This window comes from Triticum urartu, chromosome 3A, assembly GCF_056163025.1.
Source record: "Triticum urartu cultivar PI428250 chromosome 3A, HENAU_Tu73, whole genome shotgun sequence".
NCBI lineage: Eukaryota > Viridiplantae > Streptophyta > Magnoliopsida > Poales > Poaceae > Triticum > Triticum urartu.
In genome coordinates, this window is record NC_141875.1 from 653,387,345 (window position 1) to 653,459,433 (window position 72,089).

Sequence of the window (72,089 nt, forward strand, 5' to 3'; positions counted from 1 at the left end):
TGCGGCGGCCATCGTGACTGAAGCCCCACAGATTCTAGAATAGAGCATGCATGATCACTCGCCTACTGGGTCCTCCTGGGACCCAACTGTGGTGGTAGCACTGAGGGCATGGCGCAACTGGGCAGTACGAGAACGCGTCCGACCACGGATCTCACCCGGGTCGGCCTGACGAAGGTCCCGACCCCCAGCCCGGCGGGGCGTAGGGGTGGGGGCCTCCCCAGCTGCTGCCGCCTCGCGAGCCCGAGTGGCTGCGAGGTGGCCCTCCAGGATCTCCTTGGCCTTGAGGGACGCAAGCTGCTCTAATATCGAGCCTTTCTCGCCATGGAAGACTATATCCGAGTCGGCCGCGACCTTGGCTAGATGACCGAGTGGAACAACAGCAAGAGCGAAAAAGGAAGAGTCACAAATATCATCAGAATCAGGACGAGGGGCCTAGGAGTCAGACATACTAGTGTCGAGGTTGCAGATGGTGGCGCGCTGGGAGGCCTTCTCCATCGCGGTCGGCGAGGCCCCGGTCAGCCGCGGAGCCGCCCTGAGCCTGGCACTCTTTCGGGCAGACGACACCGGAGTAGAGGCCGAGCGGTGACGGCCCTGGGACTTGGGGCGCCTGGAGGACGTGGGAGAAGGGGGAGCCACGGGGTCGGACTCAAGAAGTGGTGGCGCTGAGGGGTCCTCCCGGACCGGCACCGGAGACACAAGCCACGGGGAGGCGGGGGGCGGACCCCACTCCCCTCCTCCTCAGATAAGGACAGCGATGCGAGGAGGAAGGGAGGGGGAGGGTGGTAGCCTCGTCAAGCATGGCCACGATAGCTGCGATATCCTCAGACTTGTCCCCGGGGTCGGCGTCGTAGGCGCCCGGCCCCGAGCTGTGAGTAGATGAGGGATGGGAGGAGCCGGCTGGAGGAAGATCATCCCCAGGGTCAGTCGAGTCATTGTCGGAGGCCTCGGAGCGGGGAGAGTGGCTGCGAGGGCGCCGGGGGAACCCTGGGCATCACCCCTCCCCCCTCCCCCCCCCCCCCCCCCCCCCGCGTCCGGCCCTGGCTCGGGGTTGGTGCCACCCCCCTGCATCCGGGTTGAGGGGTGGGAGTCCCACCCTCAACCGAGATGTGCAGGTCGTAGCCAACGTCATTGAAGAACATCCAGATCGTCGTCTTGAGCTTGGAAGGGTCGGGGGACTTGATCTGAATCCGAACAGCAGGGCCCTTGGGCAGAGAGGCGCTGTCGACAGCCAACTTGCCCAATAGGCGGGACAAGCCACGGAGGACACCCTCATCCCGAGCAGGTGGGGGAAGCCCACGGATCTGCACCCAAACCATGGACAAGGTGGCCACCGCAAGCGGGTCCACAGACGGGACCGAGATGCGGACTGAGAGCTAGTTGAGGGCGAGCATGAGTCTGGCATTGTGGGTGCCGTAGCGGAGACTGGCCGGGTCGGGGAAGATCATGGTGAACTCACGGTCCGAGATCGGAGTCACCTCCCAATCGCAATCTGGGTTAAACAGGTGGCGAAACTCCTCGGAGATGATGGTCGGGGAAGCTGTCCGGCCATCCAAGACCGAAATGAGAGCGGTCATGAGCGGGGTGGCCCGGGCCTCAGGAAGGTCCATCTGGAAGAAACCCAGGTCATCCAACGCATAGCCGAACAACCCAAGTTCCCAGGGGGCTGGTGCACCAGGCAGAGGGCGGCGGGGTGATCCGTCATCTTCCAGAGGTAGCAAGCTGGAGGCTTGGGGCGGTCCACCTGACAATGCCCGGCCACCCCACAGTTGAAGGAGGTGGCCACGGCCGCGGTCGAGGGGGCCGCCGCCACGACCGACGGGTTAGTGACCGAAGAGGCCGGACCACCCGGTTGGGGTTGAGCACCCCTCTTCTTCTTCTTCTTCCTCTTCTTGGCAAATGCCCCCCGTCCATTGCGATTGTTGTTGTTGCTAGGACCGGACGGGGGAATTGAGCTTGGCGACGGGGAGGATCATAGCGCTGCGGGGGGGAGGCCGGCGCACGCTCGAACCGAGGCGGGGAGCGAGAGCGACGGGGGGACGGACGCCAGTCCCGGTTCCGATCACGGCCACGACCACGCCACGCCTCGGGAAAGGGGTCGCGACCACGTGAGGAGCGCCAAGTGGCGGCATCAGCCTTGGTCGGCCCCTCGCATGAGTTCGTCGTGGAGTTCCGCCTCCCGCCTGGAGCCCTCCGGAGAAGGACAACGCGTCTCTGAGGGAGCAGCCGCATCCCGGCCACCAGTCCGTCTCTTGGGGCGGGGGGGCCATCCCCGGCCACCCGGGTCATGGCAGGCACCACCGCGAGGAGAGGACGGGGGGCACTGGAGGAGGGGACGGGGGGCTGGCGGAGGGGGTCGGGGCGAAGAGCGGCGCAGGGAGGGGACGAGAGGCCAGCAGCGCTGGGAGGAGTCGACGAGAGGGGGGCCATCCCGAAACGAACCCTAAAGAGGGTCGGGATGGGCCTCTAGGCGAGGAGTGGGCCGCAACCCACCGGGAGGGGGGCGCACTCAGAGTCGGGCTGGCAGAGGGGTCACCCTGAGGCCCAACAGCAACCCCCGTCCCAATGGGCTAGGGACGGTCCATCCCACCCCGAGGGGAGGGAGGAAAGGCGCTAGGGTTTCACGCGAGCAGAGGACCGCCGCCGCCACCACCAACACGCCGGTCGGCGCCGCCGTCAACGGGCGGAAGGAATGGAATTTTGGCCCCCTAGGGTCCAAAAATGGGGCCACCGCCAGAGGCCGCAACGGCAGCGAAGCACCGACGAGCGACGCCGGAGACCGCCGCCACAAGAACGCAGCTAGACCAACCTCAGACCTTCCGGCCACCCCCCAAGCATGGGCTCGGGCCCCACGACCACGGCAGCCGGCCTCCTAGCGTGGTTCCGATGGTGGTGGGGAAGGTGGTGCACGACGGGCACGAGGCCGCGCCGGCAGAGGAAGGAGAGGGAGGGGTTAAGGTGGCCGCAGCCGGCAGCCCCAGCACCGGCTCGAGGCACTCCGCTAAGCGGTCACTGAAACGGCGCGGGCGGCGGAGGAGGCCCGCCGCGGCCTCGGCCCGGTCTTCCTCGGCCGCCCAATCGGCCCAGCACAGGCGGCTCGGGGGCGGGAGGAAGGGGGGCGGCGAGCCGGGGAGGGAAGGACCAGGCAGGAACGAGATGCCGGCGGGAGAGAGCAGCGGGGAAGAGCCGGCGAGGGAGGGACGCCCGGCGAGGAGAGCCAGCGCCGCTGCGGGCGGCAGCAGGGGCGACCTAGCAATCACCATTCCCCCGCTCATTGCCCTCGCTGCCGCAGACCATGTTCACCCGCCAACATTGACGAGGAGACTTAGTTGAGCCTTCATCCTCTATGGGCCTACCTGCATGTCGTCCCATGAGGAACGACAATCGCAACCAGTCGCACCCGCATGATGGTTCATGATGCTAGTTCACTTCCCCATGCACGCAAGTTCTCCCTAATTCAACACGTGCACCGGCCGTCTCCAACGGTATAAAAAGCACATGCACTGCTAGCGTCGTTCGGCCATCTCACGCACCGCAATCCACTTTCCCCTCTCCTACCATCCGACAATGCCATGTCGCCTCACCGTCTCAGGTCACCCCGTGTAAGCAACAGTAGCTACGTTTTATAATTAATTTATATACTTTAATTATTTATGTATAGTTTACTGTCAGTTCAATGTATCGGGAGAAATAATAGAAGATGTTTAAGTATTTGGCAAAAAATGGCAGTAGACGCCATTTCCCCTTCTGGACGTGATGTGTTATTTTGGACCTTATGTGTCATGTTTCCTTTTGGTCAACAATGTAGTTCAAAAATGGTAGAATGTATATGCTCTACATTTATCCTTAATTACTTGTTTTTTAAAACAATATTTGTTCTGTCAAATTTAGGCCTAGATCACCGGAAGTGGCCGGAGTTCAAAAGTACCCGGTGTCAATTTTTGGTTAATTTGAACAACAATTACCTTGTTTTAACCTTAAATAGCTGGAGATGATGCTAAAATAAGATTATTACATAAGAGGCGGTGATTTTAGTTCACATATGTTATTATCAATGTTAAAGCAATGTGTACACAAATTTTGAAATTAAAATGAGCTCAAACACTCACTGAAATTGGTTTGGATTATACAAATTTGGAGATTTGGGGTGAATGTTACGAAACTTTCATCAAAGATAGTCCATTTTGTAAACAACCTATTGTTTTTTATTTTGTGTATTCTTCTCAAAAAAAATTCATAAGGTTATGTGTCATTATTAATGTACCTTGCTAAGTTTTAATATTTTTTGACTTCATTTAGATATATTTTCATTTTTCCTAAGAACATGGAAAAATTCCAGTTGGATATACCATATCACTGAGTTGAATATTTAATGCATTTATTGCAGGACACAAGTTTAAATTGTATATATTTCCATGAACATATTTCACTACACATTTTTAGAGCCTACTCGATACACCTATAGTTAAAAAATGGGACCACTTCCAATAAGTGCACAAAAATTGATTTGATGTATAATATATATAGTAAAAGTATCATAAAATTAATGAAACTTATACACAGTAGCATATATGAAGTTACTTCCTCCTTCCATCTATATAGGGCCAAATGCGTTTTTCAAGACCGCCTTTGACTATTGATAAGATTAATAATACATGATGTATAATGTGAAAATTATATCATTGGAAACTCCTTTCACGTACGAATTTGATGGTATGCTTTGTGTAACTTGCATGTTATATATTATTGTTTTAACACTTGGTCAAATTTAGCCTCGAAAAATGCATTAGGCCCTATATAGATGGAGGGAGGGACTACAATACTACCAACAAATTATTTTAAAAACTCCATCGAATAATGAGATTTCAGATGGGTATTTTACATTTTAGAAGAAAAGACAAAATATCAGACATGTGGGTCCTCCGCCTCACATGGCATTACTCTTATAAAGGATGTTGGAGTAGCCGCCTCTTAGGAGCCTCCACGTGTGAGTGCCCTCCGCGTTGTCCATTGCACCTGGGCCTCGCGCAGATCGCTCCCTAGCGCGCTCTGTGCTATCTGATCTACGCTGTCGCCCGACATGGGCGCTTCTCCTCTGGGGTCAATGAAGGGTGGGCCATGGGCGCGTCCGGGGCCACCGTCATGTGGTGTTTTCGGTCGCAGCCGCAGGCGCTGCTCACTCGATGCCTAGTGTGCAGTGTGCGAGGCTGGGTCGAGTTATCAGGACGTCCCTCCCCCCTCCTGGTCGGGTCAGTTCGCTCGCTCAGGACAGGTCGGGCTATGTCTTCCCTGCCCTATCCCTGTTATGTTGGTGTGTTTATCATCGGTAGCAGGCGTGTGCTCTTGTATCTCATACGGGTCTTTCAATATCTGTTCGGGTTAGATTTTTGGTGGGATCGCCTGGATTTGGTCGACTTTCTTGATCTTCGGAGTTTTTACATACTCTTATAGGTTCTCTTCTCCGAGGTGACAATTTGTTTCACACGCCGCTCGAGGCAGCACATTTCTAGAAACTATATAAATATATATTTGATTTTTATTTCTACAGAAATTTTCTTGTAAATTAGACTGAGATAAAATCATTTGTTTGCATTTCGTCTAGAATAGAGTTTTCTCCTTTTCCCATTTTTTTATTTTTAAGGCAGACTCGCGGCCGACGACGTCTCCTAGTCTGCATCGATGATTTTTTGGCTAGTACTTCTACAAATCCTATGTTTCAAAAAGTTTGCTTTGCCAAGACGAAGTCCCGGAGACGACATTGAGCTATGCTCATGACGTGTTGCTGCTGGATGTAGGACGAACAATACTTCGACACCGCCCAAGAATTTCAATATAATTTTATTTTATGAATGGGTGCATTTGTAAGGTCCTGTAAATCTTAATTGGTGCCCTTAGGCCTTTTTGGAAGAAAGAAAATACAACTTTTCTACATGGCCTAAGAAGATTTCACCGGGCAAAAACAACACGCGAACAAGGCATCTCCAAAGGAGACCCTCAATGCTCCGGTATATATGTCCGGATTATAGCGTTCGCATTACTTTTGTTAATTTCGTTATTCAATGGACTCTTATCAATCTACTAAGCGGTCCGGACGCCCATTTTCTGCAAACCAAAAGCAACTTGAGAGGAGCAATATGGAAGTCCGGACATCCAATTAACTAACAACAAATAACCATGTGGTCCTTCTCTTTTTTCGTTGTTTTCTCTCTCTCCTCCCAAGTGCAGCCGCCCCCAAGTGCACACCACACATGGCCCTGTTTGGATACTCTAAGTCAGTTAGAGGTTAGAGTTAGATTCTAACCCTAAACCAATTCTGAACTAACTCTAACCAAAGAGGTGTTTGGATGGCAGGGTTACACTACTAGAAAAAAACTTATACACAGAGGTATAGCAGTAGCGCTGGTCAAAACACGACGCTGTTGCTACTTATTAGTAGCGCTTGTTACAAAAGCACGCCACAATCATTATTGTAGCAGTAGCGCGTCTGGGCGGAAAAGTGCTACTACTATAATTCCCTCGTTGGTGCCGCTAGGCTAGGAATAGTAGTAGTGGTTCTTCCAGAAGCACGCTAGTGCTAAAAACTTTGTTGCAGCGCATTTATCTGTAGAGTGCTACTGCTATGTAAAAGAAAATAAATAGAAAAATAAGTAGAAAGTAAATGAAAATGAAAGAAATAGAAAAAGGAGAGATGAAAAAAAGAAAATGTAAAGAAAACAAAAGAAAAATAAAAATAAAACAGAAAGGAATAGTTGTAGCGCGTTCCGCTGGAAACCGCTATAGCTAACTTAGCTATAGCGCGTTTCGGCAAAACGCACTACTGCTAGTTTGACTTAACCCCCGGCCGCGCAGGTTCAAAATTTCGCTAAGTCCTCCCCCCTTCACTCCCACTCTCCCCCAACTGCTCCATCGCCGCCGTCGCCTTGCCGCCTTCGATCACTCCGCCGCCGCCTGAGGCCGCCTTTGACCACACCGCAGCCGCCCGAGGCCGCCCTCGACCTCACAGCCGCCGCTCGAGGCCTTCGTCGACCTCACCGTCACCTCCCTCGAGCTCACCACCGCCGCCCTCGACCTTAGCGCCGCCGCCCGAGCCCGCCCAGGACCTCCGCCGCCCGAGCCAGAGCCTGCCCTCGCAGCCGACCGTAAGGCTCTGCCTCTCCTCTCCCCTACCCTCCTTTGTCTCTCTCTATCTCTGCTAGGGCAATTCATATATATGTTGATGCTGTGTTGATGTTCATATGAACCCTAGATTTGTTTAGGGCAGTAGGCATTTTTTAGCATTTAGGAAAAATGATTAGCAATTTTTTTAGGAAATTAGCTAGGGATTTTTTTATGAAAATGCCTAAACAGTAATTCCATTTAGCTTTAAATTAATAGAGGGTATGTAAATAATAGTAGCATTTAGATTTAAATTAATAGAGGCTATAAACAAAAAACACTTAGCTATTAAAATTATTTGGACTATGGACATTCAAATGAAATTTGAATTATTTGGACTATGGACCTGAATATTTTTGAAGAAATTGGGTGTAGGTACTAAGGTCTTGCAGTGGAAATTTTGGTGAGGTCAGAAGGGGTAGAGAAAATGGAGTTCCTAGACTTTTAGCTTTAGACAAAAAAAAGTATTTAGCTATAAATAAAAAACAGTAGCTATGGCATTTAGCTATAAACAAAAAACAGAATTGTTTTTCTTTTCAAAAACTTGGTTAAACTGATTGTTGCTTTGTAAACAAAAAACAAGATTGTTGTTATATGATATATGTCATTGATGTTCATTTGCATATTCCATTATTGTTGATTATATCTTTCCATTGAAGTGGCCACGTTATATGCAAATTCCTCAATAGTGTTTGCTCAGGTTATATCTTTTCATTGAAGTGGTTCGATTGTGCCCAAGTGGCTTTGTTGTTTCCAGGGAATGAAGATAGATAATATGGGGCCCTCCCTCCTAAAGAAGTTGCACCAGATATTCTTGTTCCCGGGCCGGAATGAAAAGGATTATAAAGATCCAGATAAGGACCCGGCAATGAAGAAGATAAACAAACACGCCATGACCAAGTTTAGCGACGCGTTGGCTGCCTGGAAATCAAGGGTGAAATATCGGATCATCAACAAAAAGGAACCCTACTCCGAGATTGTAAAGGATAATCCGACAATCACGGCAGAGCACTTTCAAATATTCAAGGCGGCTTGCAAGACCGAAGCTGCCAAAAAAAGTCGAAGTACATGAAGGGGCTTCAACAGAGGAACATTGGGTGCCACCACCTCGGAAGCCATGGTTACGGCGGGAAGAGGTCCATATGGGCCAAGGAGGACGCGGAAGCCGCGAGTCTGGGCATCCCGGACCCCTTGGCGGAGTTCACCGTCCCACAGGAGTGTGACGTCCTCAGGGCCCGGCACCGTTGGGACCCAGTGAAGAAGGTTTTCGAGACGAACGCGGTCACGGCGGAGTTCATGAGACTGCTGGTAATTTTAGTTTCTGATCAATTCGACTACACGTTAGTCATATTTGTAAACGATCCTTGTGCCTTTTGCAGAGAAAGCAGCACATGATTGCGGCCGAAAGTGACTCGCCGTCTGACGCGTTGGCGAGGCCCAAGTGGGACACTCCATTCAACCGGGTGTTGAACATATTGAAAGGACTCCCGATGGAGACTCGATCGTCGTATGGACGTGTGCACGGTGTCGGAGACGGCGCCACGTGGAAGAAGTACTACCGTGAGACCACGGAGGAGAGGAAGGAAAGACGAAGGTTAACTGAAGAAAACATCGACAAGAAGGTTGAGATTGCGGTTGAGAAGAAATCATCTGAGACAGTCGCAACAGCGGTAGCTGCCGCAAAACAGGTGCTTGTAGATATGTCTACTACCTTGGTTCCAGCCGTTTTCAATTGGAGCAGGCAAAATCCAGAAAAAATGCAGCGGACTTTCCCCTTGATGACTTCTTCGGGAGCATCTCGACTAGCGTTGCACCAGCACCTGCACCTGCTCCCGCACCGGCTCCGGCACCTGCTCCCGCATCGGCTCCCGCACCAGACGTGCTCGGCGGTGCTTCGTCTTTGGCTGAGCTCGACGCCCTCACGGTATCTGTCACACCGCCCCTTCAATAAATGTATAATCTCTCATTTTCGTTGCCTTTCGGATGTCTCACGTCGCAGACTTTTCTTTGCAGGCCGACGAAACCCCGTGCACCATATTGTATACCATCGGCGACCAGAAGGTGGATGTGGGGAAGGCGACGATAATGGATCCGAAGGAACCATTGTTCCACAGCCGGCCGATCCCCCCGGACGTCTTCAAGGTTTCCGTGGCCAATGTCAAACCGGGCCACGAGAATTTGGCTCCTCTGGTACTAGTGGGGGATGATGACGAGACCCCGCGGCGGCTTGGTGATTGTTGCAATGGGTGGGTCCTGTTGTGGCCAAAGAGTCTGCTTCGTCTGGAGGCGGCCGGGAGAACACCCACGAGCACGCAGTTAGGTATGAACATCAACACCTCACCTACCCATTTAGCGTTGGCTGTCATGCTGGGTGATAGTGGAGGGGGTGAGGAAGAGGCTCCATTAGTCGCTGGTGACGTCGCCATAGATGAGGATGAGGATGATGATGACGCTCAACAGTATGTCAATACTGGCGCCTACTTAGGGTTTGAGTGTCATGAGTCGGTGCCTGAATTGCCGCCTCCGGAGTCTGAACGTATTATGGACAACCTTCCGGTAGTAAAGAAGTCTAGGAAGAGACCGAGGAAAGGCAAAAAAGCTGCTTCTATGATCCAGCCGCCTCAGTAGCCTCGGGTTCAAGACCGTATAGATATCCCCGGTGCGGCAAAATGGCATATCGCCGGTGAACCAATCCTACCTAAAGCAGCGATAGGGGCCAGATTCAGCAATGTAAGGAGACTTCATGACGATGTGCTGCGGAGAGAGAAAGGCCTGCTTGCCTCGAAAAATCCAGGATACCCACTCTACGTGGTTAACGTGTCGCGGCAATTGTCGTACGTCGACACATTCCCCACGGAGAAGTTCTTCCTTCAATTTGATTACATCTTCGACATGTTTCATTGGAAGAAGCTGGATTTTACGTTTGTCCGCCTTTATGCCTTGCACATGAAACTACCTCATCGGGGTTGAGCAGATACCTTTTATCTGTGTAGCTGACCCGTATTTCATGCACGAGGGCTTCTTGGCAGTCTGCGCAGAGCACTGTGAATACGCGAGGGACTACCTCATCAATTTCATGCTCGCCAATAAGGACAAGGAGGCGATTCTTGTGCCTTATCATCCCCTGTAAGTCATCCGCGCGAATATCCTTCCTTCGATTTCAATCATTCATTTGCACGGTGGAGGCTAATTAATTTGAGGTCCACGGATGAGGACGGCGCGCCGATCGACAGTGCTATCTTTTACTACGGCAAACGGGGCGGAGAGGTCAACGACAAGAAGACAAGGGACGGCAGGCCCGCCTTCAGCCATAAGACCGACTTCTGCTGCATCCAGCAACCGAGTGATTCTCTTAATGATGGATTCTATGTCCTACACCACATGCTGGAGTACAGACGGGATCACCAGAACCTTCGCATGTCACCTAAATCCGGCGATGCCCATATCTTGCAATGGGCAAAGGACTTAGGAGATATCGAGGACCATCGACTTCGAGCTGAGTTATATCACATCCAGCGCGAACTTGCCCAAATAATCATGAAGGAGGTCGTCAAAAAAACAGAGATGTTCTACGAAGAAGGACAAATGTCGTGGGAAGATGTCCGAACACGGGTAGCCTCTCATCGTCTCGACATGAAGCCTTTCACTAAGCTCGGGGACTATCTCCCTGGCATGGATGGATGGCACGACATGTTGGAGTGATTGTCGATATATGACAATGTGTCTGTTTAGTCCATACTTTCGGTATGACAAACTTTGAGTTATGCACGGTGAAACTTTATTTCTGATGTAATTAAACCGTCCTCCTCGACTAGCGAAGATCACTCTAGTTAGGGCATTTTGGATACGATGAATTTTGTTATTTATGCTTATGATATGTTGCTTCTATTTTTGCTAAGTCTGTCTCTTTTTGTTGCTCAACTATATATGTTGCATATCATCGACTCATGTGATGATGCAAGTGCATAGATCATCGATGGCGAAGAAGTGCTATGCCAGGAGTATACGACGAGTGGCCGGAGTGTCAGGCCTAGGTGTACCGGTTTCTGGTTTCCGAGCGACAGCTAGTAGTTAGTTTAGGTTCACGCTAATGCGAGAAAGGGATACGAACTCATGTACTGCATAGTTCCGCTCTCACTCATAGTGATAGCTCTTCTCGCATATATCATTGTTTAGATGGATGAAGATGTAGTTGCAAGTAACCGAGACTTGTATCGCTATTTTTGAGATGATGATGAGAGACCACTTTGTGTTGGATGATGATTATGATGATGACATGTTTTCATGAGACTATTTGTATGTATATGCACTAGTGCAGAACCGGGCAATAGCACCGGTTCGTAAGGCCCTTTAGTGTCGGTTCCGTAACCGGCACTAAAGGCCCCCCCCTTTAGTACCGTTTCAGCATGAACCGGTGCTAAAGGGCAACCACGTGGCACGAGCCAGCTCTGGGGGCCGGGAGCCCTTTAGTACCGGTTGGTAACACCAACCAGTACTAAATGTTTATGGGTTTTTTGTTTTATTTTTTATTTTTCATTTAAATTTGTGTTATCAATTTAATTTAGGATTGTTTTACGTTATAATGAGTTGTTATACTTGATATGGATATGGATATGGCATATATATATATATACTTGATCACTTAGGTAGGATCCATCCAGTTCAAACTAATTTGCGGTTTCTTTCATAAATAATATATATAATAACTCATCATCATCATCATCACATATTAATAAATAAATAAACTCTCGCATCATATCATCACCAACAACAGTATATATATACTAGCTAGCTAAAAATCATCGTAGTCGTCATTAATTACCACTGTTTAATCATCATAGTCATTGCCGCTATCTAATCATCACCAACACTAGCTAGCTTAAAGAAGAAACATTCACTTGTAACAGAATCAAAGATATCATCGAGTTCAACATGGTCATTGCCGATAAGCAAATCACTATTTGAGATTAATTAAGTTCAGGACAATACGGACATGAGAGAGGACAAGTACTAAGAGCATGAACTAGCTAAATCACTCCTGCTGCTCCCTCTCAGGTAGAATAGCATAGAACATGTATAGCTCTCCTGATTCATCATACTGGAGCATGCAGATGAATCTGTCTCCTAATCTTGGGTTGCGCTTCTCCTTGCTGCCCCTAGTACTTCTCTGCGATCGTTAACGATTTTGCTCCAATCTTTCACTATTAAGCATTCTTCACTTTCAGAAATCCTGAATGCACTCATGTGCAATGTAGAAAATCTTGGTTGTAAGCTAACCATTGACATGCGACCTTTTGTCTCGATTCACTGAGGCACAACTGTCATCGGGATTCCATGTTGAAGAACATCGTATAGTAATTAATATACTTAGCAATGAAAGTTTAGCTTCAAAAATAATGTATGCAAAAGATGCACTAAGGACAAATAGTAAAAATCTTACCATCTTTCGATTATAGATGTGACCGTAGTTCAATACGATTACTATTGGTCGCACGTTTTGAGTACTAACATTTCTAAGTTCGGGAAGAAAATTTGTCTTGACAGTATGAAGATCCTCAAGCCATGAAACATAATGACTTATCTCCTCGCAGTTTAGTTCAGCCCCGGAGCAGTAGTAGGTCCTGTCTACCAAGCGCCGGACATGTTTGCTTGAACCGAAATAAGCTGACAATACAAATTAGTTGTCAACTATTTTTGAATAAATTGTATCAAAGACATAAACATATGCATGCATGGTTGAGAAAAACTCACATAGTGGTAGAACTGGAGGCGTTTGCACATCGACCCAGATGTCTATATTACCTTCAATATCATCTTCCGGACGAATATCAAAGGTGATAACCATATCAGGCTCAAATGCATAAGCCTTGCATAGTGCTTGCCAAGTTTTGCATTCAAAATGGGTGTATGTGTCTCCATTATATAATTTGACGTTGAAAGTATACCCATGTTCGGTCTTCAAGTAAACTCTCTTTACCTCCATATCATCTATAGCACTAAAACCTATCTTATCCAAGACAAAAATTCTTGCATGACAGGGGATGCGCTAGTAGAATAGTGAAAATTTAAAATTATAAATTGAAGCAAATGAAGCATAAGTCATGCTTTAAAATTATAAGTTGAAGCAAATGAAGCATAAGTTTTGCATTCAAATAATAATTGCCGTTGTGACTTACTCTATCCACTTCGAATGTCTCATCCAGCTTGATGCTGAAGCGCCTACCATCAACAAGGAAATTTCTGTCGCACAGGCCGCGCTGGTCTTCACAGTGTTCGCACATAATGAAATCTTTTTCGTCGTCAGATGACATTTCCTATGTTCATATAGGTGAAACATTAAACACTTATTACTATCTAACATTAATTAATATCTGGCTAATTCAAATATATATTCATCTAACATTTGACATTAATATATCTAACTATATTCATCTCTAACAATTGACATTACTATATATTTAACTTTTCTATCTAATTCATCTAATATTCGACATTAATCTAACATTTATATAAACTAAAAATATATAAAAAATTAAATAAACAGAAAAACTCATTAACAAATAATATTTTAATTAGATTATCAAATCTCAGATACCTAAATTTTCTTACTAAAAATAAACTAGTTATATTAACTATTCAACTAGTTCAAATCTCATATACCTAAATAAATTAGTTCAATTATTTTCTTACTAAAAATAAACTAGTTATATTAATTATTCAACTAGTTCAAATCTCATATATATACCTAAATAAAGTAGTTCGATTATTTTCTTACTAAAAATAAACTAGTTATATTAATTATTCAACTAGTTCAAATCTCATATATATACCTAAATAAAGTAGTTCGATTATTTTCTTAGTAAAAATAAATTAGTTATATTAATTATTCAACTAGTTCAAATCTCATATATATACCTAAATAAAGTAGTTCGATTATTTTCTTACTAAAAATAAACTAGTTATATTAATTATTCAACTAGTAAAAAAATTTGTATGTGTGTGTGTATGTGTATGTATGTGTGTGTGTACTGTGTGTATACGTATACGTGTGTGTGTGTACGTATGTGCATGCACAGTATGTCGCAGGGGCGCCGGCGCGTACGGGGCGGGGGCGGCGACGTACGGGGCGGGGGCGGGGGCGGCGGCGTACGGGGCAGGGGCGCCGGCGTACGGGAGAGACGTACCGGGCGCGGCGCCGCGGCGACGACGACAGACGGCGGCGGGCGACGGGCGACGACGACAGACGGCGGGTGACGGGTGACGGGCGGCGACACGACGACGACGGGATCGAGCGGCGCGCGCGGTTGGAGACAAAGTGGGGGATGAAAACTGAAATTTTTGTAAGTGCTATATATATAGGATGGGCCTTTAGTACCGGTTGGTGGCTCCAACCGGTACTAAAGGCTTCGTTTCCCGCCGCTTGGCCTGGCGAAAATAGGCCTTTAGTACCGGTTGGAGCCACCAACCGATACTAAAGGCCCGACCTTTAGTACCGGTTGGTGGCTTCAACCAGTACTAAAGGCTTAGCGCTGCCATCCCGCGGTGCACAAAGTTTAGTCCCACCTCGCCGGGCGAAGGGCAGCCGCACTGGTTTATAAACCCAGCCGCGGCTGCCTCTTTGAACTCCTCTATATAGCAGGCTTGTGGGCCTAACTTCTGCGCGCTGCCCTGTGAGTCTGCTGGGCCTTTAGGGCCTGTAATTGCACGCCCGTGGCCTAGCAGGCCCACAGGGCAGCGGCCCAATTTTTTTAATAGTTTTTTTCTTTTCTTCTTTATTTTCTTCTATTTATTTCTACGTAGTTTTTTGTATAGTTTTTTCTTTTCTGTTATATTTATTTTCTTCTATTTATTTCTTCTATGAAAAATAGCAAATATAATATTTTTTTCTTTTTTGCTTTATTTTTTTTATTTCTGAGTAGTTTTTTTCTTTTCTGCTATATTTATTTTCTTCTATTTATTTCTGAGTAGTTTTTTTCTTTTCTGCTATATTTATTTTCTTCTATAATTTTTTTTTCGCTATAGTTTTTTTCTTTTCTGCTATTTTTTCTTTTATGCTTTATTTTTTTTTCTATTCATTTATTTTTATATACCATGCCAAGTTGATGGTTAAAACTTGATGGTCAAAGTCTGGAGTTATAACCAAAGTTTAAAAAAATGAAATGCCGAAGTGCAACTAGTTTTTGCCATAACAGAAGAAGTCCGGAGTTGTAATAAGTTATTAAAAATAAAAAAGAGGTGCAATACTCGTTAATTAGCTTCAAGCCTTTCGGAATAGTGTAAATTGCACTGCACATAGCTCCATGCAGTCTACCATATTCCTCAAGGCTTGAAGCTAAGCAACGTGAGCATTGAGCCTCTTCTTCATCGTCTCTGCACTCAGGGCTTATAAACCGCTCCTAGTCCCTCTCTCTTCGCGAGGTGGGACTAAAAACAGCTTACTAAGAAACTGTAGTACTGGTTCATGCCATGAACCGGTACTAAAGGTGCTCGTGGGGCCCCAGCCTTACCTGACACAACCTCATTAGTACCAGTTCGTGGCACGAACCGGTGCTAAAGGTGTAGTGTGGACTGCACTGCACATGGCTCTGTGCAATCTATGCTATTCTGAAAGGCTTGAAGCTAAGCAACGTGCAGGTGAGCATTGCGCCTCTTCGTCATTATCTTTGCACTCACGGCTTATAAACCGCTCATACTGCCTCTCTCTTGGCGAGGTGGGACTAAAAATCAGCTTACTAAGAAACTCTAGTACCGGTTCATGCCATGAACCGGTACTAAAGGTCTTCGTGGGGGCCCCAGCCTGACCATAGCCTGACACAGCCTCATTAGTACCGGTTCGTGGCATGAACCGGTACTAAAGGTTGCCCACGAACCGGTACTAATGATGCCCGCCCGCCTAACCGTTGGAACCGGCACTAATGGTCACATTAGTGCCGGCTCAAATTCAAACCGGCACTAATGTGCTTCACATTTGATCCTTTTTCTACTAGTGATGCTATGATTACATTTGTATGTGTATGATATGCTAAAGATTATTGTATAAAGCCTATTCAAATACAAAACAAATATGCAGAAAAAAAACAGAAACTAATAAAACTAGCAATAGCGAGGGGAACAAAATTAGCAGTAGCATTCCCTTATCAGTAGCGCTTCCTGCTAAAAAGCGTTGCAAATATTAGCAGCAGCGCTCTGCACTAAAGCGCGCTACTGCTAGCCATGTATAGCAGTAGCGTGGGACGACAGGCGCTACTGCTACACGTTAGCTGCAGCGCCTTATCACTAGTGTGTCGTCCCACGCTACTGATAGGCAAAATATTCGCGCTACTGCTAGGGTTTTCCATAGTAGTGTTAGATTGACAATAAATGCTAATTCTCAATCATTTGACTACTTTAGACCCTATTTTCTGTCAGATTTGGTGGAGCGAGCCCTGGTCGAGGCAGACGGGGACGTGCCCGGCAAGGAGCCGTGCTGGCCTCTCGCGCAGCCCGTCGACCGAATCAACCATCCCTGCGCAAGGAGTCGCGCTGGCCGAGGCCGACGGGGACGGGCCGCTCAAGGAGCTGCGACTGCTTACCGGCGGGTGGACAGGCCGCGGGGAGACGAGGGGGTTGGAACGGGAGGATAGGGCGGGGTGCTTACCGCGGCGGACGGGAGCGCGGATATGGCGAGGCGCCTTCACGAGCGGTGCGAGAGGGAGGAAGGGAGAGGACGAAAAGCTTCAAGGAAGTGGGGGCGGGAGGGGGTCTGCTGCGGGAAGAGCAAGAGGAAAAAGCGTTTTTTAGTGATCCCAAGAAGAACTAATCCGAATAAGCACCTCTTGGGTGGATTGGATATTTTGGATGGGTTAGATACATCTAACCTAAATTAACCCTCCCGTTTGGATATTTTTGGGTTAGTTGAGTCCAAACTAACCAAAACTAAGGCCCTGTTTGGTTCCAAACAAGTCACCAACTTATAAGTCGAAAAGTGCAAAAAGTGACTTATTTTGCCAAACGGACCCAACTTATAAGTCACCCCAACTTATAAGTCATAAGTTGCTCCACCCCAACTTAAAACTTATAAGTCACCCCCTTTTGCATGGATCCCACCACCTTTATATAAAAAAACAAGGTAGAAAGGTGTGCTCAGATGACTTATAAATCAGGTGATAACCAAACAGACGTGACTTATAAGTCACTGATTTTAAGTCACCTGACTTATAAGTCAAGTGACTTATTGGAACCAAACAGGTCCTAACTCTAACTCATGAAACCAAACAGAGCCACATATTCACCAAAAGCAGCAGCCACCTACATGGTCCTCTCTCTTCTCTTTTTCTCAACCGGACAAATAGGGATTTTTTGTAATTATAAGAGTTGGATGACTCCTCCCACATTACTGTCTGGTCCCACCGATTCGGCGACGGCTACAGTGTCTTTGGGGCCACCGTTGGAGATCGTATGAATTATCTCCACTGCGTAAGCTGATTCCCGAGAGTTATCTCTGGTGCAGGTTATTCTACGCCTTATTTTTTACCATCACTTAGTACACATGTCATGTACAGTTGCATAAAATGACAGCATGCACGTACGACAAGCTCCCCATATGCATTCCAAAATACTACAATAATACAACGTCGCTGGCAATGTGGTCGGCGTCGACGATATTTTCTTGTACTGCGATCGAAGCACAGCCGCCTGAACAGTAGAGCATCTTGCTCCCTCTGCACCATCTCCAGTAATATAACATCGATTCCTGGCAGCTGGGCCGATCAGATAGGTGCAACGGTCCCGATCCATCCTTACCCTTTGGGGCATTCTCGTCCTCACGATTTCTTTGCCACTTTCGGGTGCCCCAGATATTTTGCCGGCCCGGCGCCCCTCGTCCACGCAAGCTGCTGCGCCCCCCGCCGACGTCGACCAGCGGGGGCCCGCGTGTCACCGCCGTGGTCCATCTCAGTGGCCACCACCGCATTCCTAATCTGGAAATTTACTAGTTTCACTTGTCTCTGTCCCCACCCGGGAGGTACTTTGTCGTTCGACCAGTCTGCTTCGATCGTCTTTGGGGTTTTATTAGGTGCACACAGAGTCTATACGCAGAAAAAGGTTGCACATTAATAAGATATCAAAGGAACATGCCCGTGTTCTTCTTACAAATCGTGCTTTGGCACCACGATAAATTATAGGGGGCTGCTATGCATCGGCCGACGGATCTTTCTAAAAGATCTGCCGCCTCACGAATCATTAGTTAAGACAAAATCCAGCGGCTGGCCGCTCTGGCGGCGGAAGGGGGCGAGGACTTCGAATTTTGTTGTGACATTGTAGTTAGGTCTCTCTGGGTTAGATTTTTGTTCCCTAGTGGCGATAGTAGACTTGCCGATGAGCTTCTCCGGCACGACTGCTAATCCCTTGCCTTCCACGGGTCGTCTCTGACTCCAACACGACCGCATGCAATTTGTCTTTCCTCATCTCCTGTAGTATGTTTCCCTACATCGAAGCTAGATCCGTCGCCGCTGGGGAGGCTAGCTTTCATTTCAGGCTGAAAGAAATGATCTGGTGTTTCCTCGCAGAAGAGAAAGAAAGAAAGAAAGAAAGAAAGAAATGACCAGGTGGCGACGTCGGTGAGGGCCTCAGCCATGGCATGGAGAATGAAAACCACTACTCGGAGAAGCACCTGTTCCAGCTCCTGCAATGAGCATTTAACGGGGTCGTTGGATACTTAGTGATAACTTTGTCTCCCTCCAGCACCTTCTTATGCGGCAATGGTAGCTCTTTTGGAAGCTAATCTTCTGCGGCTGGGAAGGAAGAAGTGATGGTCATTCGGCGCTTCAACTTCGGACTACAGCAAGGACTTCTTCATGTATTATGTTCTTCAAAATTTCCTTCACCCTTTTTCCTTTCTTGCATCGAGTGTTCCTTATAAAGAAAAGATCACATCAACCATCCATAGCCCATTGCTTCATCTCAGTTAATCAATCCTTCTCTTGCTCGCATGATCATCTCCAATGGCCTCATGTTGTGGTATTGTAAAGACCGTGAGTTAAATATGATGATTTTGTTCTTCTGAATGGAGATGGCTTATTATTAATCTTCTTTCTATGGTTGTGCAGACTGAATTTGGAAAAACTCCCGATATCCAACTATTCAAGTCACTATAGTCCCATCACCAATTTGATTGCTCATGCACACTAATCCCAAATATATGTATTGATTATTCATAAAACTTCGTTTTACAATTTTCCTTGGAGAAAAGCATCTGGTTACCTCTTGTGAGTAAATTTCTTGTATTTCATCAACCAGTATACGAATCATGCATATTCTCCACATAATCATCCATGAAATCAGTTTACAGGCCACATTATTTACCAATTAGGTTTCTCTAACAACATATAGTTAGGGACATTTTCATCGTACCAAAGAGGACATATGTACCCAACGTTTCTAATTTTGTTCTCTTAGTATTTGTAACGAAATCCTGCTGCAACACACGAGGTATTTCCCAGTACCTCTATTTATTTGAACATGCACGTATGTCACCTCGGTACGCATGCCACCTTATCAAAGGGCCATGTTAAGGGCCTGTTTGGTTCCAAATAAGTCACCAATTTATAAGTCGAAAAGTGAAAAAAAATGACTTATTTTGCCAAATAGACCCGACTTATAACTCACCCCAACTTATAAGTCATAAGTTGCTCCACCCCAACTTAAAACTTATAAGTCACCCCCTTTTGCGTGGGTCCCACCACCTGCATGATGTTGATTGATGTGGAAAGGTGTGTCAGGTGACTTATAAGTCAGGTGGCAACCAAACAGGCGTGACTTATAAGTCACTAGTTTTAAGTCACCTGACTTATAAGTCGCGTGACTTATTGAAACCAAACAGGCCCTAACATGCACGATTTTTCTATTGTTAGTGATCCTATCATTTTTATTTATCTCAAAATGCACAAATACCACCTCATCAAAGGCCCACCACAACATGCATGGGATAAAGTTTTTATTATATTATGCTACATATATGCAACAAATATTTTTAAATTTATCATAATTAAATACAACCTAAAAAGAGAATATTCATTTTATTTTTAATTCATACATTATTAATCCAGTTATTCATGCTTTATACAACCAAATCTCATTGAAAAATATTTCAACCAATTCATGCAGCAACACCCGGTGTATCACATCTAGTTAATGAAATTTTTGAACCGCTCTTAAAAACTACCTATAATAGTGAATGTTGTGAATGTTGTAATGGAGTACTTTGCACAACATTCACTAATATAAGAGATCTAAAAGATCTTTTAGACTACTTATATTTGTTCTCGGTGTCTCAGTTCTTTTTATTCAACAACTATATAGAGTAACATATTTTTCAACTATGTACAACAGAGACAATGAATTCGGGGATCACAACAAAGAGGGCAAAATTGTACGTATACAATAATGAATTCGGGGATTATATGATTCAAAAACAAATTGAATTCGGCGATCATAGCAAAACACTTGTGTACGCGTAGCAAATCCGTGGAGCGAAACCGACCTAGGTATTGGAAGCACGGGCGCGGCACGTATGAGGTATACAACGACGACTAGTCAATGGATGGACCCCATGGGCCATGGCCCCCACCCGCGCCCCCCGTCCCTCTCCTCCCCCGCTCCCCTGTCGCCTCGCCCCCCTTCCTCCCTGCCTACTTACCTTCGCCACCACCACCGACGAGAGGGACTGAGACAGAGAGACGAGCTGCGGCCGGAGGAGGAGGATGGCGCGGCGCGGACGGGTTGAGCTGCGGCGGATCGAGGACCGGACGAGCCGGCAGGTGCGCTTCTCCAAGCGCCGCGCGGGGCTCTTCAAGAAGGCCTTCGAGCTCTCGCTCCTCTGCGACGCCGAGGTCGCGCTGCTCGTCTTCTCCCCCGCCGGCAAGCTCTACGAGTACGCCTCCTCCAGGTGCATGCCGCTCGCCGCTCGCCTGCCCCCCCGCACTTAATTTATCCGCTCGAATTACGCCTCTGCAAGCGTTCGAAATCACCTGTCCCAACGTCTGAATCCGTTCCCCCCCTTGGCTTCTCGTGCTGGTAGCGGACGGCTGCTCTGCTCTGCGCGCGCACGGCATGTGCTCGAGAGAATCCCTCAGAGGCTTGCTTACCACCATGCGTGGCTCTGTTTAGGATCTTGGCTTCGTATCTGTGCACTGCTGGTACTAGTAACGTCGCCCTCGCATGGGCACGAGCTTGTTTATGTTGTAGTACGAGCAGTACTGTTCTGGCGATTCGTGATTCGGAGCTACGGCTTTCTAATGGCGTCAGCTGCCTTTTTTTTGGGGTTTCGCGTGGCCATACAGGAGAAAGGAGCAGACTTGAGCGGCCGCAAAGGTGTGATTAGGAGAGAGAGTGGGAGTGGGAGGGGGAGGGGACGGTGTTTATGGTGCCAAATCCAGGCGAAAGCAGCGCATGACTGTTGCCGTAGCTACAAGTTCCAAGTGAAATGATGCGTGCGTGGACAATGAAAGGGTCGTCGGGTCGTCTTTCCGGCTTCTACTGCCGTGACTGAAAAAGGCATACAAATAGGAAAATTATATTACACAATGATTTTATATGATTTTAATGTAATCATAAGTTTTTTGTGTTCCTTTCTTTTCCGCAAATATGGAAAGCTTGTGTGTCATTCATTGATAGAAGGAAACGTAAAGAGTACATAAAAAGATACAATACATGGCACGAACACATACATGAAAGGTGTGTGCATGATACTCGAAGCAGAGAGACAAGGGGTGCTCAACCCGAACAAAGAAGAAAAAACACACAGCTAAACCCACCGGGCCTAGGACTAATGGGGTGGGCCAAACCGGCAAGACGTCGAACATCTCCAGAGCCAACACCGGGGACGCCGCGAGCAAGCAAGATGGCACCTTCAAGAAGGGGAGCGACGTCATGACGTCGCCGCCATTCGATCCGAAGACCGGACCAAGGGTTTCCCCTGGTGTTCGAAGAGGGGCACGGATAAAGGCCATGGCAACGTCTCCAGGAAGGGAAACGACACCCACGAGTGTTGCAGCTGCCAGCGTCGGCAAGCCGAGCAGAGCTTTCGCCCTGGCCTAGGACTGAGAAATCCAATTGCCGCCAGGTCGGGGTCGAGAGATTAGGAGGTTAATCCGCTGGTCGAGACCACCACCTCAAAAGGAGGGTGGGATTGCGCTTTCCGCCGACGAGGGTGGCACCGTGCATCGCCGAAAAACACGAGCTTTGGGACTAACACGACATGGAGGTGGACGGGGTCAGAAGGGTGGTGTGGTAAAGAAAGCCGGCACGGAGGATGGGATGGTGACTGGCACCACTGACAAGCTAGGAACCAAAAAAGGGAACACAATTCCAAGCTGTCGGGGTGTAGCCGCCGAAACGCCAGTGAGCCGAGGATTGGGGAGGACGCAACAATCAAAGTACCGTGGTAGGAGCGACGCCGGGAGGGCACTGGAAAACGCACACGGGTCCATGGCCGCCGGAACCAGAACTGCGACAGCAAAGAATCCATCGCGATGCTCAACCACCCACCAAAAATAGCACAGTGACCGCACAAACACACAAGAGCCGGAACCACAGCTCAGAGGAGACGTCGCCGGGGACGAGGACCGACCAATGCCGAGGCAGGGCCGAGCCTTAGCCAGCTCGGTCGCCATCACCCAAGGGCCTCAAACCCATCAACCACCAGCAATAGAGGAGAGTTGCATCAGGGGGAGAGGCAGGAGGCGGGCCTCTAGCGCCTCCACCACTAGCAGGGGAGGAGCTGCGTTAGGAGGAGGGACATGAGGAGGCTGAGGGATGAGCTGGCCAAGGCCGTGCCACCACACCGAGCCGACAAAGGAGGACACAACGGCCGGTAGAGGAGGCGAAACACCAGATCTGGTTTGGGGAGGGGGCGTGGCATCGCGACGCGCAAGGACGAGTCAGCCCACCGCTACCATCTCGAGGCACGGCGCGGCTTCCTGAGAGGTCCTCCGTCGATGGCATAGCGGAGGGGGTGATGGAGAGGGGACCCGGCCGACGAAGTCTAGCTTTCCCCATGCATGTCGCCTAGACGTGGGCTACGCGGGAGCTCACAAACGCGGGATGCCGACCGTTCCTGCGTTTTTAGAATCCTGCGAATTAGATAGCTCGGTTTGCGATTACTGAATTGGTTGTTCTATGCTTATCTGCTCTAAAAGAATTAGACATTATAGTAGGAAAAAACATGTCAAACCAACACTAACATAGGGGAACAGTTGGGACAAATGGTATTATGAGAATCTATCGCAATACCAAACGCAATGTTTAATCCAACTAAGTCACCAACAAATACATGTAGCATCAACCGGGCCACCATGACAACGTTTCACTTAATCCAACTAAATCACCAACAAACTATACATGTGGGATCGATCGTGTAGCAACACTTGTCCACCAATATTGTCGGTACTAGTCAATGGAGGACAAAATCAAAGTGTTTTAGGCCGAATTCGCCTTGTTAAAACTGTTGAACCAACCAGTAAAGACAAAATCACCAAAGGCATAAAGGCACTCTAGGAAAATGTTTGTTGTGGTGGTATTTTGTCAACAACCCGTCAGAGATCTAGATGGTACACACAAGGAGATTTACCCAGGACCTTCGGATCGAGGTAATACCCTACTTCCTACATGTCTGTATCGATGATATGGTCACATATGAGTAATAGGGATTGCGTCCACAAAGGGTTCGTCCATGAGATCGTATAGGAGCTTTTCCTCAGAGGTTGGATGCGTAAGAAGCTTGTAAGGTGGTTATTGAGTCACACCGATCAAGAGACCCCTACCTCCCCTTATATAGGTGGTTGAGGAGTACGATTATTAGAGTCCTGGTTGGTTTACAAGGTAGAGTACTAGTCGGTTTACAACTAGATCTTCAAGTCTTCCGCGCCAAGGTGGTGATGCCCCCTTAATAGCCAGAGGACTTTGCGTAGTGGGATTGGGCCACCCCTTGGTTACGGGGCCTCATTTGTCCTTCATGGCTTTTCCCTTGGGGCATGGTGTTGATAGTAGCCCCCAAGCTCTTCAGGATTTGGTTGCTGGTCTTGACTTTGTCTTTCAACTCAACAGAAGTTTAGAGCTTCAACCTGGTTGAGTGCGCCTTGTGTCATGTAGCAATCTGATCTTGATGAGCTTTGCAAAGTTCCTATTGAGGGATCTTCAAAGTTGGCTCCACTTTTCCAGAGCTATGCTCTAGTAATTAACCTACCGTCGAAGTGATGCTTCAGCGATTTGGTTCCCGTTAGATCTATGGTCCAATTCTTGTAGTTTGTTAGAGCTATGCTTCAATGATTAAGCTAGATCATCGTTCAACCCAACCAACCAAAGCTAGATCATTAGCCAAAGATCTGTTGCCTTTTGTCGAAACAACGGTGGCCAAAGTGACCAACTACTGCTTGCCTAGCCCAGTGGCAATGATCATTGCCTTTTAATCAAACCTGATAGAAAGAAGTGTAACCACGCAATGCGCATGATCATCGCCGCCATGCCGGGGGTCGAAATGGGTGAACACTCCCGTTTTGGAACATTTCCAGAACTCGTCACGTCATAGGTACATGTTCCAGGTGGTTGTATGGATGGTTGTTTGACAATGAAATAAATTCTAACGTGTGCCGCATGCATCCTATAGCTCCAAGATTGAAAGATGCATACATATGGTAGAATATGCCACACATGCATAACATTGGAGAAATCCACCTGTGTGCGGGCTTTTTTTTCTTCTCTGTGAAGCTGGTAACCCAAGTAAAGATCGTTGATGTGTTATAAGATCATGGCAGAGGCCTATTGTTTATAAAACTTCAGAGGAATCCACCATCGACGACATGAAGACCTTCTTTTGGAACCTACCACTTAGTTCAACTAAATCACTAGCTATAAACAATACAAGTAGCATTAATCAAATCACAAGACAAGGAACCATAAACAATACATGTAGCATTATTTGGACCACCAAGACATTGCTTTCTAAAAGGTAGCATCACTTGAATGTTTGTTGACATTGTTGGAACTCGCAAAAACAAGGGGTTTAGCTTGAATTCACCTCACTTAACAATATGAAACAACATGTGAAGAACAGATTACAAGAGACATCAAAGAATGCATGCATGAAGGGTATGACATGCCAGATCCAATGAACAAAGGCAAGGCCAAAGGTTTCACCTTGGAACTCAAAATTCCATCGCTCGCCCTAACTGACCAAAGCTAGGTTATTACCTGGAGTTGGTTAAACATTCGTCATCCACTAAAGCACCCCGGTGAAAGCAACTAGCTACTACTTGACCAGTCAGTGCCGCTATTGAAGTGTATATATGGATAGCCTAACCCTTTCCATCAGTTTAGACTATTGGTTGCGTTGGCTAGTGCATTAAGCTTAACTTGGTATCAGAGCATAAGGTCTTCAGTTCAAGTACCGGCTTTCGCAATTTATCAAAAAAATTATGCTGACCCTTTCTGTGTGCATGTCACGTGTTGACTCCTGCGTCAGATGTGAGAGGGGGTGTTGAAGTGTATATGTGGATTGTCTAGCCCTTTCCAACAGTTCAGACTTTTGGTTGTGTTGGCTAGTGCATGAAGCTTAGCAACCACCACACCGACTTCTAATCGAACCAGATCAAAGAAGTGTAAGCAAACAACGTTCATGAATCAGTGAGCGACAAGCTATTGAGGATATATCGAATATGGGTGAGCACTTCTGTTGAACCACTTCTAGAACTCCACTAGGGTTGGTGTCTTAACTACTCTGAACACAAAATCACCTCAAAACCAAGACTCCAATATGATTCAAATGGATCATGGAGTGCAGATGGACAAGGAGACACTGCACTAAGAGATGCCATAAAAGGTGGCACAACAACCATAATGTGACACGAGGAGGCACCACCATTTTAAGAGAGCCAAGACGACAAATGCGAGGGTCGACATCTACTAAGCACCCTTTCATCGCAAATTATAGAGTGCAACTTAAGAAAGTAAAATGGAGGGCACAAACAAAGTGTTAGAGAAGTAATCTAGTCCGGATAAATTGCAATTCGAGGATTAATTGGAATGCATGCCATGGGGTTGTTGCCTTAACATATCGACAATGCATGGTAGAATGGTATGTGGTGACAAGGCAAGCACTTGAAAACAAGGGATAAATAGTAAGAAATGCATCTAGAATCAGTGAGTTGTGGGATCCAACGGCTAAAAATCCCAAATGATTGTAGTGCAACCTTATATTTGCCTTGGATTACATATTTAAATAGCCAAGGAAACACACATTTAAATCATGTTGAAAAACTGACCGCCCTAGTAGAAAAAATGAAGTCACTATTATAGATTTAATATTCCACTTGGTATATATGCAGGTTTGAACTGAATATTTTTGAATGATTATGGATAAACAATTTTGCCTCGTCATTCAAATTTAATTCAAAATTATCAAACTAGCTACATCAAGCTAAATAATGTCAAAGATACTTAAATGCATATAGGGTTAAGAATAAAACCAATTGAGCTGCAGATGATTCACAATTGAACACCAACTCGTAGTTTCAAATATATGCTTTCTTAGTCGCTTCTATAAGAAATTATAGTTTCCAAACTATACAAATAGGTGAATGGTAACCAGTAACCAAAGAACCAAAACTAAAATTCTAAGAAGAACATTCTAATTATGTTGAGACTCACAACTAGAACTTAAAACTTTCGTTGTTCAACAAAAGGGTTTGGGTTTAATTATTTATATAATTCTAGTACATTTTGCGTCGAAAATAAAACTGATATGATCGATTATAATGCCAAAGTATAATCTAATATGTGTAGCAAATGTCACAAAATGTTATTAATAATATAGACTTCATGGTTTGTTTTTGCAAACTAAGTAAATAAAGAAGAACAAAGTCTAACTAGTATTTAATAAATAAATGGACAAGGCATTGTTTTATTTCTAGATTATTTTAAATAAAACTATGTACATAACTCAAACAAAGAGTGTGTCGAATATGTGGAACACCTTAATTAACTCTAAATTATGGTGAACACGCAAGCATAAATGAATTTTTATGAGGTAATGAGTGAAACTCTTCTTGAGGTTGGAGTGAATATGTCACCATCATTTCTCGTGGTCTATACTTGCCAATTGCGCACAAAGTTATAGGTATTTATATGCTTATTTTTGGGCGTTTAGTCCAAAATATTTTAGATTACTCTTATATTGTTGTAACTATAGATGTGTGGTATGCAAGTTGAATGTCATTCTTATACAAAAGTACCATATCACCTTTTGAAATGTAATGTCGGATTCACAAATTATATTTATATTTCAAAACATGGTTATTCCCATTATGATAGGTACTGCAAATTTATTGTCATGGTGCATTTTGGGTTCACATTTAATGTGTTTCCAATAGTTTTATTTGATTTTATATAGTTTGATTGCTGTGTACAATATCATTTGCATAGTTGGTCTAACTTGGTGAAACAAAATATGCATAGGTAATATAACTTCAGTGTTTATTCTCTAGTGGGAATTGATGCAACTAGAAGATTTCAAAGAATTTTTGTGTGATTTGGTCACTATGGTGCCTAAAGTGACATATAACAGTCCAAATTCCAACTAGAAGATTTCAAAGATTTTTTTTTGTGATTTGGTTACTATGGTGCTTAAAGTGACATATAACAGTCCAAATTCTTGCCAATACCACTCTTTCATATGACTATTTGGTTTAAAAGTATTCAAATTTGAATCATTATATGTTTTGTTTCTTATTAAGTTGTATACAACCTCCATACTATTATTGGTACTTTACTGTGAAACTACATATACATTTAAATAGGGAAAACTTTGTTTTTGCCACTCTAGTTTTTGCCTACTTTGCTTATGCCACTCTAGATTTTGACATATCACTTTTGTCACTCTTAGTTTTTGACAATACATCACAAATGCCATTCAGTGGCAAAAGCAATAGCTTTTCATTTCACTTTTGCCACTCTAGATTTTGACAATGTATCGCAATTGCCACTCTAAAATTATTGTTTTTGCCACGGAATGGCAATTGTGATGTATTGTCAAAAACTAAGAGTGGCAAAAGTGAAATGTCAAATTCTAGAGTGGCATAAGCAAAGTGGTCAAAAGCTAGAGTGGCAAAAACAAAGTTTTCCCATTTAAATATGTATCTTATAATGATCTAGTTTTTCTTTAGTTTGATTTTATTTCCTTGCTCTTATGAGAGTTTAATGAGACATGCACATGTCATCTTAGGTCTTTTCCGCCAAAAGGAATGCACACAATGGTTGAACAAGTTATGTATGTTCTAAAACTATAATTACATTTATGAGAAAGGAGGCGTCCACCTGGCTTTAGACTATTAAAGCCCTTTTTGGAGGTATTACAACTTTACAACGGCTAGTTCTTACAGACCCACAAGGGCCGAATGGCTCAAAAGAGCAAAAAACGAAGCGATACAAGCTGGGGGTTGCCAGCAACAACAAAAAACTTGAAGACCGCGAAGGCCACCCTCTGGTGCTTCATGGAACAACCGAGGTTTGTTAGAGCTTCACCATGTGTCCAAAGGCCTGGCACGAGCTGCTCAAGTGTCAATGAGTTCTAGTTCCCGCACATTAATCTCCAGAGCTACAAGAAGATAGTCATTTTGTATAATCCGTCAGCCGGGTGCTTAATAAAGACCCCTCATATAAGAGATTTGTTCCTAATATGCCACAATGGACAAGCAAGAGCGAGAAACGAAACCCAGGATATGCGGCGAGCCTTTCCAAACAACCCATGAGAGAGGGCAAGGAAATCGAGAAGAAAATAATGTCGTTGTCCTCGGGGTGACCACATAGCCGAACATGTCATCCTCGACATCGTATCACTTATGGACTTGATATCCACTAGGCAAGCGATCTCTAGCTAGTTGTCGAAGGAAGAGCTGACTTCGGTTGTGAACTTTGCTTTTCGAAGAACTCCTGGCTCAAAGATACCAACTCCTTGGAGGAGCGCCCACTAGACGGAGTGGTGGTTAACTCACTTGATTTTTACCAAGGTCAAAATAGAGGTGTCCTCGCAATCGAAGATATTTTGATTGGCATGCAGGTGGCTCGTCTCCATCCATAGTACCAAGTCTTCTGCCCAAATGTCCTATCGAACCGCGGCCACTTCTGGCTGAAAGGATCGATGTGGTTGACTAGAGGGGGGGGTGAATAGGCAACTACCAATTTTTAGCTTTTCTTAACAAATTAGGTTTAGCAAAAAATAGGTTGTCTAGATGTGCAACTAGGTGAACAACCTATAGGATGCATCCAACAACAACAACAAGTGCAAGCAAAGGATACAACACAATAATAGCTTGCACAAAGTAAAGGTAAGAGATAACCACAAGTGGAGTCGGAGAAGATGAGGATGTGTTACCGAAGTTCCTTCCCTTTGAGGGGAAGTACGTCTACGTTGGAGCGGCGTGGAGGCACAATGCTCCCCAAGAAGCCACTAGGGCCACCGTATTCTCCTCACGCCCTCACACAATGCGAGATGTCGTGATTCCACTAGTGGTGCCCTTGAAGACGGCAACCGAACCTTTACAAACAAGGTTGGGGCTCTCTCCACTACCAAATTGGAGGCTCCCAACGAAACCATGGAGCTTCACCACAATGAAATATGGCTCCGAGGTGACCTCAACCGTCTAGGGTGCTCAAACACCCAAGAGTAACAAAATCCACACAAGAAAGTATGGGGGAATCAAATATCTGGTGGAAGTGTAGATCTAGGTCTCCTCCTTCAATCCCTAGCAAATCAACAAGTCTGAGTGGCTAGAGAGAGAGATCGGGCAAGAAAGCTTGAAGGGCATTAATGGTGGAGAGAGAGAGGCAAGAGGTAAGGGGGTAGGTGGAAGAAACCCCCTTATATAGGAAACCCTAAGATCCAACCGTTACAACGGTTTTTATACTGCAGCGGTACAACCACTCCTCTCCCCGGTACAACCGGGAATCATGGGTAAGCTGCTGAAACCCTAACAAGCAGTACAATCGACGCTAGAGCAGCAGTACCGGTTATTAGGAATAACCGGACCAACCGCTTCCCTATCGCTCACCCACCGCCTTGAAACCAGAAGGGGGTCACCCCTATGGGCGGTGGTCGAGCAGTAGTGCTCCGGAACTACCGCCTGCTCCTAGTGCTAGGGGTGGCTAAGTCCCAAGCGGTAGAACCGCTCAGGACACTCGGTAGTACCGGTATGCAGAGCACAACCGAGACAACCAGGCCACCACCGCCCAAGTACCGCCCTATCACAGAAGCGAGTCCGGTGGTCGGGCGGTAGCCGGCCGATACAACCGCCCAATGTACAACTCCAGAGTTCTTGGCAAGAACCTGGGAGATGCAACCCCAGGGTATCACCCCTGGGGCGGTGGTTGAGCCAGTACAACCGCCCTAGTGGGCGGTACAACCGCTGAGGAGAAACCACTGCACCAGAAAGAACCAAAAGGGACCTCTCTCTACATGGAACGGAAGGTAATGGTGGGTGACGAGAAGAGTGTACGTGCAATGATTCACCCCATGCCTTCCAATGGATTCCTTCTTGATAGTATTGGTTTCCTACGACTAAGGAAATAAACACGCAGAAAACTCCGTCTTCGATCTTTTCCTTCCATAGAGAATGTCTAATCGATGCGTACGTGAGCATAGAGAACCTGAAGAACTTAACACATGATTAGACCATAAGGAGAGCTGTCATCATCACCCAAAACACAAAGACGGGAAATGTCCTAACACTGGCCCACGCTCCAGGCATCTTTAACCATCAATCATTGATCGTCCCGCAATCTCTAAGAGGCGGGGAAAGGAATTGCAAAGCGGTCCCATCCCCGCCCAGTGTATAGCTAGAAGCAAGTGGCATGGTCAGTTCCAATCGAATGTTTAGCACCCACCTAGAGGAGGCATCGAACCATTGATATAGACTTCCATAAATGCGAGACCCTATGATATTTGGGATGACAAGTTCCCTTGCAAGCTACTTCTTCCTAAAGATTCTAGCCATAGGCCCCCTGCCTTTGAGGATTTTCCACACCCACTTAGCTAAAAGGCACCAACTCATGAGTTTGCTGTTGATGATGCCAAGTCCAGCACCTTCTTAGGGGAACACAATGTGTTCCATTAAAACATGTGGTAATTCTGCTTGCCCTATTCCTTTCTGCCAAATGAATCTAGACCTAACTTTATCAAATTTCTCATGGATGGCATCTTGAAGAAGGTAAGGCCCATGGTGTACATGGGAAGGCTAGAGAGACATGCATGGATGTTGATCCACTTTCCACAGAAGGACATGTGTTTTCCCTGCCAAGGTTCGACACGCTCCATGACCCTATCTGAAACACAAAGATATGTAAGGAAGTGAACCAAACTTGCAATTCGGATAATGTGCATGGATCTGAACTGACCCTAAGTTATACCCCCATCACAGCCGTCTAGCTTTTCTCAAAGTTGGTCTTCACTCCTAGATGGACCCAAAGCACATGAGATTCATGATGCCAACTGGGTCATTCCTAATGAGGATGAGGGCATCACTCGCATATTGGAACTGACCCTAAGTTGTACCCCCATCACAGCTGTCTAGCCTTTCTCGAAGTTGGTCTTCAGTCCTAGATGGACTCAAAGCACATGAGGTTGGTGATGCCAACTGGATCATTCCTAATGAGGACGATGACATCATCCACATATTGGAGGCGGGCGGGTCAACCCTCCACTCCTCGAATATGACCTGCAGCCCTAGCTCCCTCAAGCATGGCAGGCAAGGCATCAACAATTAGGTTGAAAGGACACACCTGGTGTTCCTAAAAAGGGGCCCTGGACCCCATTGATGTTGATGGCCATTTACCCCTCTAAACAACTGCATGATCCTACTAACTCATTGGGGTCAAAGTTCTTATGCATCATGCCATCATGTCCTTGGAAAAACCCTAGTTGAGCTGGCCCTAGGAAGCCTCCTCCTTGGAAGAATGCACCTCACGCAACACTTCGTCAAGAACCACAATCCAATCGAGTATGTTCCACCCTAGGATGAAGGTCAATTGGTTGGGGTGGCTGATCCTATTGGTCACCGGAGAGAGCCGGCACGCAAAGCCCTTAGCAACAAGTTTGAACACTATGTTAATCAATGCAATTGGGCTATATTGGCAAATGGTCTTTGTCCCTGCCACCTTAGGGAGCAAAATTAACACCCCAAAGTTCAAATGCTTTATGTCAACCAAGTCACGAGTGAAGTCATCGACTAGTTAAAGAATTTGGCCCCACAAGCAGATGCTTGATGTTAATCAAGCCATGAATGAAGTGCCCACTTGGTGGATTCGGCCACCAGGCATGGTCCAAAACAACCTATAGAAGGCTACCAGGAAGCCATTAGGCCCTGGGGATCCGATTGGGTATCCCTAAGAGCTGCCTCAAAGTCCTAAGGGGGAAGGGTGTTGTTAGCACCACATTCTCATCATCTGACACCTTCATGTTCTCCTTTGAGGCAAGGTAAAGACGGAAGCTCGTCCCTATAGCCAACCAACTCAAGATAGAAGTCATAAATATGTTGCTACAAGGCAACATTATCCAAAATAGCCGAGTTTTCGTCATGAAGGGATAGAATGTTACACCATTGACTTCTCCCCTTGGCCACAACATGAAAGTACTAGGTGTTCAACTCTCCCTTCAAGTTCAATTGTTGGCGGCCCCTCTGCCTCCAGTACAACTGCTTGCAACTAGGAATGAAGCTCATTTCGTATTTGAGGACGTATATTCTAGCCCACTAAATGGGAGAAAAGCAGACCAGGTTTGCTCTAAGGTCCAAGACCTTGATATCAATCGTTAAGGAAGCTTTCTTCCTCTTATGAGATCCACCCCAGTTGCCCCTAGCCCTTGAGGTAATGTCAAAGTCTAGAAACACTATGTTGTCATTGGTCTAATGCATCACAAAGGGGACCGTAGCAGTGAGGAGGCCTGATTGGGCCTTGAGCCACTTCTTTCTCACAAACTATAGAATCCTGCCTTTCTAGAACACGTGTCTCAAAAAAATGGGCTCCGTGTTGGACGTGGTACTCACCTGTGTCCAGCAAAAGGGGCAATGGTTAGAACCTAACCTCAACGTGACAAAAAGTGAGCACATGTGGTACCTAGTGTCCCACTCATTGAAGAGAGGAACTACATGAAGCATGGAACCCACGCTAAAACTTCCGAAATTGCTAGTATGTTATCCAATCATCGAACAAATCAGCTAAGCCCCGATTGATGGGCTGTTGTTCTTGTTACTACTTCACTACATGAGGTAATAACTGGAAAGGGTGAGGCTTCAATTTTACTATGGAGCCGACCATAATGGTTCACCGAACCATAAACCAGAAACAATTCCAACTTGAAGTGATTGTCGCGCCGAGTCGGCTCCTTGCTGACAAAGAATCCACCCTGACTAACAGTGCCAATCTCGAATGAGTCCTCGTCGGCACCCAAAAGGAGACCGCATGAGTGACCTATCGCTGGAACCCAAGTCCACGAGAAAGCGCACACCCGAGTTAACGCCACATAACGCCACATCAGAAAAGGATTGCATGACGGTCTCTCTAATCCCAACAAAATAAACCTTCTCATGATCAATGAACTTTGCTAGCTATCGCCTTATCAAGCCGGGGATATGGTCCTCACCCTTGAGGTGGACCGACCACCTCTACCCCGACCATGGCCCCCACATGTCGTGGGTTTTCATCTGGCCATAGAAGTTGTAAACAAGGTATGTTGTTTAGGTTTCTTAGCATCCACCTCTGATTTCAAACCCCGCCCAACCATGGATGACCCCTCTACAGCTTTGGTCTTTGCCTCAGTCATGCAGGTGCGGAGCAGGGTACATTTAGCCACACGCTCAGCCAGGGGGGTTTGGACAAGTTCATATGCCCTCCTACTAGTGATCCGATCCATAGGGGACCCCTTCTCCTACCTAAATATCACATGGCTGTCCGCTACCACTTTCAGAATGTATGGAGTCTTAGTAAAAGTAAGAACTTGAAATGATCTAGACATAATTTTAGAAGAAATACCTCGTAGGTTCTTGGAATCCTTGAGGGACATGACCCTCTCCATGTTGGAGGTTGTGCGGGACAGCCTGACGCACTTGCAGGCCGCCAAGTGTGGTGAAGGATTTGCAGTCACTTTCGAAAGCTATAGTCTTGGTAAAAGCTAGAACTTTAAACGAATACATGGAGCTAGTGATGGGTTTAGAAGCACTGTCCCTTAGATTCTTCAAAGCCTTTAGGGCATTGGCCTCTTCATAGAGGTTATGTGGACAACCTTGCGCCCTTGTGAGCCGCCAAGGGTGGTGAAGGGACAACCGAGTGTGACGTTGAAGGGGGAGCATCCAACATCTCCTAAACAGCGTCAACGGGCATGATGTTGTCATATTGCTTCGACGCCTTGCCGAGATGGCTTGGCACAATCTCAGAGGACTCTAGGGAGGGCACGCAAGAATCCTTGCCCAAGGATGAGTCAAAGGATAAGTTAGAGTCGTAGTGCTCAAGACGAAGAAGTGTGAGTGCTGTGATGTCCAATATAGCTGGTAACACACACACACCCAAATGTTTGGAGTCTTCGTTGTTGGACATGACCAGCGTCATCGACATCGGACAAGTCATCCCCTCCCCTGACACCTCCTCAGCAAGCTTGAGACGAAAAGCACCATCTTCGGAGAAATTAGATCTGTACTGGTTCAGGCGAAGGGAGATCGATAATGAATAAAAGTAACAATCCATGTGTTTATGGTAATAAAAGTAGAAAAAAATATGACTGTTGTTTCATAACTATGCGCCAAACTTTATTATCTACATGCCTAATGTCCCAAGTTTTACATGTTATTCTTTTATTTTTACCAATGTTATAACTTGTTTGTTGAATAATTTACACACTTCCATCCCAATTTTAATGGATAGTTCAGTAGATGGTAGTGTGGTTTACATCGAGTATATGTATGAAATGATCAGCCTTTGCTTTGTTTTAAATTCTCAACTAGAACACCATTTAGTCTGCACCTATGAATCTTGTTGATACTCTAATATGACCTCATGGTGCATATCTTATAGGTGTAGAACCTACCTAACCCTACAAGAGATGATAGTCCCGGTACAATAGTGTGGTCGATTGGGCATCCCGACAGCCTCCCAATCGGTAGAGATGTTCATGATGGTTTGATATGATACCCTCGCCCATTACCTATCACTAACGACAATTAGCTCCCACGTTTGCATAGACATAGGGAGGGGCTATCATTGCTATTATGGTGAAATCAATACTTCACTCGTGACTTCTTAAGGAGAGGTGTGTACATTTTTCTCTCTTGGACCACCTTCGTTGCCATTGTACTAAAGTTTTCTCATTTTTGATAATAACATTAGATTCTCCAATGTCCCTAGTTCGATCTTATCTCCCACATCCTTCAACTATGTCGCAAAACCAACACTTCATTTTTGCCTTCTGGAGGAGATGCATGTTCATTTGTCTCCCCTGGACCATATTTGTGGTAATTGTAAGAAATTTTATGGGTTTTGATAATAACAAAAGATCCTTCTATGTCCATCTCGCAGTCAGAGCATGGTCCTTCAAGCGGCTTCATTCACAAGGGACTTCAGCCTAAAACTAGGTTAGAGCAAATTCTCCTGGTGCACTCCCCAACCCGAGAAAGCATTGATCGATTTTGGCATGGTCTTTCAAGTGGTTTCTTGTTGGAGGGACTTCAACTTAAAATCAAGGGTAGTAGAAATTTCACGCCTTTGGGATTGTATTTGTTAGCTTCATGCACTAGCCAATACAGCAAGTCCGAACTGATGGGAAGGACTAGGCAATCCACATATACACTTCAACACCCCCTCTCAAATGTGACGCGAGAAGTCAACATGTGAATAGACTCAGAGGTATGGCTCAAGAGGCCTATATGTGGACCAAACTCAACCAAAAGTGGGCAACACCAATTTTTGAATAAATCACGAAAGCCACTACTTGCACTGAAGACCTTCGGCTCGGATACCATGTTAAGCTTCATGCTAGTATGGAAGTCTAAACTCGATGAGAAGGGCTAGGCAATCCACATATACACTTCAGTAGTATTGACATCAAGCAATATGGTCGATGGGGCAAGCCATCCCTAGAGTGTATGGAAGTAGTTGTAGTGAATGTACTTGCTGGAAGTGTATTGTCTACTGATCGCACACTTAGCCCCTTCTTTAGTGATGTAAATTAAAATAGAGAAATATGTGTGGGGTTATGATGCCAAATAGGAGGTAAATTGGGACAAGTGAGATCCCACTTTAGTATCATCGCGGTACTTTATATAATTCTTATATTTAATATCATGTGGAATCAGTTCAAATCTTGGGTTCAGGCTCCTTAACTAGGTCCTCCATTTATTGGCGAAAGAAAAGGTATGAATATTTGACAGCACAACCATGACAATGTGATGGCTTGTTAACGTTGGCATGCAACAACTCATGTCTCTTCTATTGTCATTGAACCAATTTATTATTCAATCCGCTTAGAAAGATATTGTTGCCTCCCTCGAGGACCTTGATAAATTGGTTTGCGTGAAGGAACCCAAGCATACCTTGATCCTAAGGCCTTGGCATTAACTCTGATGTAGTGCAGTTGGACATCAAGGCACTGTCCGCGTGACCTCCAATGATATTTTTTTGCCAAAATATATTTTCTTGTTGGATGATAGACATTTGGCTAGCAACTCCACTTTTACCTAGTTGCAATAGTTGCTAGTCACACCTACAGATCATAAAGCCCATTTTGCGCTTGGAAGCGGTTCTATGTAGTCTATCTTATTGAACTTTTAAACTCCTAAAGTCAAATACCAAGATCACTTCATATCTTATTCATATCTATTTCCCATACCAAATGGTGATATGTGATGATGTAAGTTTTACCTTCATATTTCCAAAGCAAAATGAATAAGAATAGATAGTGTATGGGAAAATCGCCACCATGATATTATGTCTTGGGCTAAATCCAAGTACTCGAGCTCATTCACACATTAGGCTAACACCACTATCCAAAAATTTAACCACACCATTTTGTCATACAAAACTTATTAAAGATAACTAGTTATGATAGATATCGTAAAACTTGAATCAATGTCACTACTTATAAATGTGCCACCTAGGAGTCCCAAATCTCTAAGAGTAACAAGTTTGGTGAAAAATAAGTACGGGGATCACGATTTGGTTTGGTGGATGTCTAGATCAGATGGTTCTCTTTTAATCCTCAAAGTTTGGTGGAGTTGAGTGGAGGAACCAAGAGGAATCAAGCTTTTAGGTTGTGACATTAGTGGAGAAGCTCAAAGGAGGATTAGGTCTAGAGGAGGAAGAAGGGTGGGCATAGATGCCCTTCACCCCAATTCTAGTCATTGCCTTCCAGCATACCTCGGGGACCCGGGGTAACCCAAGAGAAAACCTGCACCCCGAGGACCCGACCCATCAAGAGACTTTTGGCCAGGGGAAAAGGAGACCTCGTGGGACCCAGGGTAACCAGAGAGTTTTCCCTCCCCAGGCACCCGAGGGTCACAACAACAACAGGAAATTGAGTAGGTTAAGTGTAGGTACTAGAGGTGACAAGTGTATATGATATTTGCATGATTCCCAAACTTACGCAATCACCTCATCCCCCTTTAATAGTGTGGCTTTCTTATCACTCAAATAAAACCAAGAAATGTCCGAAGAACTTGCACAATCACCTTGACCCCCTTTAATAGTGTGGCTCCTATGACTGAAATAAACCAAAAGATATCCGGAAAAGGCCTTTTACTTTTTGAAATGTGTGTGTGTGTGTGGGGGGGTCAACCATCTCCATCATGATTCACCGAGGGACCAATGTCCTGGGATAAACTTGATAACCGACATTAGTCCCACCAATCATATAGTCATCAATACCAAAACACATTAGGGTCTAGATGCATCGTGTCCTGGCAGTACTAATAATCGTCAGTAATCCCAATAGGATGGTGCGTAGGACCAGAAGCATGAGAGGGGATTGCACACAGGGAGTTTACATAGGTTCGGGCCCTCATCACGAAGGTAATACTCTACTCCTGCTTTGGATTTGATTAACGGGGGAAAACACCTCGTATGAGGGGTTACAATGTATGTGGAGATGATGCTATCTAGACTATGGTAATGATATTAGATGCCTCGAACTAACCTCGGCCTCACCTTATAAAGGGGGACGAGGCTTCGGGTTACATGGTTTGCTAACCCACCTAGAGTTCAGACAAGGCAAGGAACTCCTTGACTTGCATGCCAAGGTGCGAACCTTCCAAAAGGACGACTTCCTACGGACCGAGGAGCCGTAGGGCCGGCAAGGTTACCGACTTCCTGGTGGCTTGGCCACCCTCGATATCGTGCACTATCATGCCCCTCAAGGTTGGTGCATTTTATTATCTTGTCCCTACAAAGGTCCCTTTGCACCCACTTGGTAGGAGGATTGAGGTGATGGTGGCAAGTAGAGTCCATTGTGGTTGAGTATGGTACCTTGGCCTACGACCTATCTTTAGACTCGAACTAACTCTTCCCTTGTCCAAGACTTGAAAGAGAATTTCAATGCTCACTCAAACATCGTCGCCACAAAAAGCTAAAGCCAAACACATCCCCTATCTAAGAGAAGGTGAGAGAAAATGGATCAGGGAACCCTAGAGTATCTAGGGTTGCTAGTTTGGAATGTCCGGGTGTGTTAGCCGAGGCAAAGTGCAGACCTTTGTCAAGAGAGACTCTGTTTCAAATTCAGAATGTCGGAGTATTTGGACTGCATAATGGTAGTGGTAATATCCATTTTACTAATCATTGGAACAAGGTGCCTTGGACATTTTGGCGCACATGCGAGAGCATCAGAATATATCAAAATTCTCGACTGGTTTTGAAGTTGAGCTATATATATATGGGGGACACTATAACCCCTTGCACATGGAACACTTTGGCAAATTGATTTGTTGTCTTCAGTGAGCTGTTGCCCACCTCTTTAAGCCCCCTTTAAGCTAACCCTAAGTTGCAAGAGAGTGGCTATGGGAAGGGAGTGGGATTATTTGAGATCTTAACCAAGCAGAGCATCAAGTTTGCCACCAAGGATTCGTTGCATCTATTTCTCTTAGGTTTGGGGACTACTGGATGGTAGGAGTCACCCGTGAGCAGTCAACCTTGTGGAATTGCTCTGCATGTTGTGAAGGCAGAACATCGACTAAGATCTACCCTTGGTGTTAGGGCTCAGAGTTCGTGGCCGAAGCTCAAGAGGAAGAAGGCTAGACCTTTGCGGTTGAGGTACTTGGCGTGCACGCCTCTCCACTAGATTCAAACTCTAAGAAGTACATCATCTTCTCTATGTACTCTTAGCTAGTTACTCCCACACAATCGTCATGCTTGTTGTGTTTGCATAGCTTGCTTGCGTGTTGGTAGTAGATTTTCTAGGTTGCCTCTCGTCATATAGTTTCTTCTGCCTATATATGCATTAGTAAGCCTTACACTTTTGCAAATTCCACTTTAGTGCTTTGATTTTTTAGTTGCCTATTTAGACATCCTCTCTAGTTGCACATTCGACCTTTTAGAGGTAAATATTAGTCCTACACTAGCATATCATTTTGCTTTGTGAAATAGTTGAACCCACCAAAATTTGAAATGAAAATCGAAGAATCTAATAAACATTGTTGAGAAGCTATGGTTAACACCTAGTATTAAATATTGCCATCATCAAAGTTATTTATTAGATTCTAAGATTCACTTACTCCCTCCTTCCATCTATATAGGGCCTAATGTGTTTTTCAAGACAGCCTTTGACTATTGACAAGATTAATAGCACATGAGATGTATACTATCAAAATTATATTATTGGAAGCTCCTTTAACATACGAATTTGAAGGTATGCTTTGTGTAAGTTGCATGTCATATATTGTTACTCTAACGTTTGGTCAAAGTTAGCCTCGAAAAACGCATTAGGCCCTATATAGATGGAAGGAGGGAGTACCACATTTCCCTCAAAAGAAAAGATTCACTAACCACATTATATGCCTTTTCCACTTCATTTCAAACCAAGAATGATAATTCATACGGTCTCAAGAAAACAAACTTAAGATGATTTTTACATCATCTTGTGAGACAATCTAAAGAAGGGATGCCCATTTTCAAGTATTTCTTGATCCATATATGTACCTTGAGTCATGCAATAGAATAGCATTAATAAGATATTTTTTTCATAAAAAATGTTGAAAATATAATAGTTGAAGAGGTTTAAATCCTTTTCAACCAACTACTAGACCTAATTAGACATGCCTATCATCCTAAAACTTTCTTGAACTCCTAAAGTCAAATAGTTGGGATCACTTTATATCTTATTTATATCTATTTCTCATGCCAAGTAGTGATATGTGACGTTGTCCCAGCCCATGGGTCTCTCACCACGTCGGTTCACGGCCTGGTGGGCCAGGTTGAGGACCCCTGGGTAGGTTCCGTCCTGTGCCGCATTGGGCGGCCCATGGAAAATTCTGCGAAGACTCCGGAAGACTTAGAGTAAAAAAACAACAACAACAAAGCCTTTAGTCCCAAACAAGTTGGGGTAGGCTAGAGGTGAAACCCATAAGATTTCGCGACCAAACTCATGGTTCTGGCACATGGATAGCAAACTTCCATGCACCCCTGTCCATGGCTAGTTCTTTGGTGATACTCCAATCCTTTAGATCTCTCTTTACGGACCCCCCCCCCCCCCCATGTCAAATTCGGTCTACCCTGGCCTCTCTTGACATTGTCCACACGCTTTAGCCATCCGCTATGCACTGGAGCTTCTGGAGGCCTGTGTTGAATATGCCCAAACCATCTCAGACAATGTTGGACAAGCTTCTCTTCAATTGGTGCTACCCCAACTGTATCTCGTATATCATCATTTCAGACTCCGTCCTCCCTCATGTGGCCACACATCCATCTCAACACGCGCATCTCCGCCACACCTAACTGTTGAACATGTCGCCTTTTAGTCGGTCAACACTCAGCGCCATACAACATTGCGGGGCGAACCGCCGTCCTATAGAACTTACCTTTTAGCTTTTGTAGCACTCTCTTGTCACACAGAATGCCAGAAGTTTGGCGCCACTTTATCCATCCGGCTTTGATTCGATGGTTCACATCTTCATCAATAACCCCATCCTCTTGCAACATTGACCCCAAATATCAAAATGTGTCCTTCTAAGGCATCAACCACCCATCAAGGCTAACCTCCTCCTCGCGCCTAGTAGTACTGAAACTGCACCTCATGTACTAGGCTTTAGTTCTACTAAGCCTAAAACCTTTCGATTCCAAGGTTTGTCTCCATAACTCTTAACTTCCTATTAACCCTCGTCCGACTATCGTCAACTAGCACCACATCATCCGCAAAAAGCATACACCATGACATATCTCCTTGTATATCCGTTGTGATCTAATCCATCACCAAAGCAAAAAGATAAGGGCTCAAAGCTGACCCTTGATGCAGTCCTGTCTTAATCGGGAAGTCACCAGTGTTGACATCACTTGTTCGAACACTTGTCACAATGTTATAGTACATGTCCTTGATGAGGGTAATGTACTTTGTTGGGACTTTGTGTTTCTCCAAGGCCCACCACATGACATTCCGCAGTATCTTATCATAGGCCTTCTCCAAGTCCATGAACACCATATATAGGTCCTTCTTTTGCTCCATGTATCTCTTCCTAAGTTGTCATACCAAGAAAATGGCTTCCAAGACTTGGAGTACAATCCGAAAATACCGGAGCCATGGAGGATTCTACCTTTACCGACGTAGCCGACTAGGATTTGTAACCCTAGGACCCCCGGTATGCTATATAAGCCGGGGGCCGGTCTCGTCGGTAGGACAACATACAAACCTGGGTAAATCTTTGCTTCCGTTACCATCGTGCCAAGTTACCTAGCTAGGGTACCCTTCCGAGGGATCTGCCGGATCTAGCTCCGACAATATGTGATGATGGACATTTTACCTTTGTATTTCCAAAGGCAAAATGAACAAGAAGAATAGACAAGTGTATGGGAAAATTGCCACTACGCCATTATGTATTTGGGACCTGTAAAACTTGAATCAATGTGACTACTTCTAAAGGTACCGACTCGCATGGTCAACTTGTTATATTTGACATTTGACCGTCTTTGCCCATATATAAGCCACAAATTAATGGCTTATGGGCTAGCTAGCCTAGAAACAGAGTCTTCACTGAATTATGGGATCACATCCAGTCAAATGTTTTTTATGGGAACACTATCTTTTTCAAGTTGTGTGACTTAAGGTCAATAACACCAAATTGTAGATTAAAGATTAACAATATGAAAAGTGTTTTCATACCACAGGGTTTGTGCTTTCATCATCCAAAAACTTGCTACATGATAAGATTTTTTTAATATGCTCTCAAAATTTGCTGTCAGTATAAGATTCATTTTCTTCAAAGTCTCTCAACCACTCTGGTCCAACAACATCTCCATTAACATATGAAGGTACAAAGTATATATTCTTTGGACAGATAAAGGTAACATTTTTAACCAGTATAGAGGTCATAACCAAACTATAAGAAAAAAATACACGAGCTCTACTTTTCGGGTTTTCCTCTTTTTTATTTTTTTTGGAAAATGCCGGCAAATCCTTAAACTTGAAAGTATAGTGATTTTTCAAATTTTAATTTACAATAATCTCTAATGCCAAAGTTTTGTTTCCAGCATTGAAGGTACATATGACCGGTATCAGCAATTTGCGGTGCCCGGAAGGAACTTGATTCAAGAAGATGCAACTGTCAGCAACGTAAAACAATTTACATCACTTTTTATCAATGCATACCTTGCAGCCTGTGTAATTATGGAACCTGTAGGAGTGTAGCAGAAAGGTTTTGATACTGCAGTTGCATTCCTCAGTTTATAATCCTTTAGTTGCATTAGAAACACACTATGCATGATGTTAATGCCTGTAATCAAGAATTGTGTAGCTAATGCAGCACATTTGATGCTATATGGGTAACATTCTGTAAATGTAGCTACTCTTTTATCTGACCGAACTATCTATGTACTAAGACTAGGTAGTAGTGGTAAGTACCTATTTCGTATCCTACATGGCCGAATTGTATGACAGCATCTATACCCATATACCTCTTTGACAAGATACTTTTGTTCTGTACTAGGATGAAGATCCTTCAAATATGCAGTCAAGGCTTAGCGAGATTGCTGCCTGGTAGCCCTTGAGACTTCTCAAAATGTTTCCCAGTTCGTCATTTATTGTGTTCGACATTTAGCTGATTATTATTGAACTGCAGGTCTCTCGATAATAATGCTGACAATTCAGATGCCAGTAGTTTGGAGAAACTGGAGAAACTACTAAAGGATGCTCTGAGAATTACAGAATCTAAGAAGGTTAACTTTCGTTTCTTTTTCTGTAGTCAAGCTATGTATTGATGAGATTCCAGTTTCTGGGTCGTGATTGACAGAAGTTGCTGAAAAATTGCGGTGCTTTCTCTCATAATTTCACCCGATTAAGCTTAAGATTACTCCAAAAATGTAGCACACACTTAGAATTATATTACTTTCAGCAGTCCCAAGCTGGGTGCTCAACTAAACGTAATTAATCTCCGTTCCTCAAGCAAAAAATATGTTTTTCTCCTCCTGAACTGATACTGCAAGTATCCATTGATGAGGTGTAAGAGTTCTCATTTGATTATATGTTCTTAAGCAGAACGAAGAAAATCACTCAATAAAATACCCATCTTAAGACAATGAGCTTGAATGTTTCCTATATATTGGTAGATAATAGGTCAACAAAAATAAATTCAGGTGGCCACTTGTGGTGGTTGGCTTGGTAGTTTCAGGATAATTCATGAGCACTTAACTATTAGCAGAATTTACTAAATTAAGCATAGATGACGCAGCCTTGTGTGTGCAGAGGTATATACTTGTGGATATTGTCCAAGTAATGGACAAGCATATGCATGGAGAAATCTAACCTCAGTTCTGAAAATTGTGGACCTTCCAGCAAATGCCTTGTGAGACAAGATAACAGATGTTAGCATATTTTCTGGCTATATTAGAATTAAGCTTATTCAGATTATTTTTTTGCGGGGAGAGCTTATTCAGAAGTACTAGTTCAGTATGTCAGCAAGTGCACTTATTCATAGCATTAATATTCCTAGTAACACAATGGGGACGAAGTGGCAACCGTCGATTTCTGTTGTAAACAACAACCAAAATGTGCCACTCATTACAGTAGAGCCTGTCAGTTAATTGCCTGCAAACAGGATTTTTGCTGGTACTCTGATTCCCTCAACATAATTCGCAGAGTACGTTTATCTAATTTGAGTTTTGCTCTGTTGTTGCTGGAGTGCAGACTTTGGTGAAACAAAATAGTGGCGGGAGCACGAGCGGAGAGAGCTCCTACGGACCTACGGGGCAGGAGAATGGGAGGAAGGCTTGAGCAGAGCAAAGTTCCCCTGTGCTGTGTATGCATTTGGTACTATGTTGCTTCCCCCAACACACTGTTCCCCAGTTAGGCTGTTAATGGGCAAGAATTAGTTGCCAGGGCTGCTACTTGTAAGTTGTAAGGGAGGAAATTTTAGCGAAAGCGTGGCTTAATAATACTAATAATAATACAGTGTCCGTGCTATAAAGAGACCCCGTTGTACCTAGGACTGTGTGAGTTGGCTAATCTAATTACGTATGCTTGTTCCTGGAGTAACTGTTGTTTTGATGTTGTGCCGATGCTCATCTCTTATGATCTGCAGCTGAATGGCAAACTTTGGTGGGTTCAGAAGGGTCCCTCTGAAACTAAATATGGCTGTTATCGAGTGGCATGCTGCTGTATCTAGCAAGAGTTCGCGAGCCTGACCTGACACGCATTTTTTGGAACCTCACTTGGCTGCTTGCATTTTTTGGAGAAAAATGAAAGCTGGGGTGTGGTTATCCCTTCTGTTATTTGGACTGAGCAGGGCTTGCTAGTCGGGCTGTGCACCTCTGTTTTATTTATTTTTGATAAGTGAGTGAAGAGATGCCATGTATGGCAGCTTGTTTAGTGATTCAGCTGACATCTAGACTAGCACTCTGAAGACCATGGGGTAACAGAGTTCAGTTTTTCAGGTAAATAATCTTGACATTTTTCTGAGGGTGTTACAGAAGCTAATCAGTAGTGCTAGATCGCATCATGACAGAACGTGAGTAAAACGGTAAAATCTGGACGCATGTGTTAAGTAGGTTTACACCCAGTTTATTAGATCAGCAGATTGAGGGGGGGGGGGGGGGGGGGGGGGATCTTTACCACTGAGCCTGTGACATCAGGAACCTAGCTTGGTGCCGCGCTTACAACACGTTTCGGCAAGTCTTCCTTGCGATTCTTCTTCCTGAAACACAATCAGGCAAGATAAACATGGATGAATGTGAGTTGGATTGGCTCTAGGTTTGGAACTAAGCGCACACACACACACACAGAGAGAGAGAGAGAGAGAGAGAGAGAGAGAGAGAGAGAGAGAAGGCGACGGCCGCAACACACCTGATCAATCTGCCTGCGGACGAACGGAGCGCGCATCAATGTTAAGAGCATCGGTCACTCACGGCAATGGCGGCACGCTCGCGACGCCGAATCTCGGCCGCCTCCTCGGATCAAAGCTAGTCCGAGAGGGCGCGCGCCGCCATCCTGGTTCCTTGATCTTAGCCTCGCGCGCAAGCCGAGTGCAACGCATGCACGCCCTCGTCCTCGCCCAAACAGGTTCATCGCGCCAAAATACCCCGCTAGCTCTAATCATGCAAGTATGATTAAGCCAAGTATGATTAATCGCTGCATCGTGGAGCGTGGCGTGGTAAATTTCAGTAGCTCAGTGTTGTCCGTGAACAGATCTCATAATTCTTCTTCTGTTTCTCGTTTCGTGAGGGAATCAAGCGAAACCCCGGCCGCTAGCTCGCTCCGCACCACACGCGCGCGCGCACGGAATTAGCGAGAACACGACCAAGACAACAAAGAGAGCACAAATCTCAACACACGCACCCACTGATCTCAGGCCGACGCCTAGCTAAGTTGGACACTTAACAGAGCACGAAACCTGAACTTGTTGGCAAGAGAGAACACACACACACACACATTCTACAAAGTTTCCAAAATGGGGAAAGAGAAAGACCAGACAGAATTTGTTGGCGAGGAAACGGCAAGAAACCAAACCCCAGCTCCCGTCCACTGACCTGCACTGCATGGCCGCGGACGAACAGGGCCAAGTTGGCTACTCACCCGGCCGGCGAGCTACCTCCCCCCGTTTATAGGACCCAGCCGGTGCTCGGGGCGCCTACACGTGGATGGGTCCCGGCGCAGCGACGACGTGTCGACCCGCCGTTGGCCGGGGCTCGCTGGAGCCGTGCGCTGCCACTCTAGCGGGGAGCTACTAGCTGCGTACGTATACGTATGCCCCGGTGGTTCGCTTCGCCGCGTGAGCAGCCTGGGTTCCTGCGCCGCCCGCCTGCCCGCCCACGCGTGGCGGGCCTGCCGGGTCGAAACGTCCCGGGCACCCAGGCGTACGTTTCGACCGGGGGAGCTCTCTCTCTCCGCGAGTCACGCTGCCAGCTGCGTCGTGCCGACTGCTCCTACCCGTTGGCCAGATCAGGCATGTGCCAATGTACGTACCCTCCCCTCGCTCTCGGTGCCGTCTTTTCACCGCCGGACGCGTTGATGGGAACAGGGACGGGAAGCCATCGAGTGGCCGCACGCACGGCAGAGCGTGCGCGCCCCTTGACCCTTGCGCTGTGCGAGGGGGCAAGGAGCCTCTCTGGCTGGCGGGCGAGGAACTAGCATGGGAAAGGAATGGAACAGGATTAAGACTAGTCATAGTGGGGAGCATATGACATTAGTCTAAATTACTATCTTCATAAGTCAAAATAACATAATAATAGTATTATAGATGGCTTTATTTATTAGCTCGTAGACTCATCTTGTTTTGAAAAGCGCTATGTTACAGTAACATATTATGTTACCACACCTCATTAATTACTTGCCACATAAGCAAATTCTTTTTGAAATGCGTTATGTTACTAGTTAAGTTACTCCTACTATGACTAGCCTAATAGCCGCGATGAAATAAGTGAGGAGGTCCACTAGAGAGAACCTCCCGTGAAAACCACATTTGAATGAAAAATCAAGAACGGTAGGGTATGTCGTGCAGGTGATTTTCTGCATTCACGTCAAAAAAAAATCACGCAAAAACTTTTTATCTATTCATCATCAATCATGGCAGTATAAGAAACACCTAAAAAAAATTACATCCAGATTTACAGACCACCTTGCGACGACTACAAGCACTGAAGCGAGTCGAAGACGCGTCGCCATCATCACCCGTCACTCGGTAGAGCCGGACAAAACCTGTTCAAGTCATCGTGCTAAGGCCCCATAGGACCAACGCACCGGAACAACAACTGTTGTCGATGAAGATAAGCGTAGATCGGAAGGATCCAACTTGAACACACACGAACATAGACGAATAAAGATTGGATCCGAGCGGATCCACCAAAGACAACCACCGTCCGAATCCCATGAGACCCATCGAAAACACACCTCCACACGCCCTCGGACGACGCTAGCCGCACAGCTGGGACGAGGGCTAAGCGGAAAGAACTTTATTCCATCTTCAGGAAGCACCCGCCATCTCATCTCATTGAGCAGGACACAAGCCACAAACTGACACAAAAAAACATCTAAAAATGGAGGAGAAACCCTCCCACTGACAAAGACCGAGATCCATCGAGCCTCCATGGCCTGGGGCCATAAGAAACGAGGTAAACCTACGGCGCCGCCAGCAGGAGGCAAGAAATCCTAGTCTCCCTACCTCGCGAGAGCACACGGGTCTATGAGACTGCAATGCAACTTGCACTGTTCCACGAAAGAGGCAACTTGTGTGTAATTGATAAATTAGCACTAATTTCCCTTTTCATTTGTCTTCCTATATGGGACTGGCGACAGGTAGAATGAGGGACTTTGTGATAGTATAATTTACATGTAAAACATTATGATAACTTTGATCCGATGAAAAAGAAGATTGTTGAACAACATACTTGTGATAACTTTCGTGCAAATAGCATGAGAATATACTAATATCAGAGTTGATAAATTACTTAGCCCAAATGTGATAACTTTTGATCGAAAAAATAGTCGTCCGAACATACCAATATGGGATCTTAGTTTCGAAGGTCTAAGCTCGGGGTTATTTTTATGTGAAAACAATTTTGAATCGGACAGACAGTTTGAACTACAAAATATTTTGAATTTTTGACATACAAGAGAATCTAGAGTATCGTCATCAATTCGTCTTGCATACATGGAAGCAGTGGCGGAGGCAGGGGGCGAGCAGGGGCCTGCCCCCTCCTAACGATCGAGGGAACACGCAGCACGTACATGTTTTTTTTAGGGGAATAGCCTTTATTCATTCAAAGACCATAGTCTGTGGGATACAAGATTGGTCATGAGGCTGGCCAGGCCAAACATGACGACCAAAAGCTAAACTTAAAGCAAATCTAGCAAACTTATGAGCTTCTAAATTAACATGACGACCTTCAAAAGAAAAATTACATTGGAACAGTGATGATCTAGACTTTATTTCAGAGATGATTGAACCATAGGAGCCCTGTGTCCTCTTGTTATGTCACCAATAACCTGCTTGCAGTCTGAAGCCACAACAAAACGTTGAATATGAAGATCTTCCGCTAGCGCAATAGCCTCCCGACATGCAATAGCCTCAAGTGTTGCTGGATCCCAAATCCCCGCGATGACCAAAGCTGAGCTCCCCAAGAACGCACCATTGTTGTCCCTGCAAATAGCTACAGCCGTTCCCCCTCTATGTGTCCGTATAACTGCATCAACATGGATCTTAGCATAATTAGCTGGAGGGACCTTTGGTTTTTGTCTGACCATGTTCGTGTTTACTGTTCTTTGGCGAACAAGTTTTAGAACTCTAACTGCTTCCAGGTCGGAGATGAAGCGAGTAATGAACCCGTGTGTTGCATGGGGGGTTTGAAATTGCCTCATGGATAGCCTTTCTTCTAGACGTCCATATTGCCCAAAGTGTTACTGAGAGGAGAACAAACTTTTCATGAGAGAGCGCATCAAGAAGACTAAACAGCCAGCTCTTCGCCCTCATTTCTGTTGTAGCAACCAGTGTACTCCCAAGTTTCTCATCCACAAAAGCCCATATGCATCTCGAAACGGTACACTCCAAGAGTGAATTCCTCCATGAATCCACTACACAACATAAGCTGCAAGTGCTCGAGTTTGTCATGTGACGATGCGCTCTGACATCCTCCGTAGGTAGAGACTGTTTTGACAGTCTCCATAAGAACATACGTACTTTTGCCGGGACCTCCGTCTTCCATAACAATTTCCATGACCCCTCCTCGGCTCGAGCTGATGAAGATCCAGCCGCACCCTCCAGCCATGCTTACCGTCGGTTCCTCGTAGTGATGAGCATGTTATAAGCCGACCGAACTGTAAATTGGCCACTCCTGTCATGAGCCCACACTAGTAGAAAAAGGGTCAAATGTGAAGCACATTAGTGCCGGTTTGGGAACCGGCACTAATGTGTGCATTAGTGCCGATTCCAACGGCTAGCTGGCCGCTCTCATTAGTACCGGTTCGTGGCAAACCTTTAGCACCGGTTCGTGCCACGAACCGGTACTAAAGTGAGTGGTGGAAGGATGTTGTCAGTTCGGGGCCCCTCCAGCACCTTTAGTACCGGGTCGTATCACGAACCGGTACTAAAGGTCGTCCTACATACACCCTTCGTCCACCCAAGCTCGCTTTGTTCTTCCCCTTTCCCCTCTCCTATCTGTTATTCCCCTCTTCCTCTCAAGCTCATCACACATTTTTCCAAAAATTTGTCAAGATTTGAAGGCCCCCATCCATTCAAATGATCACAAAGGTTAGCAACTTTGTCCTTTCATCTCTCATTGCTAGATTAGCTCTTGCAATGCTTTATATAGTGATTGATTTTTGAGTTTAGTAATTTGGGAGGAATTATATATATGTGCTAGTATTTGATTTATATGCAATCCGAGGTCAAAAACAACACTTAGTTTGCATATGTAGGTGTAGTTTACTTAGTGCCTTCTAAATCTCCGTCGTAACCACCGTCGATTGCCCGCACCGTCCCCTCGCCGGCACCACCTTGTGGTGAGCCTCTTGTTCATGAATGTTTTATATAAAAAATTGATGTTTGTGTGATTTGGATATATAGTTACTCGTATAATTATCTTACCCGTACGTTGTTTGTTATACATAGTGTCATGGTTTTGATATCCGTCCCCGTCGGCCCTCATCCAGGTTATGATTCGGATGTGGTATATTCTCTTTTAAAACTATTTTTTGCATTTCGTGTTTTTGACAAATTATGCCCATCAAGCTGACATAGATATTTGTATGTAGGAGGTATGTGAATTGGAAATTCCAACCGACCCTATTGTCGAGAGGTTAAATTTAGTTGAAAGAGAAAATGAGGATTTGAAAAAAATTTGAAAAGAATTGAGGGGGAGAAGATGGAATTGGAGTTGCATGTTGCCGATGTCGTCGATGATCACAAGATTAAAATGGAGAAAATGTGCTTGAATATTAGAAAGATTAGAAAATATGCCATTCATGGTGAGGCTTGGTATCATTATGTTGTTGGATCAATTGTTATCTTAGTTGCGATCTTGATCGCATTTGTTGTTGCATTTAAATTCTTTAGCTAGAGAGTTATTTGTTTGTTGCATTTAAGTGTTGTATGAACTTTATGTATGAACTTGTATTAATTTGGTCTTTTCGGTGTTGTGTAATGAAGATGAGCCAACAATGGATGTACGATGACCGATGCTCTCCCGAGTTTATTAATGGCGTGCAAACTTTTCTGCTTGCGGCTGAGGCAAACAAGCGGGCAGATGGTTTTATGCCTTGTCCATGTGTTGGCTGTAAGAATGATAACAATTACTCTAAGTCAAGAACCATTCACGTCCACCTGTTTGAGTCCAGTTTCATGCCCCAATATAATGTTTGGACCAAGCACGGAGAAAGAGGGGCTATGATGGAAGACAATGAAGAAGAAGAGGACGAGGACAGCTATCCTGGCCACGATAGGTTCCCTGAATACGATGATACAACAATGGGGGAAGAAGCTGAGCCGACAATGCGGGAAGAAGCTGAAGAAGAGGCATCAGATGAGCCCGCTGATGATCTAGGTCGGGCCATTGCCGATGCAAAGAGAAACTGCGCAAGTGATTTGGAGAAGAAGAAGTTGCAGCGCATGTTAGAGGATCACAAGAAACTGTTGTACCCGAATTGCGAACCTGACAAGAAAAAGTTGGGCACCACACTGGAATTACTGCAATGGAAGGCAGAGAATGGTGTATCTGACAAGGGATTTGGAAAGTTGCTGGTAATGATAAAGAATATGCTTCCAAAGGATAATGAATTGCCCGAGAGTACGTATGAAGCAAAGAAGGATGTCTGCCCTCTAGGGTTAGAGGTGCAGAAGATACATGCATGCCCTAATGACTGCATCCTCTACCGCGGTGAGTACGAGGATTTGAACGCTTGCCCGGTATGCGGTGCATTGCGCTATAAGATCAGGCGTGATGACCCTGGTGATGTCGAGGGAGAGCGCCCTAGGAAGAAGATTCCTGCCAAGGTGATGTGGTATGCTCCTATAATACCACGGTTGAAACGTTTGTTCCAAAACAAAGAGCATGCCAAGGCGATGCGATGGCACAGAGAAGACCGTAAGAAAGACGGAAAGTTGAGAGTACCCCTGACAGGTCGCAGTGGAGAAAAATCGAGAGAAAGTACGGGAAGGAGTTTGCAGATGACGCAAGGAACGTATGGTTTGGTCTAAGCGCAGATGGCATTAATCCTTTTGGGGAGCAGAGCAGCAACCATAGCACCTGGCCTGTGACTCTATGTTTGTATAACCTTCCTCCTTGGTTGTGCATGAAGTGGAAGTTCATTATGATGCCAGTGCTCATCCAAGGCCCTAAGCAACCCGGCAACGACATTGTTGTGTACCTAAGGCCATTTTGAAGAACTCTTACAACTGTGGAATGGAACAGGTGTACGTGCGTGGGATGAGCACATGGAGGAAGAATTTGACCTAAAGGCCTTGTTGTTCGTGACCATCAATGATTGGCCTGCTCTCAGTAACCTTTCAGGACAGAAAAATAAGGGATACCGCGCATGCACGCACTATTTGGATGATACCGACAGTATATATTTGGACAATTGTAGGAAGAATGTGTACCTGGGACATCGTCGATTTCTTCCGAGCAGGCATCCCGTAAGAAAGAAAGGCAAGCATTTCAAAGGTGAGGCAGATCACCGGACGAAGCCTCGCCAACGTACTGGTGCTGATGTACATGATATGGTCAAGGATTTGAAGGTAGTCTTTGGAAAGGGTCCTGGCGGACAACCTGTTCCGAATGACGCTGACAGACGCGCACCCATGTGGAAGAAGAAATCTATATTTTGGGACCTGCCCTATTGGAAAGACCTAGAGGTCCGCTTTGCAATCGACGTGATGCACGTGACAAAGAATCTTTGCGTGACCCTGCTTGGCTTCTTGGGCGTGTATGGGAAGACAAAAGATACACCTGAGGCACGGGAGGACCAGCAACATATGCATGTAAAAGACGGCATACATCAGGGTCATGCCAGCTACGCTCTTACCAAAGAAGAGAAGGAAATCTTCTTTGAATGCCTGCTCAGTATTAAGGTACCGTCTGGCTTCTTGTTGAATATAAAGGGAATAATAAACATGGCAGAGAAAAAGTTCCAGAACCTAAAGTCTCATGACTGCCACGTGATTATGATGCAACTGCTTCTGATTGCATTGAGGGGGCTTCTACCGGATAATGTTCGATTAGCCATTGTGAAGCTATGTGCATTCCTCAATGCAATCTCTCAGAAGGTAATCGATCCAGAAATCATACCAATGTTAGAGAATGATTTGGTGCAATGTCTTGTCAGTTTCGAGTTGGTGTTCCCACCATCATTCTTCAACATCATGACGCACGTCCTAGTTCACATATGCGAAGAGATTAACGTTTTGGGTCTTGTATTTATACACAATATGTTCCCCTTTGAGAGGTTCATGGAAGTCTTAAAGAAATATGTTCATAACCGTGCTAGGCCAGAAGGAAGCATCTCCGAGGGCCATGAAAATGAGGAGGTCATTGAGTTTTGTATTGAATTTATTCCTGACCTTAAGCCGATTGGTGTTCCTGAATCGCGGCATAAGGGCAGACTGGATGGAAAAGGCACGCTAGGAGGGAATCAGAAAATATGTATGGACGGACATTCTCTCACTGAAGCACACTACACAGTTCTACAGAATTCCGCCTTGGTGGCTCCGTATATGGACGAACACAAGAATTTTCTACGCTCCAAACACCCGGAGCGGTCTGATGACTGGATTACACGTGAACAAACCAGGAGTTTCGCCGGCTGGTTGCAGACACATACCATGCATGACGCCTCTATTGAAGATGACCTATACTCGCTGTCCCAGTTACCATCTTCGAATATAATGACTTTCAAATGGTACGAGATAAATGGTAATACATTTTACACGATCGCCCAAGATAAGAAGAACACCAAGCAAAATAGTGGTGTCCGCTTTGATGCAACAACCAAGACGGGAAAGGAAACATATTATGGTTACATAGAGGAGATATGGGAACTTGACTATGGACGTGGTTTGAAGGTCCCTTTGTTTCGGTGCAAATGGGTCAATATGACACGAGGCGGGGTAACGGAAGACCCGCAGTATGGAATGACAACAGTGGATCTCAACAATCTTGCGTATGCAGACGAACCATTCGTCCTAGCTAATGATGTGGCACAAGTTTTCTATGTGAAGGATATGTCTACCAAGCCGAGAAAAGGAAAATATAAGGAAACGAATGCATCATACGATGAGCCAAAGCACCACATAGTTCTTTCTAGGAAGAGAAACATCGTGGGAGTGGATGACAAGACAGACATGTCAGAAGATTATGAAAAGTTTGATGAAATTGCTCCATTCACAGTGAATATTGACCCAAGCATCCAGTTAAATGATGAATATTTTCCATGGCTACGACGCAAAGGGACACACGCGAAAAAAAGTTTCACACCCAAAGATCTGGGATGTGATCGGCTTCACTATCATCACTTTCTTCTGTGTTTCACACCCAGGAGGGAATCTCTGTAATAGTTAGGGTAGTTATGTGTTTTGGCATTTGAAACACGAAGAAATTTTATGTGCAGACAAATTCTTTCATGCATTTACTGATTTTTCAGCTAAATGACCCTGAAATTGAAAAGCATTTCAAAGGAACTCAGAAAAGGTTGAAAGTTGGCATGGTATTATAATTTCACCCACACAGCATGTGCAAAAAAGTAGAGAGGGTTACCGCAAAAACTGGATGCACTTCATGTACAAAATGGACAATCTCTTTTGAAGTATCAGGGTTTCGGACAAAAACTCATCCGTTACAAAGGGCATTTCATTTTTAAATAACCTAATCATTACCAAATTGAATATAATGATAAAACACACTAATATTAAACATAAGAAGAAAGAATCACTGAAAAATCTATTTTCAAAGTTAAGTTATTCACAAACTAGTGATTCACACAAAATTCAAATAATTTAAAATTTAAAGTATTCAAATTTGAAAACTACCGGCACTAACAGAAAGTTTGTAATTTTTTGTAGCTAAAGCAAAAATATTCACAAAGAAACTCAAAATACAGCAAAAACAACTAAAAATAAATAAAACAAAATAAATAAGCAGAAAAGAAAAAAACTAAATGAAAAAAAAGCCCACCTACTAGCCCAAAGCGGCCTGCATACGACTAGAAACCCAAATTCTAGTTGGGCCAGGATGCAGGCCCGCTAGCCCAGTAGGCCCAACAGGGCATCGCAGCAGAGGTAGGCCTAGAAGGCCTACTTTAGAGAGGAGCTCGAGACAGCGACGGCGGCGGGGCTTATAAGCAGGTGCGATTGCCCCTCGGCTAGCGAGGTGGGACTAAATTTCTGCGCCCCTCACCTGGCAGCGCACACCCTTCCGTATCGGGTCGTGGCTCCAACCGGTACTAAAGGGGGGCCTTTAGTACCGGCTGGCGCCATGACCCGGTACTAAAGGGGGTGCGGTTCCCGCCGCTTTGCCTGGCCAAAACAGACCATTAGTACCGGTTGGTGGCTCCAACCGGTACTAAAGGTGCCTTCTATATAAGCAACACTTGAAAAAAAATTCATTCTCCCTCTGTTTCCCCATCGAAACACCGCCTGCCCCGATCGATCGACGCTGTCGCCGCCCCCGTCCCGCGCCGTCCTCGTCGCGCTCTATTGCCGTCGTCGCCCCGTCCCTGTCGCCACCCTCGGCCCGACCCCGTGTCGCCGCCCCCGTCATGTCGCCGCCCCCCGTCGCCGCCCCCGGCCGTCGCCTCGCGGTCGCCATTGCCTTGCCGTCGTCGTCGCCCCGCTGTGAGCTCTCCCCCGTCTATCCCCTCTCCCTTGCCCCCGGCGGCCACCATGGGCGCCGCCCCTCGCCGAGCCCATACACACACAAGCATGATGAACACACACACGCACACACATTTCCTTAAGTTAATTAGTATATACGTATTTTTGTATGTTTAATTAGTTTACATGTTTAGATTATTATTTTCTCTCTAGTATATATGTATGAATGCATGTTAGATGGATATAATTAGTGTTTAATTAGTATGGATTTTTTTATATAATGTTGTTTTTCTGTTTTTTAATGGATGTATAGAAGTTGTTTTTTTGTTTTTAGTGTTAGATGCTTAATTAGTATGAAATTGCATATAGAATTTTGACATATGCAATGATAGCATTTTTTAAATTTGTATATAAGAAATCACAATCCAATAATTTAAAAAATGTTACTTTTGCGGCATATAGTATTTTTTCTCGACGATGCCCGGCCCGCATCCTCGTCGTCGACCCATTCGGGATGACGTCCTGCTTCAGAGGACCCATGTCCGGGACTGGGCTCCGCCGGGCTGGCACTGGGAGGTGCTACCTTCAGGGGCTCGCCGCTTGGTGAGGAACCCGAGTCCCGTCGTCGACCCTGATCTTCTTTGGTGGCGTTCACGTGGGCCACATTTGATGCAGAGGGAGCCGGCCCCGCCGGAGGTGGTGCGTCGCCGTGTCAGGGAGGAGGACGAGCACGTCCATCGCTACATGGCTGCTATGGATGTCAGGTTCTCCAATACATGGCAGGTTCTTTGGGCAGATGACCGGAGATATGATCCTGTGATGGTTCCTTCTCTTTGGGTGTCCACGTGATTCTTCTGTAGTATTCGATATTTATTAGCTACCTAGCCAGTGATTATTCAAGACGATGTATTCGAGATTATATATTATTCGAGACGATGTATTCGAGATTATATATTATTCAAGACGATGTATTTGAGATTATATATTATTCAAGATGATGTATTCAAGATTATATATTATTAGAGACGATGCATATTATGTACTATATGATTCAGTTTTCCTTATTGATTGCATCCATGCATTGTAATTTGAATACTAAATTGTTTTATATTTCTTCTGGATTAGTGTTAAATGAAAGCTATGGCGGACAATACCGGCAGAGAGGGAGAAGAGGCCATGTTCGAGATCATACGCAGCCCTACCAGGTCAGATAATCTGAATGAAGCAGATGACGGCTCCCAATATGTGAACAATACCGGGGAGGGTGATGATAAGATATTCGATCAGGACGGCCGAGCTGATGAAGTCATGAACTATGATTATGATTATGATTATGATGACACAGACAATGTTGATCTTGAAATAAAAAGACTACCGACGAGGTATATTTATATAAGCAGGCATCTAGTGATCATCACATGTTTTGTTTATTTGAAGATATATTAACGAATCAATCTTTCTTCTTTCAGCCCTCCGGATCGAGCAACTCTGCTTCTACAGACAGCAGGACAAAGCGAGGCCCGGGCAAAAAGTTGAAGGAGGGTGTAAAGTACAACATCGATTCCATCAAAGCGGGTGGTGAACTGATGTCTACTACACAACCTTCTTCTTGTAGACGTTGTTGGGCCTCCAAGTGCAGAGGTTTGTAGGACAGTAGCAAATTTCCCTCAAGTGGATGACCTAAGGTTTATCAATCCGTAGGAGGCGTAGGATGAAGATGGTCTCTCTCAAGCAACCCTGAAACCAAATAACAAAGAGTCTCTTGTGTCCCCAACACACCCAATACAATGGTAAATTGTATAGGTGCACTAGTTCGGCAAAGAGATGGTGATACAAGTGGTATATGGATAGTAGATAAAGGTATTTGTAATCTGAAATTATAAAAACAGAAAGGTAACAAGTGATAAAAGTGAGCGTAAACAGTATTGCAATGCTAGGAAACAAGGCCTAGGGTTCATACTTTCGCTAGTGTAAGTTCCCTCAACAATACTAACATAATTTGATCACATAACTATCCCTCAACATGCAACAAAGAGTCGCTCCAAAGTCACTAATAGCGGAGAACGAACGAAGAGATTATGGTAGGGTACGAAACCACCTCAAAGTTATTCTTTCCAATCAATCCGTTGGGCTATTCCTATAAGTGTCACAAACAGCCCTAGAGTTCGTACTAGAATAACACCTTAAGATACAAATCAATCAAAACCCTAATGTCACCTAGATATTCCAATGTCACCTCAAGTATCCGTGGGTATGATTATACGATATGGATCACACAATCTCAGATTCATCTATTCAACCAACACAAAGGACCTCAAAGAGTGCCCCAAAGTTTCTACCGGAGAATCACGACGAAAACATGTGCCAACCCCTATGCATAGGTTCCCAATGTCACAAAACCCGCAAGTTGGTCACCAAAACATACATCAAGTGGCACGTGGTATCCCATTGTCACCAGATATCCACGACAAGACATACATCAAGTGTTCTCAAGTCTTTAAAGACTCAATCCGATAAGAGTACTTCAAGGGGAAAACTCAATTCATTACAAGAGAGAAGAGGGGGAGGAGAAACATAAGATCCAACTATAATAGCAAAGCTCGCGATACATCAAGATCGTGCCAAATCAAGAACACGAGAGAGAGAGATCAAACACATAGCTACTGGTACATACCCTCAGCCCCGAGGGAGAACTACTCCCTCCTCGTCATGGAGAGCACCAGGATGATTAAGATGGCCACCGGGGAAGGATTGCCCCCTCTGGCAGGGTGCCGGAACGGGTCTAGATTGGTTTTCGGTGGCTACGGAGGCTTCTAGCGGCGGAACTCCCGATCTATTGTCTGTTCTGGAAGTTTTAGGTCACGTAGGTATATATGGGTGCAGGAGGTACGTCATGGGAGCCACGAGGGCCCCATGAGACAGGGGGCGCGCCCTAGGGGGGCGCGCTCCCACCCTCGTGAGCACCTCGTTCCTTCCTTGACGTGGGGTCCAAGTCCATCAGGTGTGTTTCCTTCCAAACATAACTTCTCCAGTTAATTTCGTTCCGTTTCGACTCTGTCTGATATTCCTTTTCTTCAAAACACTGAAATAGGCATAAAACAGCAAATCTGGGCTGGGCCTCCAGTTAATAGGTTAGTCCCAAAAATAATATAAAAGTGGATAATAAAGCCCAATATTTCCCAAAACAGTAGATAATATAGCATGGAGCAATCAAAAATTATAGATACGTTGGAGATGTATCAAGCATCCCCAAGCTTAATTCCTGCTCGTCCTCGAGTAGGTAAATGATAAAAAGATAATTTTTGATGTGGAATGCCAGTTGGCATAATTTCAATGTAACTCTTCTTACTTGTGATATGAATATTCAGATCCGAAAGATTCAAGACAAAAGTTCATATTGACATAAAAATAATAATACTTCAAGCATACTAACTAAGCAATCATGTCTTCTCAAAATAACATGGCCAAAGAAAGCTATCCCTACAAAATCATATAGTCTGGCTATGCTCCATCTTCACCACACAAAATATTTAAATCATGCACAACCCCGATGACAAGCCAAGCAATTGTTTCATACTTTTGATGTTCTCAAACTTTTTCAATCTTCACGCAATACATGAGCGTGAGCCATGGATATAGCACTATAGGTGGAATAGAAGGGTGGTTGTGGAGAAGACAAAAAGGAGAAGATAGTCTCACATCAACTAGGCATATCAACGGGCTATGGAGATGCCCATCAATAGATATCAATGTGAGTGAGTAGGGATTGCCATGCAACGGATGCACTAGAGCTATAAGTATATGAAAGCTCAATAAAAGAAACTAGTGGATGTGCATCCAACTTGCTTGCTCACGAAGACCTAGGGCACTTGAGGAGGCCCATTGTTGGAATATACAAGCCAAGTTCTATAATGAAAAATTCCCACTAGTATATGAAAGTGACAACATATGAGACTCTCTATCATGAAGATCATCGTGCCACTTTGAAGCACAAGTGTGGTAAAAGGATAGTACCATTGCCCCTTTTTATTTTTTTATTTTTCTATTTTTTATTTGGCCTTTCTTTTTTTATGGCCTTTCCTTTTTTTATTTGGCCTTTTTTGGCCTTTCTTTTTTGGGACAATGCTCTATTGAATGATGATCATCACACTTCTATTTATTTACAACTCGATGATACAACTCGATACTAGAACAAAGTATGACTCTATATGGATCCCTCCGGTGGTGTACCGGGATATGCAATGAATCAAGAGTGACAAGTATGAAAAAATTATGAATGGTGGTTTTGCCACAAATACTATGTCAACTACATGATCATGCTAAGCAATATGAATGCGTCATGATAAACTGGATGATGGAAAGTTGCATGGAAATATATCTCGGAATGGCTATGGAAATGCCATAATAGGTAGGTATGGTGGCTGTTTTGAGGAAGGATATGGTGGGTGTATGGTACCGGCAAAAGTTGCGCGGTACTAGAGAGGCTAGCAAAGGTGGAAGGGTGAGAGTGCGTATAATCCATGGACTCAACATTAGTCATAAAGAACTCACATACTTATTGCAAAAATCTATTAGTTATCGAAACAAAGTACTACGTGCATGCTCCTAGGGGGATAGATTGGTAGGAAAATACCATCGCTCGTCCCCGACCGCCACTCATAAGGAGGACAATCAATAAACACCTCATGCTCCGACTTCATTACATAACGGTTCACCATACGTGCATGGTACGGGAATCACAAAATTCAACACAAGTATCTCTCAAATTCACAACTACTCAACTAGCATGACTCTAATATCACCATCTCCACATCTCAAAACAATTATCAAGTATCAAACTTCTCATAGTATTCAACACACTCATAAGAGAATTTTATTATTCTTGAATACCTAGCATATTAGGATTTTAAGCAAATTAACATGCTATTTAAGACTCTCAAAATAATCTAAGTGAAGCATGAGAGTTCATCTATTTCTTCAAAATAAAACTACCACATGCTCTAAAAGATATAAGTGAAGCACTAGAGCATCGACAAACTACTCCAAAAGATATAAGTGAAGATCAATGAGTAGTCGAATAATTATGCAACCATGTGAAGACTCTCTAACATTTAATAATTTCAGATCTTGGTATTTTATTCAAACATCAAGCAAATCCTAACAAAATAAATTGACGCTCCAAGCAAAACACATATCATGTGGTGAATAAAAATATAGCTCCAAGTAAAGTTACCGATGAACGAAGATGAAAGAGGGGATGCCTTCCGGGGCATCCCCAAGCTTAGGCTCTTGGATATCCTTGAATATTAACTTGGGGTGACTTGGTCATCCCCAAGCTTAGGCTCTTGACACTCCTTATTCCATAGTCCATCGAATCCTTACCCAAAACTTGAAAACTTCACAACACAAAACTTAACAGAAAACTCGTAAGCTCCGTTAGTATAAGAAAGTAAATCACCACTTCAAGGTACTGTAATTAATTAATTATTTATTTATATTGGTGTTAAACCTACTGTATTCCAACTTCTCTATGGTTTATAAACTATTTTACTAGCCATAGATTCATCAAAATAAGTAAACAACACACGAAAAACAGAATCTGTCAAAAACAGAATAGTCTGTAGTAATCTGAATCAAACGTATACTTATGGAACTCATAAAATTCTAAAATAAATTTCTGGACCTGAGTAATTTATCTATTAATCATCTTCAAAAAGAATTAACTAAATAGAACTCTCCAAATAAAAATGGCAGCAATTCTCGTGAGCGCTAAAGTTTCTGTTTTTTACAGCATGATCAACAAGACTTTCCCAAAGTCTTCCCAAAGGCTCTACTTGGCACAAACACTAATTAAAAGCATAAACCACATCTAAACAGAGGCTAGATGAATTATTTATTACTAAACAGGAACAAAAAGCAAGGAATAAAAATAAAGTTGGGTTGCCTCCCAACAAGCGCTATCGTTTAACGCCCCTAGCTAGGCATGATGATTCCAACGATGCTCACATAAAAGATAAGAATTGAAACATAAAGAGAGAATCATGAAGAATATGACTAGCATTTAAGTCTAACATACTTCCTATGCATAGGGATTTTGTGAGCAAACAACTTGTGGGAACAAGAATCCACTAGCATAGGAGGGCAAAACAAGCATAACTTCAAAATTTTAAGCACATAGAGAAGAAACTTGATATTATTGCAATTCCTATAAGCATATGTTCCTCCCTCATAATAATTTTCAGTAGCATCATGAATGAATTCAACAATATAACCAGCACCTAAAGCATCCCTTTCATGATCTACAAGCATAGAAAATTTATTACTCTCCACATAGGCAAGATTCTTCTCATTCGGAATAGTGGGAGTATCATAGGAAACTCGAATACTATAAATTGTTTCCATATTAAAAGAGTAATGTTCAGAGAAGGGGTAATCATAATCATGACAAGTTTTATAAGTATAATCATCACTACTTTTTATAGCATAAGTTTCATCACAATAATCATCATAAGTAGCAACTTTGTTCTCATCATAATCACTTTGCATATCTAAACATGGAAGGCTAAAAATATCATCATTAAGCGTAGCATCCCCAAGCTTGGGACAAACATTAATTGCAGAAAATATATTCTCAAATATGTCATCCTCATCAAACATAGCTTCCCCAAGCTTGGGCCTTTTTGTATCATAAGCATAATCACTCTCATCATTAATAGCATGGATAGCACCAATAGTATAGCAATTATTATATTCTTCCAAGCAAGTGCCAAAAAGATTTTCAAGATCATAAGAAGTATCATTATCTTCTACAATTATATTTTCATGAGGCACAATAGTAATAGGAGAAACTTTATTTGGGAGAGATACCTTTTTACCTCTCTTCCTTTTTCTTTTCTTCTTCTTCACCACATCATGTGTGGGTTCAATCCTCTTTTTGGAGCTCCTTATTAATGATATTGGTTGAATAAGAGGCTCCTCCTCATTGCCTGATTCATCATAAGAAATAATAGGAGGATATTGGGAAGTCTCTTCCCTTTCATTAGTATTCTCTTCATCTTCTAATTGTTTTCTTTTCTTTATGTAGTTGGCAATATAAGGATTATCAATGCAATTCACCGCACAATACATATAAATTTTCTCTAGATCAAAATCAAGAACTCTATCAAGATTAAACTTTGGAATACCCTCAGTTATATGTTTCATTTCTTCATAACCCAAAAGAAGGCTAAGCTCTTTATGATGCTCAAGGGTAATCAAATTATCACAATGTTTGGACACGACTTGATCATGAAACAAATAGCATTGGAGCTTTAAATGACCATGCTCATTGCAAAGTTCACAAGGTGCATGAAAAATATTGAATCTTTCAGCGCACTCATCTAGGCTTTCTTGCAACGATTTGGTTTCTAAGTACTTATGCCTCTTGCAATATCTATCTTTCCTATTTGGTGTGTACTTGCAAACCGAGTCTACTTCATAAAAATTGGAATGTTTATAGGAGGCATTTTCATCATAACTAGTGCAATCATCATTAGCATCATGGATATTCAAAGAATTCATACTAAGAACATTGCAATCATGCTCATCGTTCAAATATTTAGTGCCAAACATTTTATAGATTTCTTCTTCTAGCATTTGAGCACAATTATCCTTTCCATCATACTCACGAAAGATATTAAAAAGGTGAAGCGTATGAGACAAACTTAATTCCATTTTTTTTGTAATTTTCTTTTATAAACTAAACTAGTGATTAAACAAGAAACTAAAAGACTCGATTGCAAGATCTAAAGATATACCTTCAAGCGCTAACCTCCCCGGCAACGGCGCCAGAAAAGAGCTTGATGCCTACTACAAAACCTTCTTCTTGTAGACGTTGTTGGGCCTCCAAGTGCAGAGGTTTGTAGGACAGTAGCAAATTTCCCTCAAGTGGATGACCTAAGGTTTATCAATCCGTAGGAGGAGTAGGATGAAGATGGTCTCTCTCAAGCAACCCTGCAACCAAATAACAAAGAGTCTCCTGTGTCCCCAAGACACCCAATACAATGGTAAATTGTTTAGGTGCACTAGTTCGGCGAAGAGATGGTGATACAAGTGGTATATGGATAGTAGATAAAGGTATTTGTAATATGAAATTATAAAAACAACAAGGTAACAAGTGATAAAAGTGAGAGTAAATAGTATTGCAATGCTAGGAAACAAGGCCTAGGGTTCATACTTTCGCTAGTGTAAGTTCCCTCAACAATACTAACATAATTGGATCACATAACTATCCCTCAACATGCAACAAAGAGTCGCTCCAAAGTCACTAATAGCGGAGAACGAACGAAGAGATTATGGTAGGGTACGAAACCACCTCAAAGTTATTCTTTCCAATCAATCCGTTGGGCTATTCCTATAAGTGTCACAAACAGCCCTAGAGTTCGTACTAGAATAACACCTTAAGATATAAATCAATCGAAACCCTAATGTCACCTAGATACTCCAATGTCACCTCAAGTATCCGTGGGTATGATTATACGATATGCATCACAAAATCTCAGATTCATCTATTCAACCAACACAAAGGACCTCAAAGAGTGCCCCAAAGTTTCTACCGGAGAATCACGACGAAAACGTGTGCCAACCCCTATGCATAGGTTCCCAATGTCACGAAACCCGCAAGTTGGTGACCAAAACATACATCAAGTGGCACGTGGTATCCCATTGTCACCACAGATATCCACGACAAGACATACATCAAGTGTTCTCAAGTCTTTAAAGACTCAATCCGATAAGAGTACTTCAAGGGGAAAACTCAATTCATTACAAGAGAGAAGAGGGGGAGGAGAAACATAAGATCCAACTATAATAGCAAAGCTCGCGATACATCAAGATCGTGCCAAATCAAGAACACGAGAGAGAGAGATCAAACACATAGCTACTGGTACATACCCTCAGCCCCGAGGGAGAACTACTCCCTCCTCGTCATGGAGAGCACCGGGGTGATGAAGATGGCCACCGGCGAAGGATTGCCCCCTCCGGCAGGGTGCCGGAACGGGTCTAGATTGGTTTTCGGTGGCTACGGAGGCTTCTCGCAGCGGAACTCCCGACCTATTGTCTGTTTTGGAAGTTTTAGGTCACGTAGGTATATATGGGTGCAGGAGGTACGTCAGGGGAGCCACGAGGGCCCCATGAGACAGGGGGCGCGCCCTAGGGGGGGCGCGCCCCCACCCTCGTGAGCACCTCGTTCCTTCCTTGACGTGGGGTCCAAGTCCACCAGGTGTTTTTCCTTCCAAAAATAACTTCTCCAGTTGATTTCGTTCTGTTTCGACTCCGTCTGATATTCCTTTTCTTCAAAACACTGAAATAGGCATAAAACAACAAATCTGGGCTGGGCCTCCGGTTAATAGGTTAGTCCCAAAAATAATATAAAAGTGGATAATAAAGCCCAATATTGCCCAAAACAGTAGAAAATATAGCATGGAGCAATCAAAAATTATAGATACGTTGGAGACGTATCACGAACCCCTCACGCCTAAGTACATTGCGAACAAGTTCGTTCGTCAGTGCGGAGTTCTTGTGAAGGACCAACTCCCGATCTCCATTCAAGAATGGAAAGAGCCAAAAACTAAACGTCCAGATGTTACTTGGGTCGACGACAGAGTGCTACCTCTTGAGCACTGCGTTGGTTTTCCCCGAAGAGGAAGGGATGATGCAGTAAAGTAGCGTAAGTATTTCCCTCAGTTTTTGAGAACCAATGTATCAATCCAGTAGGAGGCTACGTGCGAGTCCCTCATACCTGCACAAAACAAATAAATCCTCGCAACCAACGCGAATAGGGGTTGTCAATCCCTACACGGCCACTTATGAGAGTGAGATCTGATAGATATGATAAGATAATATTTTGGGTATTTTTGTGATGAAGATGCAAAGTAAAATAAAGCAAATTAAAAAGCAAAGGAAATAACAAAGTAGTAGGAGATTAATATGATAAAGATAGACCCGGGGGCCATAGGTTTCACTAGTGTCTTCTCTCGAGAGCATAAGTATTCTACGGTGGGTGAACAAATTACTGTTGAGCAATTGACAGAATTAAGCATAGTTATGAGAATATCTAGGTATGATCATGTATATAGGCATCACGTCCGAGACAAGTAGACCGACTCCTGCCTACATCTACTACTATTACTCCACTCATCGACCGCTATCCAGCATGCATCTAGAGTATTAAGTTAAAAACAGAGTAACACCTTAAGCAAGACGACATGATGTAGAGGGATAAACTCATGCAATATGATGAAAACCCCATCTTGTTATCCTCGATGGCAACTGTCGGTGTAAAAACCAGCGGATCTCGGGTAGGGGGTTGTCGGGGGTTTGGTGCGACATATGCCAACGGATGGCTTATCATGGTGGGGGCGAGTAGAACGTCGCCGGTGCCTGGAAACGGGATGAGGCGAAGACATGCACGCCGGTGAATCTTACCCAGCTTCGGGGCTCTCCGGGGAGATAATACCCCTACTGCTGCTCTGCGGGGTCTCCGCATGATCACTATGGTCAAGTGTTTACACGGTTGCTCCTTGAGTTGTGTCTGGTGGTAGGAGAGGGCAAGGCTAGCTCCCTCCTTCTATCTGGTATGGTCTAGAACTACCGGGATCCAACCCCTTGCATGGGTGCCCTGGGGGGTTTATATAGGCCTACCCCCTAGGGGTACAATGGTAATTCGTGTCACGACCGGTTTTCCAATAAAAATATTTATTGAGAAACCAATCTTTTGAGTCCAGGATGAGAGAAATCCTCCTCACTGGTAGACAAATACTTGATACAATAAGCCAGTAGCATAGAATATATTACAGGGTTGAGCTAGGGCTGCTCAACAAATTATTACAAGTGTGCCAATAATTACACATAATGGCGGATATGACACAATGGGGTGGAGGCATACTACTGACTCGAGGATAGGGCGGTGGTGGAAAAACACAGCGGGGAGTGGGATACATGACTCTAAAACTGGCATCTCATCGAGCGGCGAGGTGAGGCTCGATGAATTCATTTGGTAGCGGAAGCGGATATAATATAGTGACCAAATCCAGGGTCGCACGAGACTGACTGGGATTCCTCTAGGCGTCGGACTCGCTATCGAACTCTTCATCCATGAGATCGGCTTCGTCAGCATCTGGCCAAATCAACAAGCCAGTGAGTACTTTGAAAGTACTCGCAAGACAGTTTGGACATGAATATAATAAATGCAGGCATGAATGCGTCACGATTAATTCACCAATGTATATTCAAAAATTAGCATAGTGAAGTATGTAAAAGGGAAACGGCGGTAGTCCGCCTGAAGTCCCAACATATCATAAATAAAAACCGATCGGGTGTCTGAAGCAACGCCTCGAAAGGTGAACAAATAAAAATAAGGAAATGATGCCACAGTCGGACGTCTGAGCGACATCGCAGAAAGGGCTTTAAAAGAAATGCCACAGTCGGACGTCTGAGCGACATCACAGAAAGGGCTTTAAAAGAAATGCCACAGTCGGACGTCTGAGCGACATCACAGAAAGGGCTTTAAAAGAAATGCCACAGTCGGACGTCTGAGCGACATCACAGAAAGGGCTTTAAAAGAAATGCCACAGTCGGACGTCTGAGCGACATCACAGAAAGGGCTTTTATTCACAAGTAAATAATACTCATAATCAACATTCAATTCATAAAAATAAACGGGTTAGTCCATCCACAGGAATAATCATTTAACCGGAATTAGCACTCATATGATTCACCGGAGTCTCTGTCATCAAAACTGGCACTTGTCAGGATAAGATAATACCGAACTTGGACATGGAATAGATGATTCAAGGAATATATGACTCTGCAGAGGTTGTACAAAAATTTCCCACAGCCAACGGATTTCCGTAGTCACGAAGGACTAGTTCCGTTTACGGTATTTCGGAAGAAAACACAGCTAACCAGTACACACCCATCCTACCTCTCGATGCTAGGAATCACCCTAGACATCGTCCAAGAAAAACTTTTGAGATGGGGAGATCACAATCTCGAATAGCATGGGATCAAATTTATATACGCGCGCTCTAAGGGGTGCCCCCCTCTCGGTCCCAACCGGAAACACCCATGCCCCCTGACCGGATGACTGGCTTTAATCCAGGGCCATGGAACCATCATCCCGGCCTCTCCTTTTTGGTGTGTACCAGGAAAGCGGTTTGCAACTTACTAAGCCGTATTCCTTGCGGAAAACATGTGGTAGTACAGGGAAGTAAAAAGGAGGAATTGGATCGATACGGTTTGACACTGTAGTCATATGGTCTGGCATAAGACTGGCATGCTACAACACTGCCATCTTACCCATCCTCATGCCAACACATGGCCATTCATACTCACATCCATCCACGTATGGATCATCGAACTCACTTACCTCATCAATGTATGGAAATAACGTTCATCGGTATGCTCTTCCACATGCCATGAGACTAACAAAAATGCAAAACATGCCAAGACACTCATCATATCAAAAGTTCAAACATGCTTGCCTGGTTCGGAGTAGTCGGAGCCTAGCTCGGTGAAGTTCGCGGCTCCGTCACCTCCTTCGGTATCTACGGTATAAAGAAAATATATGCGCTATCGTAAATACCAAGGGGTGCACAAAAAGTATTCCAAATATTTTTCAAATAAATCTGATAAAAAACTAGACAAAATTTTAAAGAGAACAGAAAAAGAATCAATCAAAAATACCTTTCTGTTTAAAAGTTATAAGGGTTTTTGTCCAGGGACTCATCTGTAATGAAACAGAAAGTTTCCAGGGGCTAGTTTATAAAAACAGAAAACGTTCAGTGTTGAATACGCCAGCCCAAAGGGAAAACGCATTTGGCAGAAGGCGTTTTCAGAAAACGCTTCGTTTAGAAAAGGACAGAGGGGCTGACGGGCAGGTCCCACCCGTCAGGTTTGAAAATTCAAAAAGGGCGGCGGAGAACGATGGTGCCCGAGAGCCGCGGTGGTCGCCGGCGGCGATCCACGGTGAGGCAGGGGGATCGGAGAGTACCTTCGTGATCAGTGCACCCTTCCGTGTCTATGGGTGGTGGTGGTGGTCGCCGGTGAGCACCACGTCGACGGCGAGCTTTGCTCCGGCGGACGGCGGTTCGGGCGTGGATGGAGCTCGTCGGAGAGGACTGCAAAGGCCAAATTGATGAGGGGTTTAGAGTACTGGGTGTGAGAGAGGGCTACGGACGAGGTTTGGGCGCCGGAGATGGCCTCACCGGAGTGAATCAAGCTGGAGGCCGAGGCGGAGCAAGGCGGCCGGAGTCGAGGAAGAAGGGCCCCTCGAGGCTCTTCTAGTTGCTGGTCGGGGTCCAGTGAGGTGGTGGAGGTGTGCGGGGGCGAGAGGGAGCTTAGGGGCGCTATATATAGCCGGCCTGAGGCGGTTGCCGCGAACGGGATAAGTCCGGCGAGTGATTACGGCGGCGCTGTGGTTGGGCAGTGGGATTAGGGGCTTGGGCATCGCCTAGGTGGAGTAGTGGTGCCATACCAGGGTCCAGCTCATCACGGGAGGGGGTTTTACGGCCTGTCCCAACGGAACGGCCGTGCGGCACGTCGGCGGCAGGGAGCGCACCCTGCGCGTGCCAGGCCACGGCGGCGGTGCTGCACGCGTGCGCTGGCAAGGGAGACGGCCACGCGGAGCTACCAGATGGCTTGGGCGGCGCTGAACGGCGTTCTGCCGTGGTGTGCCTTCTGTCGGCCGCCACGGGAGGTCCCGACGCCGCAGAAGACGCCGGCGAGGGCGGGCCAGCGCGCCACTGACGCCAGGAAGGCTCCACGCACGCGTGTGAAGCTCCGGACAAGAGGGAGGGGCTGCGAGCATCGAGCCAAGCGCACTGTGAGCTTGTGACTGAACTCTGAAGAAAACGACACTGTAAAACTGAATTTTACTGAACTTTACTGAAAATGCAAAGAACAGTGCAGCTCAGGTGTTCGAGAGAATGCTTCTGGCATCTAGGGATTTTTCCTAGAGCTGAAATTTGGTGGAGTGGCTTCTCATTGCTCCAGTAGGCTGCATGATTTTTGGTGGAATTTTTGGAGGAGTGTAGATATGAATTTCACCAAATTTGGCAAATCTGGTCCAAACTTGCAGAGACTGAATTTTGAAAATTTTGAAAAGGGGAGGAGTGGATCAAGATGGTTCTGGGTTGTGGGTTCAAGGGACTATCCAGGAGAGTTGGTTTGAGGTAAAAACTCAAAAGCAAAAGGGTACTTGCTTTGAAAACCACTCACGCTCCAAATAAATGGCAGAAAAGTTTTGGGAGATAAAATAATTGAAATAAAATCCAAAAACTTGTTTGGACTTGTTGAGATAGATAAGTTAGATTGTCCAAAGGTGGAGGGAGGGGTTTTGAGAAGTTTTACTATAGGAGACATGGTAAAACCATGGGTGGTTTCAAAAAGAAAGAAGTCCCAAAACTCCTAGGGTTTCTTTATTTTCTTTTTGAAAATAAATAAGTTTGAGAGGGTAACAACCAGAAGGAAAAGCTTCCAAAAATTCAACACCAAATTTGAAAGGGAAAAGAAAATCCTTGCCAAAGGAAAGGGAGTTTTTTTAAGAGGAAGGATTTCTGGAAAAGAAATTTTAAATGCCCTCTTTTAAAATCCAACAAAGTTTTTGATGAAAACCAAATTAAAATTTTGGAGTGTCACAACACCTACCCCCTTAGGAAAAATCTCGTCCCCGAGATTTCAGCTGATCCTTAAATAAGTGGGGATGCTCTGTCCGAAGAAAATCCTCTCTTTCCCAAGTTGCTTTGCTGTCGGCGTGATTGCTCCACTGGACTTTGAAAAACTTGATGGTCTTTTGTCGGGTCTTCCTTTCAGACTCCTCTAATATTCTTACGGGACGTTCCCGATAAGTGAGGTCTGGCTGCACGTCAATGTTTTCATGGGATACTTGTTTCTCTGGTTTGCTTACGCACTTCCTTAATTGGGAGACGTGGAACACGTCGTGGATGTCGGACAAGTCTTCGGGTAAGTCTAGCTGGTAGGCTACAGTGCCTCTTCGTGCCACTATGCAGAATGGTCCAATGAACCTTGGTGCTAACTTTCCTTTAATCTTAAACCGTTGCAGTCCCCTCATGGGTGATACTCGTAGGTACACAAATTCACCGGGTTCAAAATTGACCCCACGATGTTTCTGATCGTAATAGCTCTTCTGTCGGCTTTGAGCGGTCTTGAGTCGGTCCCTGATTAGCTTGACTTTTTCCTCGGCTTCTTTGAGCATGTCTGGGCCGAAGATACGGCTGTCTCCGGTCTCTGACCAATTTAGCGGGGTACGACACCTCCGTCCGTATAGGGCTTCAAAAGGTGCCATTCGCAGGCTGGCCTGGTAGCTGTTGTTATATGCGAACTCAGCATATGGCAGACTTTCCTCCCAACTGGTTCCATAGGTGAGGACACATGCTCTCAGCATGTCTTCTAAAATTTGGTTTACGCGTTCAGTCTGTCCATCAGTCTGGGGATGGTAGGCTGTACTGAAGGCCAATTTAGTTCCCAGAGCCTGTTGTAAATGATCCCAGAATTTCGAGACAAATTGAGTGCCTCGGTCGGATATTATAGTCTTCGGGACTCCATGTAGACAAACTATACGGGAGAGATAAATCCTGGCAAGCTTCTGAGTGTTGTAGGTTGCCTTCACTGGAATAAAATGTGCCACCTTGGTTAATCTACCGGTGATGACCCATATGGCATCATTCCCGTGTCGTGACCGAGGTAGTCTGACAATAAAATCCATCCCTATTTCATCCCATTTCCACTCAGGTATTTTGTTTGGTTGCAGTAGTCCGGCTGGTCTCTGATGTTCAGCTTTTATGCGTTGACAAGAATCGCAACATGCAACGAATGTGGCTATGTCCCTCTTCATACCGTGCCACCAAAATCTTTCCTGAATATCCTTATACATTTTGGTTCCTCCAGGGTGGATTGAATATGGAGTGGTGTGTGCTTCAGCTAGGATTTGCTGTTTGAGGTCTTCTATGTTTGGCACACAGAGTCTGTCTTTGTACCGTAATATTCCATCATCGCCTATGATGAACTCCGAGGCCTTGCCTATACTCACCTTTCTCTTAATTCCTTCAATACTGGGGTGACCGGGCTGAGCTTCTTTAATTCTCTCCACAAGGTCGGGCTTTATTTCCAAGTTTGATATGGTGCCTTCCGCGATCATTAACAAGTTGAGTTTGGCAAATTCTTGTTGGAATTCAGGCCTTAAGCTTTGCAGACTATTTTCGTCGGAGCTGGGGTTCCGACTAAGAGCATCGGCCACTACATTTGCTTTTCCTGGATGATAGTGGATACCAACATCATAATCCTTTACCAATTCCAACCAGCGTCGTTGCCGTAAGTTTAGTTCTGGCTGAGTGAAAATATATTTAAGACTCTTATGGTCCGTGTAAATTTCACATCGATTCCCAAGCA

The 72,089-nt window shown here is 44.9% G+C and overlaps 1 protein-coding gene across 2 annotated transcripts; it reads left to right on the top strand.

Moving 5' to 3' along the window:
* The first annotated feature begins 20,758 nt into the window (after positions 1 to 20,758).
* Positions 20,759 to 44,884, top strand: LOC125545872 (MADS-box transcription factor 51). 2 transcript variants are annotated; one of them, XM_048709928.2, is made up of 5 exons: positions 20,759 to 21,076; positions 42,886 to 42,958; positions 43,341 to 43,390; positions 43,473 to 43,569; positions 44,537 to 44,884. In XM_048709928.2, the coding sequence occupies exons 1-5, from the start codon at positions 20,892 to 20,894 to the stop codon at positions 44,621 to 44,623; spliced, it is 492 nt and encodes a 163-aa protein (XP_048565885.1). In that variant the 5' UTR covers positions 20,759 to 20,891; the 3' UTR covers positions 44,624 to 44,884. The 2 variants fall into 2 exon arrangements, with proteins under 2 accessions (XP_048565885.1, XP_048565884.1); XM_048709927.2 differs by having other exon boundaries at positions 20,764 to 21,076; positions 42,886 to 42,967.
* The last annotated feature ends 27,205 nt before the right edge of the window (positions 44,885 to 72,089 follow it).

Bases quoted from the DNA above. Each gene is read 5' to 3' on its own strand.
- LOC125545872 (XM_048709927.2), top strand. From the start codon at position 20,892: ATGGCGCGGCGCGGACGGGTTGAGCTGCGGCGGATCGAGGACCGGACG. The intron at 42,968-43,340 runs GTAAAACAATTT...GTTCTGTACTAG, and splicing joins AAGATGCAACTGTCAGCAAC to GATGAAGATCCTTCAAATAT. The intron at 43,391-43,472 runs GTAGCCCTTGAG...ATTGAACTGCAG, and splicing joins CTTAGCGAGATTGCTGCCTG to GTCTCTCGATAATAATGCTG.